We start from the raw sequence: 72,089 nt of genomic DNA, 5'->3' as shown, positions 1-72,089 counted from the left end.
ATTGTGGTGTCCACACTTTCCCTGTTGAGATCATATGAGCACCAACTGTGAGGTGCTTCACCACCATTTCATGGCATACCTACTCCCCCAGGTTTTCCCTGACCAGTAATCAGATTTTCCTGGATCGGTAATACTTTCTGTAAATGATAAGCAGTATGGATAGATATATGTTAGATACAGAGCTTGGAAAAGTTACTTTTTTGACCTACAACTCCCATCAGCCCAATCCAGTAGCCATGCTGGCTGGGGCTGATGGAAGTTGTAGTTTAAAAAAGTAACTTTTCCAAGCTCTGGTTAGATATTACTCAACTTCTTTGCAGATGCAGATCTTTGCATGAAATGTCCAGAAGATCAACATCCAAACAAGGACCGAGATGGATGTGTGCCCAAGATTATCACTTTCCTGGCTTACAATGAACATTTGGGGATCCTCCTGGCTTCTTCTGCCCTATTCTTTTCCTTAACCACAGGTTTTGTTTTAGCAATCTTCATTAGATTCCTCGAAACTCCGATAGTCAAAGCCAACAACAGGGACCTCTCCTTTGTTCTCCTCACCTCCCTCCTGCTCTCCTTTTTGTCCTCCTTCCTCTTCATCGGCCAGCCGAGGAAAGTGACCTGCCTTGTCCAACAAATGGCCTTCTGCATCATCTTTTCAGTTGCCGTCTCTTCCGTGTTGGCAAAAACCATCACGGTGGTGCTGGCCTTCCTGGCCACAAAACCAGGGAACAGAGCAAGGAGATGGCTGGGGAAGAGTCTGGCCAATTCCATTGTCATTTCCTGTTCCAGTGTCCAAGTTGTCATCTCCACCATCTGGCTGAGAATGTATCCCCCATTCCCAGATTCTGACTTGCACTCCCAGCCTGGACACATCATCCTGAAATGCAATGAAGGATCTGTTGCCGTGTTTTATGGTTCCCTTGGCTACATGGGCTTCCTGGCTGCCATCTGCTTCACAGTGGCTTTCCTGGCCAGGAAGCTGCCTGGGGCCTTCAATGAAGCCAAGCTGATCACCTTCAGCATGCTGGTCTTCTGCAGTGTCTGGGTGTCCTTTGTGCCCACCTACCTGAGCACAAAGGGGAAATACATGGTAGCCGTGCAGGTCTTCTCCATCTTGGCCTGCAGTGCTGGGCTCCTGGGTTGCATCTTCATTCCCAAGTGGTACATTATTGTCCTGAGGCCTGATCTAAACACAAAGGCATATTTAACAATAAAAACAAGAGAAGAAATCTGATTCTTATGAGAGAGTTTTTCAGGACATTCCATAACAAGTGCAAGGTGAAACTTCTTCAGTGTTTCTGAAGATGTGTGATGAATCCGAGGGAGAAATTGTATCTCTGGTTACTTTTCCGGTTCCTGGCACTTACCTACAAGAACTTCCAATGTAAAAATGCATGCAGTACTTTCTGTTTATAAACATTTTTAAAAGTAGTTAGATAAATTAGGCAGACACTCTTTAGTAAAATGCTATAGCTCAGATCCAATAATTGAAAAATAATATATTGCTAAGGGCTTCTCCAGATCATGAGTCAAAACAGGATCTCCTGAGCCCAGTATACTCTGTGTGGATTGAGCCTTCTGCTGGATTCACGAAAAAAGACACACATTTGCATAAAAAGTATGTACACTCTATGGCATTTGCAAATGTTTACCTTCTTTATCAATAGCAGTTGGAGAGCCCCAAAATAAATCAGTGGCCATACCCAAGTGATGAAATGCCCTACACACAGAATACCAACAGGAAAAGCTTTCTCCATCATCGTAGTTCGATACTTGGAAAGGCCTACTCTGTTTCACATCTGTCTGCCCCATAGCTGTAAAAGGCCCAAGAGCCCTACTCTCCTCCAATGCCAAACCCTAATCCAGGCAAAGGCATTAATTTTCATTAGTTGTGAATGAGTTATGTTGCTGTGGGACTTTCACCCGATGCTGTTCAGCTACTTTCAATGTGAGACCAGGCATGGTAATTCCGATGGAGGGGTTGAAAGCATTTAAGTTTTGCAGCAATTCAGATGCTCTTGCTGGGATAAAGTCAAGATGTAACTAATTAAAAAGCAAGCACTGTATTAATTTGTTGTGGTCATTTATTTATACCTCATAACAAATATAGCATTGGATTGGTGGTTTTTTTTAAGGTTTGAGGAAAAATAATTTGAAATCCACACTAAGTCATGGAGCTCAATGGGTGACCTTGTGCTACTCACAGTCTCTTAGCCTGACCTACTTCAAAGAGGTGTTGTGAAGATAAAATGTAAAAGAGAAGAGCAAGGAGCAATTCCCCAACACAACCATATACTGTGAAGGGAATAACTAATAAAAATTACTTGTGAGTATGTGGTAAAGTGTTTGAGTTCTGAGAAACATGGCTGAGTTTGTGAAAATGAAGAGAGAAGAGCTGGTGGGAAAATGTAAAGCTTTTCATTTACCTCATGAGGGTAAAGGGGTGGATGAATTGCGGGTAGCATTAATAACTTATACATCAGTTCAAACCAAAGAACCAGTAAGAGAAGCGACCCCACAAGGGTACCCAAGCAATCCTGCCTATGTGGAGTATTTAAGAGAGAAGCTAAAATTGGAGGCTGAAAGATTGAGAATGGAGACTGAGGAAAAAGACAAGCAGCGGGTCTTTGAAGCTGGGGAAAAAGACAAGCAACGAGTGTTGGAGGCTGAAAGATGTAAAATGGAGGCTGAAAGAGTGAGAATGGAGGCTGAGATACAAGTGGAAAGGTTAAAATTAGAAAGAGAGAAGTTTCATTCTGACAAAACAAGAAAAGAGATGAAACAAAAATAAAAGTCACTCCAAAAGACTTTGCTGTGTATGAGCCCGGTGAAGATCCACAAATTTACCTCACAACGTTTGAAAAGGCAGCTCAGATGTGGGGGCTACCTGAAGATAAATGCATGCACTATTTGTCAAATTTAATTAAAGGGGAATTGGCTGAGGTGTATCAATATTTCCCCTCAGACAGGCCAGTGACATATGCTGAATTTAAAGAAGCAGTGTACAAAAGATTTAGACTGGGGCCTGATTATTTTAGAAAACTTTTCAGAAACTGCCAGATACAGACAGGAAGATCTTTCTTGGTGTTGGGAGCAAAACTGGTGGACATATTTGAAAAATGGCTGACAGGTACTAAAGCTCAGTCTGTGGAAGAGGTGAAAAGCCTCAGAAATTAGATTGCTGGTCAAAGATCATTCCCCTAAGTCTGTGTAGGAGGCAGCAGAACTGTCCGATCATTTTACCTCAAACCGATCTGGTTGGATGGGGAAAACACCAAGAGAATTTAAATCAAACCCAAATAATAATGGCAGAAGAGATGTGGTACCACAGAGAGTAAACCCTCAAATAAAGTCAGAAGGTGTCAGGCCCAGGATGTGACTCAGGAACCAGACCAACGGCTGTAGTTAATTCGTGTTTTATTAGGGTAATGTCCAAACAAAGACTGCGTTTTCTCATGAAGCAATACAGGGATACAGGTCCTGCGGTATTGGGAGAAAGTTGACAGAGCAAGGGACTTCTTCCCGCCTGTTCTTTAAGAAGGGGCCAAACGGGCGCGCAATCTTTGGCTCCTCCTTAACTGCCCCTCAGGTACTGCCCGCCTTCCCCCCCTTCTCTCCTGTCTTTTCAGCTGTCTGCGCGGTGAGGGGGGAAGCATCGCCCCCTCCTCTTTTGAAGTTTCCGATTCCAGGATGGGGGATAGGGGAGGGGCTGATGGTAAACTGCCTCCCCGCTTTTCGGCTGTGAGCAGCCCTCCCTCTTTCCCCTCTTGCTCTGAGCCTGAAAGAGGGGGAGGCGTGAGAATGTCCAGGGAGGGCTCAGGCTCCCCATCGCTAAGCGACCTTATCACTGGCAGTTCCTCTGTTTCGTCTTCGTTCCAAAGGGGGGAAGTTCCTCCCCCTTCCCTCTGCCATCCATCCGAATACTCTTCTCCCAACTCTCTGGGATCCAGCTCCCCGGGATTGAGACCCCAGCTCTGCCTTCCGACACCACACCCCCTCCCAGGCTGTGCCCCCCTCCCCTTGTCTGGCTTGGGACGGTGGGGAAAACATTGATGGAAATGTTTTACCAATTCTGGAGCATGCACATCAGCTGCATCTTCCCATGATCTGTCAGCCACCCCATAGCCTTTCCAGTGAATCAAGTACTGCAGCTTGTGGCGTCTGATCCTGGAATCTAAGATCTCCTCAACTTCAAACTCAAGCTGCTCCTTTACCAGGAGTGGAGCTCCGGGAGATTCCTCCAGCCGTAACTCACTGGGAGGGGCGGCTTTCGTTAAGAGGGATCGATGGAACACAGGATGTATTTTAAACATGTCAGGCAGCTTCAGTCGGTACGCCACGGGATTGATTTGAGTTTCTATTTTGAAAGGACTCACCCTCTTGTCTTGTAATTTTCTACATTTGCCCGGCATCTGGAGGAAGCGGGTGGACAGCCATACCTGGTCTCCCGGTTGAAGGGGGGGGCTCCTTCCTGTGCAGGTCAGCAACTCGCTTGTACTCCGTTTTGGCTTCGTTTAACTGCTGTTTCAGTGTCTGTTGCGCCGCTTGCAATTCCTTAAGGAAGTTCTCAGCTGCCGGTACCAGCATTCCTTCTGAGCTGCTTGGAAAGACTTTAGGATGGAATCCATAATTAGCGAAGAACGGGGTTTGTTGAGTGCTGGAGTGCAGAGAATTGTTGTAGGCGAACTCTGCAAAATGCAAATATGATACCCAGTCAGTCTGTTGATAGGACACATAACTTCGTAAATATCTTTCCAAAACGGCGTTCAAGCGTTCCATCTGCCCATCTGTCTGGGGGTGATGGGCGGAGGAGAGTTTTAATTCCATCTGCAACTGTTTCCACATTGCTCTCCAAAATTTGGCTGTGAACTGAGTTCCTCGGTCTGAGACTACGCTGTTTGGCAATCCATGCAGCCGGTAGACTTCTTTGATGAATAACTTGGCTGTTTCTTTAGCCTCTAAGGCCCCTGCACAAGGAAGAAAGTGTGCCATTTTGGTAAGTAGATCCCCCACTACTAAGATGGCTGTCATTCCTTGGGACTTGGGTAGATCAGTTATAAAATCCATGGAGAGGTCCTTCCAGGGTTCGTGTGGGACAGGCAACGGTTGTAACAGTCCTGCTGGTGTCCCTGTTTGTGTTTTTGTCCGCAGACAGACAGAGCAGGACTTTACATAACTCTCAATATCCCGACGCATTTTAGGCCACCAGAAGTCCTTGGCCACGTTCTGAATGGTCTTGTAAATCCCAAAGTGTCCCGCTGTGATGGAATCATGACACTGGCGTAGGATTCTGAGCCTTAATTCCCCTTCTGGCACATATCTGGCGGTTTTGAACCATAACAGTCCATTTCTCCAGTGAAAGGTTACTTCTGAGTCTTGACCTTGTCCCGTCTCCTGCTGATATTTTAGCATGTCTGCATCTTCTTGTTGTGCCTTTTTGAGTTCCTCTTCCCATGAAGGCTGGCATACTCCCAACGTTAATTTCTCTGGCGGGATTACGTACTGAGGCTGGTCCTTGGATTCACTTTCTTTGTATTGTGGCTGTCTGGATAAGGCATCCGCTCTCTGGTTTTTGGCTTGGGCATGGTAAGTAATCTGGAAGTTAAACCTAGTGAAGAACTGGGACCATCTCATCTGTCTCTGGTTCAGCTTTCTGGCTGTTTGGAGGCTTTCAAGATTCTTGTGGTCGGAGCGCACTTCAATTCGATGAGAGGTCCCCTGTAGGTATTGTCTCCAGTTTTCAAAAGAGTCCTTGATGGCCAGCAGCTCCTTCTCCCAAACTGTGTAGTTCTTCTCTGCAGGCTTTAACTTCAGAGAGAAGTACGCACAGGGGTGCAGCTCCTTCCCTTCTTGGTCTAATTGTAGCAGGACTCCCCCGATGGCAAAATCTGAAGCATCTGCTTCCACTATGAAAGGGCGGTTCGGATCAGCAAAGCGCAGAATGGGCTCAGTAGCAAACCATCTCTTCAGCTCCTCAAAGGCCTCGGTGGCATTCTCTGTCCATTGAAACTTCTTCTTCCCCCTTAAACAGTCAGTCAGAGGAGCTGTTAATTTGGAAAACCCTGGAATGAACTTTCTGTAATAATTGGCAAACCCCAAAACCCGTTGTACATCCTTTTTGGTGACAGGTTGGCCCCAGTCCAATATGCAGCTTACTTTCCCTGGGTCCATCTCCACGCCTTCCGCTGAGATTCGATATCCAAGGAAGTGTAGAGACTTGAGGTCAAATCCACATTTCTCTAATTTAGCATACAGGTGATTTTCTCTCAGTCTCTTCAACACCGTCTTCACATGCTGGTAGTGGTCTTCCTGGTTCTTTGAGAACACCAGGATATCATCTAAGTAACAGATTACATACGTGTCCAACAAGTCTCTAAACACGTCGTTCATGAATTTTTGAAAAATTCCTGGACTTCCACAAAGCCCGAACGGCATGACCAGGTATTCATACTGTCCGTAAGCGGTCAAGAATCCTGTTTTCCATTCATCTCCCTCCTTCATTCTGATCAGATTGTACGCTCCTCTCAAATCCAACTTCGTGAAGATTTTTGCAGAGCGCAGTCAGTCCAGCAACACTGAGATCAGGGGCAGCGGGTAGCTGTTGGGGATGGTGATCTGGTTCAATGTGCGATAGTCGTTACAGGGTCTGAGTTCCCCCCCTTCTTTTTCACAAACAATAGTGGCGCTCCAGCAGGGGATTGTGAGGGGTGTATGAATCCTCGCCTCAGGTTTTTATCCAGGAATTCCTTCAGGGCCTCCCTCTTATTCTCTGTGAGAGAGTAGATTCTCCCTGATGGGATGCTGGCTCCTGGCACTAGGTCAATCGCACAGTCGTAAGGGCGGTGGGGGGGTAAGGTCTCTGCCTCTTTTTCATCAAACACATCTTTGAATTCTTGATACTTTGGCGGCAGGGTCACTTGCTTGATCTCTTGCACTGCCCCCGCTAAGGTGTTCTTGATTCCTTCAGGTTGACAGTTCTCCTGGCAATACTGTGAGGTGAACCACACCACCGCCTCCTTCCAACTTATTTTGGGTTCATACTTTGCTAGCCAGGGCATTCCCAGAATCACCTCAAAGTTCGAGAGATCTGACACGTACAGCAAAATGAACTCTTCGTGCCCAGGGATTTGAAGTTTCACTTCCTCCGTGGCTTGTGTCACCCCTCCTGACTTCAGGGGTCTCCCATCGATAGTCTCCACAGCTAGGGGAGCATCCAGTTTCCATCGGGAAATTCCATGACACTTGACTAACTTTGCATCAATAAAATTTGTGGAGGCTCCACTGTCAATTAAGGCAGTGGAATTAAACACCACTCCTCTGGAAGTTGTAATCTGAATAGGCAAGACCAACACCCCCTTTGAGGGAGGTTGGATCATTGGGGGGCCTTTATACAACGCTGCCCCCAGTCCACCGGCCTGCACGTGGACTGGGTGTTCTAGTTTCCCGACAGCTCAGCTTTCCCCCCTTTCAGTCCACAGTCTCTGGCCACATGGCCTGGCTTTGAACAATAAAAGCATAAACGTTCCCTGCGTCGTCTTTCCTTTTCTTCTTCTGACAGTCTTGGCCTAGCCCCTCCCTGTCCCTCAGTTGCATTACCTGCCATCCCTGCAGTGGGAAGGGTCTTGTTGCGGGATGCCGAGGCTGAGTATCTCGGGACCTCCTGCTTCCTTTCCAGGCGCCTTCCTTCCATCCGGTGATCTATCTGTAGGCATAGCCGGATGAGCCCTGGTAGGTCAGCTGGGGGGGAGGTCCTGGCCAACTCATCCAGGATTTCAGCATTTAATCCACTCCGGTACATAAACATCAGGGCGGCGTCATTGTAACCAGTTTCCTGGGACAGAATTTTAAAAGCATTAGTGTACTCGGAAACAGTCCCTTTAGCTTGCTTCAGAGCGCCTAGTTGCCGCGCTACTGTTTCAGCCCTTTGCGGGTCTTGAAACATCTCGGTCATCTCCTGTATAAATCCTCTGTACCTTCCTAAGACAGTATCCTTTCTCATGAGATACGGAGTCACCCATTTTGCAGCTTCTCCCTCCAGGAGGCTAATCACGAAAGCTACTTTAGCCCCATCATCTGGAAATTCCGTGTGCCTGACATCCAGATATAACTCACATTGAGCCACGAAGGTTGCCAACTGATCACTTTGTCCCGCGTATTTTGGGGGCAATCCAATGGGAACCTTTACTACGGCAGCTGGAGGGGCTGTTCGCATCTGGTCTATCGTGGCCTTCAAGGTTTGATTATCCATCTTCAGCGCCTTGACTGCTGCTAGCAGGGCTTGAACATCCGTCTGCAAATCAGCCACCTTAGTCCTCAAGAGTTCCACTTCTTCCGTCTCAGAAGTGGGGTTCGTCCCCCCCGCTGCTCCCTTTGACATCTTGTCCCAGTCAAGTGAAGAGAGTGTTGAGGGTGATTTAGGTGGCTCTGTCAAGCTGTCAGGCCCAGCATGTGACTCAGGAACCAGACCAATGGCTGTAGTTAATTCGTGTTTTATTAGGGTAATGTCCAAACAAAGACTGCGTTTTCTCATGAAGCAATACAGGGATACAGGTCCTGCAGCATTGGGAGAAAGTTGACAGAGCAAGGGACTTCTTCCCGCCTGTTCTTTAAGAAGGGGCCAAACGGGCGCGCAATCTTTCGCTCCTCCTTAACTGCCCCTCAGGTACTGCCCGCCTTCCCCCCCTTCTCTCCTGTCTTTTCAGCTGTCTGCATGTGCGCGGTGAGGGGGGAAGCATCACCCCCTCCTCTTCTGAAGTTTCCGATTCCAGGATGGGGGATAGGGGAGGGGCTGATGGTAAACTGCCTCCCCGCTTTTCGTCTGTGAGCAGCCCTCCCTCTTTCCCCTCTTGCTCTGAGCCTGAAAGAGGGGGAGGCGTGAGAATGTCCAGGGAGGGCTCAGGCTCCCCGTTGCTAAGCGACCTTATCACTGGCAGTTCCTCTGTTTCGTCTTCGCTCCAAAGGGGGGAAGTTCCTCCCCCTTCCCTCTGCCATCCATCCAAATACTCTTCTCCCAACTCTCCAGGATCCAGCTCCCCGGGATTGGGACCCCAGCTCTGCCTTCCGACAGAAGGGCACAGGACACCTCATGTTTCCTAAAATGGAGGAGAAACTCTGCTATAAATGTGGTAAGGCAGGCCATCTCTGTTTTCAATGTGAGAATATAAACCCCATCAGTAATTCTGTTCAAGGAAGAACAGTGAAAAGAGAACTGAGAGAGGGAGAAATTAAGAAAATACAATTCTGTCAAGTAAGCTGCTCAAATATTCAATAATAATAATAATAATAATAATAATAATAATAATAATAATAATAATAAATTTAATTTCTTCGTCGCCTATCTGGCCGATGGCCACTCTAGGCGACTTACAAAATTGTTAAAATACAATTGATAAAATACAATAATACAATATAAAAACAATACATCTGCAGCAACAATATTAAAACTGGGCAGGAGGCATTACAATTATAACAATTAACCCTCCCCGGATACCCCGAAGGCCTGCTGAAAGAGCCAGGTCTTTAAGGCTTTCCGAAACACATTTAGGGAAGAGGCGTGCCGGAGATCTTGTAGGAGGGAGTTCCAAAGAGTGGGGGCCGCCACTGAGAATGCCCTCTCTGTAGTACCCGCCAATCTGGCTGTTTTTGTTGGCACGATTGAGAGAAGGCCCTGTGTGGCCTATCTTGTCGGGCGGCATAATTGGTGGCGTTGAAGCCGCTCCGTGAGATAAACTGGGCCAAAACCATGTAGGGATTTAAAGGTCAATACCAACACCTTGAATTGGGCTCGGAAAACAACTGGTAGCAAGTGTAGGTCGAACAACACTGGTGTGATGTGATCTCGGCGGCGACTATTCGTAAGTAGTCGAGCCGCCGCATTTTGTATCAGTTGTAATTTCCGGACCATTTTCAAGGGTAACCCCACGTAGAGCGCATTACAGTAGTCCAAATGAGAGGTGACCAGGGCGTGTACCACTAGTGGGAGCTGGTGAACAGGAAGGTAGGGTTGCAGCCTTCGTATGAGGTGTAGTTGGTACCAGGCTGCCCGGCTCACTGCCGAAATCTGAGCCTCCATGGACAGCCTGGAATCAAGCACAACCCCAAGGCTGCGGACCTGGTCCTTTAGGGGTAGACTCACCCCGTTGAACTTCAGGTCAATGTTGCCCAACCTTCTCTTGTCCCCCACAAGTAGTACCTCGGTCTTATCAGGGTTCAACTTCAGCTTGTTCCTTCCCATCCATCCACTCACGGATTCCAGGCACTTGGACAAGGTCTCCACAGCCAACTCTGGTGAAGATTTAAACGAGAGATAGAGCTGAGTGTCATCCACATATTGATGACACTGCATCCCAAATCTCCTGATGATTGCCCCCAGTGGCTTCATATAGATGTTAAATAGCATGGGAGAGAGGATAGAGCCCTGTGGTACACCACAATTGAGAGGCCAAGGGTCTGATACCTTCTCCCCCAACGCTACCTGTTGGTACCTGTCAGAGAGAAAGGAATGGAACCACTGTAATACAGTGCCTCCAATTCCCAATCCCTCCAGGCGAAGCAGAAGGATACTGTGGTCGACAGTATCAAAAGCTGCTGAGAGATCGAGGAGGACAAGAAAGGTGGATTCTCCCCTATCTAATGCCCTCCTCAAATCATCTACCAGAGCGACCAAGGCTGTTTCAGTTCTGTGACCAGTCCTGAAACCCGATTGGTATGGATCCAAATAATCCGTTTCATCCAAGTGTGCTGACAACTGGTTGGCCACCACTCGCTCAATGACCTTGCCCAGAAATGGTAGATTCGAAATTGGGCGGAAGTTATCGAATACTTGGGGATCCAAGGAGGGCTTCTTTAAGATGGGCTTTACAATTGCCTCCATGAAGGCTGATGGCATCACACCCTCTTTCAAGGATGCGTTTACCACCGCTTTGATCCCCTCGCCCAATTTCTCTCTGCAGCTCACAAGGAGCCATGAAGGGCAAGGATCAGTAAGACAAGTGGTTGGCTTCACTGATGAAAGCACCTTGTCTACTTCCTCAGAAGGGAGAAGCCGAAACCGATCCCAATTTACCGGCATGCAACTGGCCAACTCTGGTTCATCCACTGTGTCCACGGCGCACGGGATCGAGCTCCGTAAGTGTTCGATTTTATCGGTGAAGTGTTTTGCTAATAAGTCACAGGAGGCCTTTGACTGTTCCAAGGGTTCCTGAGCAACTGGACCGACCAGGCTTCAGACCACCTGGAACAGCCTCCTGGGACAACACTCCGCAGACTCAATAGAGGCAGCAAAGAAAGCCTTCTTTCCTACCTTTATTGCCACTTGGTAGGCAGCTACTGCTGCTCTAACCTGTGTCCAGACATCTTCGGAGCGGGATTTCTGCCACCGGCGCTCTAGTCGTCTCACCTCCTGTCTCAGACTACGCAACCGCGGTGTATACCATGGTGCTAGTTGAGTTCTATTCAGGGGGAGAGGACGTTTCGGAGCCACCCGGTCTAATGCCCTGGTGATCCCCACGTTCCACTCCTTCACCAGGGTTTCGACCGGGCGACCTTCAGCAGGTTCCAATTCCCCAAGCGCAGTCAGGAATCCATCCGGATCCATCAGGCGTCTGGGGCAGACCATTTTAATAGGTCCTTCACCCCTGCGGAGGGGGCATGGCAACGAGAAGTCCATATTTACCAGGTAGTGGTCTGACCATGACACAGGAGTGGCAAGAATCACTCCCAACTTCAGACCACTTCTCTCCTCTCCCAGGACAAATACTAGGTCGAGAGCATGACCGGCTACATGGGAGGGCCCAGTATTACTTAGGTACAGTTCCCAGGAAGCCATGGTTTCCAGGAAATCCCGAGGGGCTCCTGTGAGAGCGGCCTCGGCATGCACGTTAAAGTCACCCAGAACTAACAGCTCTGGGGACAATGCCCGTACAGCCGAGACCACCTCCAGCACCTCGGCCAGGGAATCTGCCATGCAGCGGGGTGGGCGGTACACCAGCAAGATCCCTAAACTGCCCTTCGGGCCCAACCTCCAGTACATACAATCAACAAATTGAGTCCTATGGAGGGGAGGTCTGGCAAAAACCAAGGACTCTCGATAGATGACTGCCACACCCCTTCCCCGCCTTCCCACCCTCGGCTGCTGTGCATAACGGAAACCTGGCAGACACATGGCCTCAAGAATTGGAGCAGAGGCTTCGTCTAGCCAAGTCTCCGTAATACATGCCAGGTCTGCGCGCCCATCCAAGATCATATCATGGATGAGCGAGGTTTTCTGAGCCACAGACCTGGCATTACATAACAGCAGTCGAAGGTCGGTAGGAACCTTGCATCCCCCAGTTTTCGTCTGGTTCTGAGCAGACCCGGAACATGGGATGGATATAATGCATCTGTCCCGTGTTCCCCTATTCCGGCATGGTCTGCTAGCAGCACGCTTCCAGCGCCTGCCGCCCAAACTTCCTATAACTTGGCCCCCCACCTCCCTCTCCGGCTTGCACATGCCTCAATCCCTATCTGCTTATCAGCAGGCCACCCACCCTAATAAAATTAGTCCGGAGACCCGCCTCCGTACCCTATAGCAGCAGTATTTACTAATTTAAATTAAAGTAATTAAGCCAATTCAATTAATTAATTAAACTAAATTAAATTACATCAAATTAAATTAATTAACTAAAACAATACAGTTCAGTCCAATTCACATTCATACACATTCACACACTCATACAACTATACATCCATACATACACCAATTTAAAACAGGAACCGGGTTGTGATAGCCATTCATCTCAACCAGATCAACCCACCAATGCAGTCCCGCACTCTGTGCACGTAGGAGCAGGTTCCAAGATCTCTCCTAAACAGTCAGATGGCAATGGTGACAAAAGACATAGGCCACCAACAGGAAGCAGCAACTGCAGCGGCAATGATGGAAAAACATAAACACAGCCGCAAGAACACCAGGAGCAGCAAGGAAACAAAGCTGCCACCGCCACGGGGCACAGGCTGCAATGCAGGGTGAAGCTCCTAGCAGGGGCAGCAACAAGGGCCTGATCTGCCGCTGCGACAGAAACAGAAGCGGGCGGACCACCCAGCAATGACCAGTCGCAATCCCGGCAAGCGGCAGACGTTGCCCGGCCGCAGCAACGACCCACAACCAGCAACCAACAAACCAGCAGCAGCAGCAACACGGGAACACAGCAGGCACAGGGATAACGCAGCAGCAACAGGCGATGACGACGACACCAAGCGACAGCGACAACGGGCAGGCAGGACCCCCACAGCCAGCGGGACAGGCGACAGCAGCAGAAGCAGCCCAGACGACTCTAACCGGTGACAGCAAGCAGGCAGGACCCACACACGCCGCGGCGGCAGCAGCAGCAGCAGCAGCAGGAAGCCCAAGCCAAGCAAAAACGAGGCAAGAGCAGGAGCAAGACCAACCCAGCAAGGCCCAGCAACGGGCCAGCAGAAAGATTTTGACTCAAGCTTGAGAGAAGAAGTATGTGTGCAAGAGGCAAAATATTGGGCTTTGCTGGACACTGGTGCTGCTCAGACCTTACTGAGGCCAGATTTGATAAGATCTGAAGAAATTTTACCTCAGGAAAAGTTGGTAATCCTTTTTTTTTTTATATAATAATTTTTATTCAAATTTTCATAAAAAACAAAAACAAAATAAAAAAAATAACACAATAGAAATGAAAATAAAAAACTTGACTTCCGATTTGTCACAGATCAGCTATAAGTATATAATATATATCAAACCTGTCCCTAAATACATACAAGATCACTTTTCTCTATAGTCTATCTTAATTAATCGTCAAATCCCATTATCATCATTTCATTTTTATCTTTCAACAAAAAGTCTAAGAGAGGCTTCCATTCCTTAAGAAATGTATCTGTCGCTTTTTCTCTAAGTAAACATGTCAATTTATCCATCTCTACTAAGTCCATTAATTTCAATAGCCATTCTTCTGTTGTTGGTGTTGATTCCATTTTCCACTTTTGTGCATATAATAATCTTGCTGCCGTAATCATATATAATATTATTCTTCCATATTTCTTTTCTATTTGTTTATCCATAAAACCCAATAAAAAAAATTCTGGCTTTGACTGAATATTTATCTTTAAGATTTTTTGCATCATCCTACCTATCTGTGCCCAAAATAATTTTGTCTGTTTACACAACCACCACATATGATAAAATGATCCTTCTTGTTTACATTTCCAACAAACATTAGAAACATTACTATACATTTTTGACAACTTTTCTGGAGTCATGTACCAACGGTACATCATTTTATAGAAATTTTCTTTAAGATTATAGCATAATGTAAATCTCAAGCCTTTTTTCCACATATTTTCCCATTGATCCATTTGTATATTATAACCAAAATTTTTTGCCCACTTTACCATACACTCTTTTACTTCTTCTTCTTCCATATCCATTTTCAGCAAGAGTTTATACATTTTCGCAATTATATTTTCATCATTTGTACACAAACCTATTTCAAAATCAGATTTACTTATTTCAAACCCATACATTTTCTTATCCATTTTATATCTTTCTAACAATTGTAAATAGGCAAACCATTGAGAACTATATCCCTCCTTTATCAGTTGCTCTCTCTCTTTCATTATATATTCTCCATGCACATTTTCTAATAGTTCTTGATAAGTTAACCATTTCTCTTTTCCGGCCATTTCTCTTCTGTAAAATGCTTCTTGACTTGAAACACATAATGGTATTTTCGAATAAAACCTTGGTTTGTATCTATTCCATATTTTCAACAGAGAACGTCTTATAAAATGATTATTAAAGTCCACATTAACTTTTACTTTATCATACCATAGATATCCATGCCATCCCCACTTCAGATTATGGCCCTCCAAATCCAATAGTCTTTTATTTCTCAATAAAAACCATTCCTTTATCCAGACTAAGCAACAGGCAGCAAAATAAAGTCTCAGATTTGGTAATCCCAGTCCTTCTCTTTCTTTGGCATCTTGTAATAATTTAAATTTAACTCTTGGTTTTTTTCCCTGCCAAACAAATTTAGAAATATCTTTTTGCCATTGTTTAAAAGGTAAATCAGAGGATATTACAGGTATTGTTTGAAACAAAAACATCATTCTCGGCAATACATTCATTTTTATCATGGATATTCTGCCCATTAATGACAATTCTAATTTATCCCATCTTAACAAGTCTTTCTTAATCTCTGTCCATAATTTTTCATAATTATTATGAAACAACTTTGAGTTTTTATTTGTCATAATTATACCTAAATATTTCAACTTTTCCTCTATTTTAAAATCTGTCTTGTCCATCAACTCTTTTTGTTCCCTTGAAGATAAATTTTTCATCAACATCTTTGTTTTTTGATTGTTGATCTTAAATCCTGCTAACGGTCCAAATTCTTTTAATTTGTCCATCAATGCATTAATTCCTTCCAAAGGATTTTCTAATATAATTACCAAATCATCAGCAAATGCTCTCAATTTATATTCCTCTTTTTTATCGTTATTCCCGAAATCCTTTTATCTTGCCTTATATCTCTAAGCAGCACTTCTAAGACCAAGATAAATAAAAGGGGAGATAACGGACATCCCTGTCTTGTACCCTTTTGTATTTCACATGAGTCCGTTAAACCCCCATTAACAATTATCTGTGCCTTCTGAGATGTATAAATAGATCTAATCCATTTTATAAAATTGTCTCCAAAATCCATTTGCTCCAAGACCTTAAACATAAATTTCCAATTCAAATTATCAAATGCTTTCTCAGCATCTAAAAAGATCAAAGCTGCTTGTTTATCATTTCGTTGTTCTAAATATTCCAACACATTCAAAACATTTCTGATGTTATCACGTAATTGTCTTTTAGGTAGAAACCCCGCTTGATCTTCCTGAATAAATTGTTGCAATATTATTTTCATTCTTTCTGCCAAAATCATATCGGCCGATAATTTTTTGTTTTGGTTAGGTCCTGCTCCTCTTTAGGTATTAATGTTATATTAGCATTTAGGAAAAGTTGGTAATCCAAGGTGTGAGAGGTGAGCCAGAAAGCATTCCCATGGCCTAGTGAAATTGAACTGGAGAGGAAAGGAGGAGACTTATAAAGTGGGTATCAATGCCCAGCAACATGAACCTGTAATTCTGGGCAGAGATGTTATGGGATCCCAAGGAAAAATCTATGTGGTGACCAGACAAAACTTGGTAAAGCAGCAGAAGCCATTTTATTTGAACAGAACAGGATGGAACCTGTAGCTGAGCCTGAGGTCGCCATAGCAACCCAGTGTGTCTGGAGTGAATGAAACTTTGCTATGAATGTTTTCTACTGCAGAAACACAACAGTTCAGGGATGAGTTGGAGAAGGATAGCAGTTTGAATCCAATAAAGGAACAAGCCCTTACACAAAGAATCCCATTTACAGAGACCCGGAGGGATCAAACTGTGTGGGGAAATGGTGTACTGTATAGGCTGTGGTTACCTAAAGAGAGAGAGAACTGCTGTGAACCAGTTAAACAATTGATTGTGCCTAGCAAATTCAGACCCAGATTGCTAGACATGGCACATGATATTCCTTGTTCAGGGCATCTTGGAATAAAAAAGACAAAGAAAAGGCTGACCGCGCATTATTATTGGCCAAATATTTCCAAGGATGCCAAACAGTACTGTTCCTCTTGTATGATATGCCAAAAAGTGGGGGAAAGCGGAGTAAAAACAAAAGTTCAATTGAAGACCCTTCCTATCATAGGACAACCATTTTATAGAGTGGGAATAGACTTGGTGGGTCCTTTTTCTAAACTCACAAGGCATGGCAGGAAATATATATTAGTGGTGGTGGGTTTTGCAACGAGGTACCCAGATGCTGAGGCCCTGAGGTCAGTGGAAGCCCCTGTAGTGGCAGCTGCATTGCTGAAAAAAATTATGAGGGTGGTTTTTCCACATGAGGTTTTGACTGATCAAGGCAGTGTATTTATGGGAGAAGTGATGCAATGTATGTGGAAGAGTTGTGGGTTGAAACATCTGAAGACAACCACATATCATCCAGATGCCAATGGGTTAACAGAAAGATTTGACAGAGTGCTGAAAGGGAGTGGTCCAAATTTGCCAGTCTTGGTACAAGAAAGCAAAGCAGAGGAGGTGGATGATGAGGTAAAGGGGGAATCCTAAGTGTTCTGAGCAAACATAAGGATCTCTTTAATGTTAGACCTGGTGGAATCAGTGTAGCAAAACATATTATTGACACTGGAAATCAATCCCGAATTAAATCTACCCCCTATTGTGTGAATGGAAAAGTGTTGGATGAAATCAGAAAGGAAGTAAGAGATATGCTAGAGTTGGGTGTGATTTGGGAATCAATTAGTCCCTGGTCTTCTGGTATAGTGCTGGTACCAAAGAAAGATGGGACAATCAGATTTTGTATTGATTACAGAGCTATAAATAAAATCACAGTTCCAAATGCGTACCCCATGCCTAGGGTAGACACCATGTTAGAACTGTTGGGGGCAGCAACAATCATCTCCACAATAGATCTATGCAAAGGATTTTGGCAGATGGAGTTGGAAGAGCAATCCAGGGCTAAAGTTACTTCATATAACCCAAACTGGCATTTTTTTACTTTGATGGTTAAACCAGCCTTTTTAAGTGCCTCCAACACCACTGTTAAATGTTGAACATGTTCAGGCACCGACCTGCTGAATATAGCTATGTCGTCTATGTATGCCACAGCAAAATCTGACATGCATCTTAAAACAGTATTAATTAATCTTTGAAAGGAATTTGGTGAGTTCCTAAGCCCCATTTTCTCCTCCATTGGCAATTGGTTGTGGAGTGTGGATTGAGTTGGTTGTGGGTTGGATTATATTTGGCTGGTATTTAGGCAGAATATATATGACTGGAAACATAAAGAGTGACGATGTATGAAACCATACACTTGTTGAACATTCCTAAAGTAATCTTGTTATTTCCTGGTGTTATCAAATAAATACTTTTATTGGTTTACCAAAAACCTGATCCTTGTCTGGGAATACACAGACCAGAAGGAAGGGCAGGGTAATTACCAAGGCTGGAGGGAAACTGTATCAAATAAATGGTGGCAGCGGTGAAGAAAGTGTAACATCGTCAAGTATCCAGAGCAACCCAGGATTGTATGCTTTATAGACAAGGATACAAGGGGATTGTGGACAGCAAGGGCACCCAGACACAAAGTAACAAGCCATAGGGAGACTAAGGCGAAGTCTCTAGCAGTATTGTTTACAGGGAGTGACTGGTGGTGCCGCCTAGCAGTGGGATCTTGTGAGATCTGTGCTAGAGCGTGTGAGAGAACAAATAAAAACTGAGATCCTGACAGGTGGTGGCCCTGGTGGAAGTATCACAGGTAGAGCCAGCGGTGGGATCTTCACAATGTGCTCTGGTGTTTCTGGGTCGCCCATGGAGCTTGATTTTGTGCCTGGCTGTTGCCTGTGCCAGAGCTGCGGTGATATTTCTGTGCTTGATGCCTTTCAGTAGACAGTCTTTCAGCATCTGCCCATGTGTGGTGAGTGCTCATTGGGGTGGTGGGTGACTGCGTGTGTGGTGGGGGTGCAGTTGGGGTGGGTGTGGGTGCAGTCTTCTTGATGTTCAGCTGTAGTCCTGCTTTTCTGCTTTCCTCTTTAACATTCATCAGCATTTGTTTTAAAACATTACTGGTTTCTGCTAGCAGTATGGTATCGGCTGTATATCTTAAATTATTGATATTTCTCCCTCTAATTTTCACACCTCCGTCATCTTGATCCAATCCTGCTTTCCATATGATAGATTCTGCATATAGATTACATGAATAGGGTGATAAAATACACCCCTGTCTCACACCCTTTCCGATGGGGAACCAATTGGTTTCTCCATATTCTGTTCTTACGGGAGCCTCTTGTCCAGAGTATAGGTTGCGCATCAGGACAATCAGATGCTGTGGCACCCCCATTTCTTTTAAAGCATTCCATAGTTTTTCATGATCTACACAGCCAAAGGCTGTGTCATCTAGAATGCACAGGGTGGTTTTCTTCTGAAATTCCTTGGTCCATTCCGTTATCCAACATATGTTTCTGATATAATCTCTGGTACCTCTTCTGTTTCAAAATCCAGTTTGGACATCTGGCAAATCTCACTCCATATATGGTAAGAGCCAACTCTACGATTCACTGTTTCTATGATCCCATGGAAACTGTAGCTAGTACAGAATGTGGCTGGAAGACTTTTAACAGGGGCAGCTCACAGGGAACACCTCTCACCAAAATGGAGAGAACTTCACTGGTAATAATAATCATTATTCACTGGTTGCCACCAGCTGCTTCCCATGATCCTGGTGCTGACATTTCAGGCCCTATATGCCTTGAACCCAGGACCTAAGGCAGTGGTGCCTTCAGGGATGCCTGTCTATGCCTCCCTGCTTTTCCTATGACTAAAGACAGCTAGTAGGATCAATTGGCAATCTTTGTTGAGCACATTAGCAGCAGATACTATTGCTCACCAAATTAGTGAGGAGTCAATGGGCACCCCTAGCCCCAAGCATGAAAGATGCGAACCTGAGGAGCTGCTTCTTGAGAGGGGTCTTCAAAATAGCCAGAGGCTCCATGGAGGTGGTCTGCTGAGCATGAGTAAGAATGAAGTTGTGTCAGCCTAAGGAGGTCTACTCAGAAGACATTCTCAAAAGAAATGACCTTCATTTCTGTCTCTGGTTTGAGGGGTGCATCAACCACCCCAATTATCTTGTTTGTACAGCCAGAAGGCATCGCATGGACAAAGGAGCTCAATGGGCCAAATCGGGGTGGGTGGGTTCCTGGCAGGCCAATTTTGGCTTACAAACCAGAGATGGGTTAAAAAGAATCTTGATCCTGCCTCTTGTTTATCAGCAACATTAGACATGTTCAGTTTCCCCATCTGTTATCCTTCTCAGAGTTTGGAGCCACATCTGGGAGGTTTTGTAAATAGGTTTATTTCTCCAGCCATGCATCTGTGCAGGGAGCCACGTAAAGCATTCAGGATGTTGCAAACCATTCCCCATCCATAATTATCAAAATCATAGTGATTTTTTAAAATCTTCTTCTCACCAAAGCCCCAGGGATTTATTCACAGACGGCCTTTGAATCTGCAAAAATAAATCTCAGAATCAAGAGCAACATGAGGTGACGTCTTGCAGTTGAGTCTGAAAAGACTCATAAATAAATATTTCTTGTGCCATTGAGATCAGGGGCTGGTTCAGGGCAGGTGAGGAGGACGGTGTGTGTGTGAGGTTGACTTCCATCCCTTTCAGAAGTGAAGTCTTGGCTGGGCTCCATCAGCACTAGGAAAGCCACTCAACCTTGCAAAAATGGTTTGACTTGATCTAAGGGTTCTTTTTAGTTGAGGGGAAGAACCACAAAGGAATGGTCCTGCTTCTGTTTCTGCTGCTGCTGCTGCTGCTGCCTTATACAGACTGTGGGATGCTGAAGGCAAAATGCCCCTTGACTTTGGAGAGAGATGAGATAGACCCATTCAATTATTACAGGCCAGGAGACCACCTCATTGGCGGGGTCATCTCGGCCACAAGAGCTTTATTTCATCCACACGTCTTCAACAAGCCTCCCTCTACCAGCTTTAACCAGTAAGTCAATTTCAGGGGGCGGAGTGACTGCAGCTCCACTTGCTACCGTTTTCATGAACTCCCATCATCCCCGATTATTAGGACCTTTCCTGTCCCTACTAAATTCATGTCCTGTTCTGCCTTCGAGGAGAGACTTGGGGGATGCATCAGTGCTAAGGCATTATTGATTTTCTAGGCTGCCTTTTCTAGGTCCCTTTCCAACAGCTAAATATAGCATAGGACAATGACAAGCTTTAATATACAGACCCATCCCCTTTTATTTAAGGCCAGGTTGGTGATGACCTGTGACAGAGACTTTTCAGTGGACATTTGTGGAATGTCTTCCCCAGTGAAGGGCATCCATCTCCAACATTATTGACTTTTTGAAGGAATTTCAATACATTCCTGTTTACCCAGGCATTTGATAGCTGTAGGAGACTGTTCTTTGCAACCTGGATAGTATGGGATGGAAAATGTTTTTATCTGCTATTATTTATTAGAATATTTTAATCTTTTGTCCTGTTCTCTGCCCTGGGCTCCTTCAGAAGGAAGAGTGGGATGTAACTTTTATAATAATCATCCCTGTAAACAGATATTGGGACTGGGGCTAAGGTCGTTGTTTCTTGGTTTTGCAAGTGGAGAAGGCCAGAGCACTTTCTCTTTGCTGCTACTTGTGATTCCCCTCCAGAGGTGCCCATTATGTCAGAAAATGTTGCCAAATTGCAGCTTTTCTCTAGTAAAGTTGGACCAAGTCCACGCTGCAATTAAGCACCGTATCAGCCCTTCATAACTTTTCAAAGAAATAAACTCTTATAGACCGCTTCCAGCCAGACAACCTGTTTCTTGAGCATTCATTCAAATTGTTATTTTGCACAGAGTTTGCAGGGAGGTTAGAGAACAGCCACAGTTTGCTGAGAATTAATTCTGAAGTGTTGGCATTATATGGTGGTGGATTGTTATCCTACAATTTCCTGTGCATTTCCCCATCACTTTCCTTTGGTTTGAGGAGGGTCAGTGGTTGGAAATTAGACGGGGTTGCCCAAAGGGCTGAAATCCATTTAAAGTGTGGAGCTGGAGGCAAAGGAATCAGCCAAGTAGTGTTCACCCAGGGAGAACAGCCAGAGGGGAGGCACCCCGGAGAGGCAGTGGGAGAATTGGGGGAGGGTTGTGTGTGATGTCAACTTCTGTGTATGTTTGTAGGTGAATTGCATCTACATTGGGGTACATCTGCTATGGTATCACTTGATGTGTGTTATAACTAGGGATTCAGTTCGCATTTAAAGGCAAACTTATCCCAGTTAGCGCAGCCATCCTTTAAAATTCTCACCTCTCAGAATTCTGCATTGCAGTTCTCCACCCGTGCATATACTAGGGTAAAATGAACAGTAAAATGCATTGCTTCATAAATATAACATGCAAAATGTATAGTATAAGGGAAATTGCCTTGCAGAAATGTGCATATAATGTGCACATTTGGCAAAATTTCATCACAACCACTTTTTATTTTGGCTGCCCATGATATCCATTTTGTGCTGGCACTCACAACATGTTTATCAGGGTCACAGTAACAGCACCTTCTTTTTCCACAAAATGCACTGCCAGTGTCAGTGCCAGGAGGAGGGAAGCTCCAGTCCCTGGGCCAACCTTGGCATGTCAGGGAGTCCAATGTGCCACCCGAGGCCATTTTCCCTAAACACGCCCACCTCCTATCAGTTGACGTCACTGGTGAACTTTCTACTAAGCTTCAGGCAGGAGGGATGGATAAATCGGTCCATTTCAGTTCTTTTGGTTTTTCCTTTTTCCAGTTTTAAATTCAGTTCTCTGCATTTCTACAGTAATTTATATGTGTCTGTTGTGCTCACACACACACCATCAAGGAAAATTTGGCATTTTGTCTTGTGGCTTTGACTCTGGAGCAGTGTTAGCATAAGCAAAGTTCTAGAAATTAAATCCAGAGTTTATGTTATCAGAGAAGCAAGAATCTAACTTGTTTATATTTTATGAATTCACGATGATGATGTGATATTTGTATTCTTGTAGGGAATTACCGGCAAAGTACTGGCAGTTCCTCTCCTTCTTGTTTGCCATTCAGGAGATCAACCAGAATCCCAGGCTCTTACCCAACATCACCCTGGGCTACAGCATCCATGAGAACTTTTTTCATGGAAGGTTGACGTACAATGCTTTGTTAGACCTGCTGTCTACTGGGGAGACAAATGTTCCAAACTACAATTGTGAAAGATGGAATAATTTACTGGCGGTTCTTGAAGGGGCTGACACTGAAATCTCCATCCAGATTTCGGGTTTCTTGGGCATCTATAAGATCCCCCAGGTAGGAATGGAGAGGGAGTGGGGCATTTGCTGGCTGAGCTGAATTCCCCTTTGCAATCTCTCCAGATGATTCAAAAAGCGAGTAGGGAGGATGTCCAAAGTGAGACTGGAGACAGACTCTAGGCCTGAGGACTCACAAGATGGATGCTATTCACAAAACTAGGCAGTCCCTCTTGGGAATTTCCCTTCCAGAGCATCTTGCTGGGGTTCTTTTTATAAAAAGTGACCGTGCAAAATACTACAAGGGAAAACCTGTCCCCAAGACTATCAATCTAATTTTCTCTCCTTTTTCTAATCTGAAGTTCAGTTCACAGTTCACAATCTCTCCAGATTACTCAAAAGGTGAGTGGGGTGGATGTCCAAAGTGAGACTGGAGACAGACTGCAGGCCTGAGCCCTCACACAAGTATATTAGGGCAAGATGCATACTATTCACAAAACTAGGCAGTCCCTCTTGAGATTTCCTCTTCCAGAGCATCTTGCTCTGGTTCTTTTTTTAAAAAAAGGGATTACCCAATATACTACAAGGGGAAACCTGTCCCCAACAAAGGTGATTGCAAGAGATGGGACTTAGGGATGGATGAATCTGTCAATCTCATTTCCTGAAGTTCAACTCTCCACATTTCTGCAGCAATTTGGTTTTTTAAAACTTCATGAAAATTCATCAGCCAATTATACACATTTCTGCTCACCATTTCCCCTGATATACAACACGTCTTATTACATGAATGCATGCATTTTTATGAATTTCTCCACCATCCCTAATGGCACCTTCATCTCAGCCAGGATCTTTCCAGTCCTTAATAATCATATTGGTGTAATAAATATCTGTGCCTTGATTCAAAACAGAGCAAGCCACCCATCTTCCTTTCCTTTCTAGGTCAGTTATGCTTTTGCTTCTCCTGTTCTGAGCGATAAGACCCAGTTCCCTTTCTTCTACCAGATGGTCCCCAAAGAAGATGCCCAGTACCCAGGGATTGTCAAGCTGCTCCTGCACTTCGGGTGGACGTTCATTGGTCTCCTTGCTATGGACACTGAGAATGGAGAGAGGTTCATGAGGACCTTGACGCCTCTGCTCCTCAGGAGTGGCATTTGTGTTGCCATCTCAGAAAGCTTCCCACGACTAGACACAAGTAAAGTAAAGATCAATCATATTGCATTCCAAAAGTGGGGGAAAGTCCATGTATTTGTTTACTATGCAGAGACTGCACATGTTTTCGAGGGGATAGTAATCATGCAAGTATTATCTTACAAAGGGAAAAAATCCTTTGAAGGGAAAGTCTGGATCACAACAGCTATGTGGGACATCTCCTCTGACCTAATGTACTCTCTCTCATCATTCCAACACATTCGTGGTATTTTTTCCTTCTTTATTGAGATGAATAAAAAGATAAACGATGATGATTTTGTCCCTTTTGTCATGGCTATGAAGCAGTTTCTGGAGAAAGCTTTTAAGTGTTCATATTCAAAGCATGCATTGTCGGTGAAAGGCTGGACAAGATGCAGAGAGACAAAGAACCTGGAGATGTTGCCCCAAGAAGATCTAGAAAGAGTCCTCTCTCTAGACAGCTACTGGATTTATACCACTGTCCAAGCTGTGGCTCATGCTTTAGATTTTGCGTATTCATCTAGATCTAAGTGGAGAGCAATGGAAGGTGGAAACAAGCTGGAAGTTCACAGGCTAGAGTCATGGCAGGTATTTACTTTTTCATCACAGGCACACTGCTGAACATGGTGACCGGCTGTACAATTCCAAAATGACTGTCTTCGAATTATAATCGGAGAAAATGTGAGGTGTTGTGGAGAGCTGCCATCTTACAAGTCTAGGTGGGAAACCCCTTGGATCGGTCCCTCTTTGTGGCCTCAAAGGACACAGCCGCCATCACTGGCAGCACTCCCCCTTAGCCTGCAGAGGTCCGCTTGGATTAAATCCCTTCCCCCACCCCGTTCAATGGAGTTCTGTTGTGCAGGGGAGATGACATTGCACAGGTCCTCCCTAAGCCTTCTTCCCTTCTGACTGGGGGGCTACACTGGCAAATGCCTCTCTCCCCTGAGGCACCTCCCTCCTTCCACCAAACTCTCTCGTATATCTAAGGGAGTGTGTGTTTCACTGGATCCTCAAGATGTTGTTAGGGCCCTTGACTCCAGTGCAAAGCTGCAGGGCCACCAGCTAAGGAGCCAGATCAACTTCAGAGCTCTGAGCAAGGTGCTTGAGATCTGAAGACCTCTGTACCTGAGGCTGTCAACATTGGTGCCACCATCTCAGTGGGGCTGTGAAATCTACTCTGGATTTTAGTCATAGCTTCCAAGGAGCTGTCCCTGGTGCTGAAACCTAGGTGACATGGATCGACCAGAAGCCACTGGCTGTTGGACAGGTGGCTCAAAATCATCTCTTAGACCCAGGCCTGTGGTGTAGTGGTGGCACCATCTTTGTGATCTATTTAGCTCTTGTGTTGCCCCCTTGTTTGATCATGGACTCTTCCTGAGACCTGGCTTTTGCATTGTCCCTAAGACTTGACTTTGGAGTGCTGGCTTTGATGTCACCTGAAACAGCACAGCTGTCTTTCCCTGAGAAACATATGCCTCCCACCACCCTTCCCCTCTTCAGTGGTGCAAGGAACTCACCAGGAGGGAGGCCATGGAACAGAGGAGGAGTGGCTCTCTTTGGGCCAGAGCATTGGCCATTGAAGGCTCTGAATTCCTATCCAAGGCCATGGAGCCTACGGTAGAGCCAAGTGCAGTTGTTCCAGTTTTAGTGCATCTCCACCTCTGTTTTTTTAAAACTGGGGGCACACGACTTTAGGCAAAATCTGCCCTTTTTTACTCCAAGATAAGGGAACATTGTGATTGGATGTGTTTTTCCTTGATGCTAGCTTGACACTGACTTCAAAACTGTTTGGTAGATCATCCCGTTGCCACTCCAAGGTGTGTCTAATGGAAATGCTTTGCTGTAACTTAGGCAGAAACAGTGACTGGCCCCATGCTTTGCTGTGCACAGTCCCAAAAGGACTGACAATACCTGTGGGAAAAGGACAATCTTAAAGCTGTGGGCAGATTTGTTTCAAACTGCAGCCAGACCAAACAGTCTCACTGCCTTTGAAGCGACTAGTGTGCCTAAGTCAGAATCGAGTTGAAGGCAGTACATTTACATTTTAGTAGCCCTTGGACAGAAACTTAAAAGGTCCTAGTCTGCTTCCAGAATCTGTTGGAGGAAGTTGCTCCCTTAGAGCTAGCCATGGTCCTGCTGACTTGCCTGCTGGGTCTGACATGTGACCAGAGCATGGTAGGCATCTGGGTGGCTCATGTGCTCATCATGAGTAGGTATCAACAGTATATACATTTCTGATGTTTTAATATTGTTGCAAATCTGCATTTCCCTCTGTTTTGCATTAAAAATAACTTTTCATTTTATATGCTGCAAAGGTTTTAATTTTTTATTGAGAAAAGATGTGTTTGAAGATTTTGTCTATATTTTGACAACTGTTTACATCTGGTTGTGTTTCTTGGTTGCCTTTATTGGTATTACAAATATCATATTTTTGGTGAAGCGCTTAGAGGATTCCGCTGATGAAGCAGTATGCAAATCTTGTTAAATAAAGAATTAAAAATGTGGGAACTTTAAAATATCTTTTCCACTTTTATATAGCAGAGTTTCATGTATTTATTTTTCTGGAGAGCAGATCATAGCTGTGTGTTGGGTAACATATTTTAATCAACCTGTACAAATTTAATTACCCTGTACAATTTGATGTTTAGGTAAGAAATTAACTAAGTCTCAGTTAATTACAGATTAAAAATACAATACTTTACAGCACTAATTATGCATGTCTAGCCAGAAGCCAGGCCAGGCACAGGCCCAAGTGCCCCTTAAGCTAGGAAGGACCCCTCCTAAATTTATAGGCTTACCCCAGGCTGCAAATCACACCCTGTGATCCAACACTAGCATGGACTGTGCAGCAAGAGCACCACCTCCCAGGCAACACCCCCCATGCTGCTGATGTGGGCCCTTGGGTGATGGCAGGTGTGCATATGGAGCATACTAGCATGCTGATGTGACAGCACAAGAGATGGGCTGGCTGGGCCTATTTAAGCCCACACCACCAGCATCAGAGGGGTGTGGTCTTGGAGCCAAGGGTCCACCCCATGGCCTAACTCTACCATGGATGGTGCAGCAGGAGCTCCCCCCTCCTAGGCAAAACCCTCATGCAGTTTGTGTGAGCTTAAATAGGCCCACTCGCCCCACTTGCTGAATTGCCTTGTCAGCAGGGGTCGATGCCCCTGCCACCATCTTGGATGATGGCAGGTGTGTGCCTGCAGTGCCCTACCATACTGATGCAGCAGTGCAAGAGGTGGGGGTAGACTTATTTAAGGAACCAAAAAAGGGGTCAAAGACCAAGATGCTGGAAAATAGGAACTTTTATTATAGATAAAACCCAACACATTTCAGCCTGTTATCTGCAGGCTTTCATCAGGGGCTATGGTAAATCAAACAAAAGGGACAAGTTAACTCTACACACATATAAAATCATACACACATATATAGTACATATACGTCTTTAGGACAATCTGATACTCACATAATGGCTTATAAGATTATAAGACCAGCAAATTGCTTTCTGTACTGTGTCAAAATCAAATGTTTCAATGAGTGATGCAATTGGATTGTCTGTATATATACACAAACAGTCCAAAGCAAAGTACAGGTGAATACAATAACATAAGAACATAAGAACATAAGAAGAGCCTGCTGGATCAGGCCAGTGGCCCATCTAGTCCAGCATCCTGTTCTCACAGTGGCCAACCAGGTGCCAGGGAACAACCAATAATGTTCCCAGTAGCGTGAGGAACAGCTAACACCTGGATGCAAGAAACAAATGAGGGACTAAGGGAAATTTTCAAAATTTACAGTAGGGGGAGAAGCTCAAAATCTTAATATAACCCACTAGGGGTCATTGTTTTTAAAGTTAAAATCCAAGCTAACTCTTTTCTTAATAGAATATCTTCATTCTCTCCGTACACCTTCTCCAAAACCCAAAATCTTAGATCGGCTATGGAATGTGGGCATTGGCTATAGTGATCCACTAGAGGGGCTCCCATCCTTTTATTCCTTAAGTTGCTAAGATGCTCTCCTATGCGTTTTTAATCATTCTTGAAGTCTGACCCACATACATTTTTGAGCAGCCACACTGTATCACGTCAATGACTCTTGAAGTGTTGCAAGTTGAAAAGTGATTCAGAGTGTGTCTTTTGTGATTGACTGGATTGGTAAATTCCGTCATTTTGCAAGTGTATCTGAAGAAAACACAGTGACCACAGGGGTGGTGACCCCTGGGTGCAGTGGTACCTGGAAGGACCTTTGCGCTTGGATACAAATTTACCTTGAAATCACTTCTGACTAGGATATCCTTCAAATTCCTGGTTCTCTTAACAGAGATCAAAGGTGGCTCTTGACAACCAGGGATGTGGCGTACAATGTGCCAGTGTCTTTTTATGCTGCTCTGCAACCTACTAGTGATATGGTCAAAAGTTAGGTTGCATTTCAGACAAACAGAGTTTTTTGGTGCTGTCTTCTGTAAAATGTCAACGCGTTCTCTATCAGCAACTTTCTCAAAATTATTGTCAATAACATGGGACGGATATCCCCTTTTAATCAATTGATTTTTTAGGACAAGTGATTGTTCCAAGAAATCTCTCTCTGAGGAACAATTTCGTTTTATTCTTAGGAATTGTCCATGAGGTAGATTTTGTCTGAGGGATTTTGGGTGGAAACTGTCATATCTAAGATAGGTATTCCTATCTGTGGGTTTTCTATACATTGTGGTGCACAAATGATTATTTTCTTTTGTTATCAATAAATCCAAAAAATTAATCTTGTCCATGCTATGCTGGAAATCAAATTGGATGTGCGAACTCCTATTGTTAACCCATTCAAAAAAGTTTTTTAAATCTTCAACCAAGCCCCTCCAGATACAAAAGACATCATCTATATACCTCCACCATCCCAACAATTGTTCTGCAAAAGTACCAGAGACCACATTGATTTCCTCTTCAAAGGATTCCATGAAGAGATTAGCTATTTCTGGAGCCATGGGGCACCCCATGGCAACTCCTTTTATTTCCATAGCCCCTGATGAAAGCCCGCAGATAACAGGCTGAAATGCGTTGGGTTTTATCTATAACAAAAGTTCCTATTTTCCAGCATCTTGGTCTTTGACCCCTTTTTTGGTCCCTCTTTTGGATGCTAGCCACCCCCTGCTTTTTCTCTTTTATCGGTAGGCTTATTTAAGGCTATTCCAGCTGCATCAGAGGGGTGTTGCCTGAGAACCAAGAGCCCACTGAAGTCTGGTGCCCAAGGGCCCACTCATGCCTGGTGCCGGCCTTGCACAAAATAGGAAAACCTGGATAACCAGTGTGGCTACCCATATTCTAAATGCTGCTCTTTCTCTTTCAGCTCCACCCTTTCCTAAGAACCCCCCAGTTTTACAATTCTTCAATGGCTGGAATGTATTTGGATGAGAATGGGGAACCCACAGCCGACTTGGACATCGGCAACTGGGTGGTGTTTCCCAATGGGTCCATCCTCAGGGTGAAGTTTGGGAGATTATACAGACAGGGATCCCCAGACCTACAGCTCACCATCGACCAGGAGGCCATTGTGTGGCCCAAGTGGCTCAACCAGGTGGGGGAAATCATGTCTGACATTTCATTGTATTTCTCATCCCTTAATCTCTAATAAGTGAAGGATGATCTGTGTGGGGCTGCCTTCAAATGCTTGACAACTCCAACGTCAGTAAATTCTTCAGGATCTAGCAGTTGGTCCCAGTGAAAGTGTTATATGGTGGGTTCAACTGTTTGGGGGGAGTATATTTCAAGGGCATCACTTCCCTTAGTAACTAGATGAGATGACCAAGAGCTCCCCCAGGACCTCCCATATTTAAATTCTAAAGGAAAATTCCTCATATTTGGCAGTGCGAGGCTCCGAGCATTTCTGAAATGTTCCAAGAAACCAATGTTGTCTACAATGTGGTTTCACAGCAACATTCTAGGAAAGGGCAGGGTGAGCTTCACGTGCATGGATAACAGCTAACTTCCCCTCACTTAAACCCTTCAAGGAAATTTAACCATCCCCCAACTTCTGAAAATATATCATCCTTCCCCCTCCCCTCCCCTTTGGTGAATGAAAACAGATTGGATGGGAAAACTATCCCAGGTCTAGTTCAAACTCAGGTGTGGGGGTAACCACTTTGCCTATTATTTATTTATTCATTCACTTCAGGGGTGGGCAGCAGACTAAAATATGACAAATGGGGTATTTGGGGGCCCACACAAACCATGTTAGGGCAGGATGAGTGCCATGGTTAAGTAGAATTGCCTTTCAACATAAAATGAATCAAATTTCACCCCCAGCTTCAGTGACACAGGTTCCCATTTCTTTGTTCCACACTGAACAGCCTGGAAGCTGCACTCTTCAAAAACTGCAACTTCCGCACCGTCTCCAAGGGTAGCCCCATGTAGAGTTTATTGCAACAGTACAGTTGTGAAGTTATTGGGGCATGAATTTAGTCATTTATTTATTTATTTATTACCATTATTTTTACCCCGCCCTTTTTCCAAAACTGGAACTCACGGCGGCTTCCAGATAAAAGTACATATATAATTAAAAACATACAAAAGTCTGGATTAAAATCAAATTAAACAATTTACAGTATTAAAACCATTCATACATACAGTCAAAATAATTCAAACTCAGTTAAAAATAATACAATTAGACGATAGCAATGCAGCACCCTTTAAGTCCTGTCCTTAACAGCTTTCAGTTCCAAAGTCTTGTTGGAATAAAAAAGTCTTTGCTTGCCGATGGAAGGACTGCAAGGAGGGGGCCATTCTTGATTCCCTAGGAAGGGAGTTCCAAAGCCTCGGGGCAGCCACCAAAAAGGCCCTATCTCGCATCCCCACTAGTCGTGGCTTGTGAGGATGTGGGTATTGAGAGAAGAGTCTCTCCTGAGGATCTCAGGACCCGGGCAGGCTCATATAGGGAGATATGGTCTGACAGATAGCCTGGACCTAAGCCATATAGGGCTTTATAGGTCATCACCAGCACTTTGAATTGTGTCCGGAAACAGAGTGGCAACCAGTGGAGCTTTTGTAACAGGGGAGTCATATGGTCCCTGTAACCAGCCCCAGTTAACATTCTAGCTGAAGCACATTGCACCAACTGAAGTTTCCAAACAGTCTTCAGAGGCAGCCCCATGTAGAGCGTGTTACAGTAATCTAAATGGGATGTAACTAAGGCATGTGTCACTGTGGCCAGATCAGACAGCTCAAGGAACGGGCGCAGTTGGCGCACTAATCTTAACTGTGCAAAAGCACTCCTGGCCACTGCAGAAACCTGGGCCTCCAAATGTAAAGCTGAGTCCAGGAGCACACCCAAACTGCAAACCTGAGTCTTCAGGGGGAGTGTAACCCCATCCAGCACAGGCTGAATCCCTATTCCCTGATTTGCCTTTTGACTGACCAGGAGCACCTCTGTCTTGCCTGGATTAAGCTTCAGTTTGTTTACCCTCATCCAGTCCACCACTGATGACAGACACAAGTTTAAAACCAAGACAGCTTCCTTGGAGTTAGGTGGAAAGGAGAAGTAGAGTTGGGTGTCATCAGCATACTGATGGTACCGAACCCCAGACCCCTGGGCAACCTCACCCAGTGGTTTCATGTAGATGTTAAATAGCATGGGGGACAAAACTGAGCCCTGAGGGACCCCACAGGCCAACTGCCAAGGAGTCGAACAGGAATCCCCCAGCACCACTTTCTGGGTTCGTCCCTCCAGGAAGGAATGGAGCCACTGAAAAACAGTGCCCCCAAGTCCCATCCCAGCAAGGCGGCCCAGAAGGATACCATGGTCTATGGTATTGAAAGCCGCTGAGAGGTCCAGCAGAACCAACAGGGACACACTCCCCCTGTCCAGTTCTCTGCGTAGGTCGTCCACCAAGGCGACCAAAGCCACCTCCGTCCCATAACCAGGCCTGAAACCAGACTGAAATGGATCTAGATACTCTGTTTCATCCAGGAATCCCTGTAGTTGGGAGGCCACCACACGCTCTATTACCTTGCCCAAAAATGGGATATTGGACACTGGGCGATAATTATCCATTATGGAGGGATCCAGGGAGGGCTTTTTCAACAAAGGCCTCACAACTGCCTCCCTTAGGCACACTGGAACTCTGCCTTGTTGTAAGGAGGCATTGATCACTCCCTTCACCCACTCAGCCAGTCCCTCTCTGGCGCTTTTAATGAGCCAGGAAGGGCAGGGGTCTAGAAGACATGTGGTGGCTCTCACCTCTCCAAGGATCCTGTCCACATCCTCGGGCTGTACAAATTGAAAAGAATCCATTATTATTGGACAGGCAGGAGCCAAAGTTACATCCACTGAGACTATATCAACTGTAGCATCCAAGTTGGAATGAATCTGAGTGATTTTATCTGCAAAGTGCCATGCAAATTCTTGGCAGCGGTCTGTTGAATGTTCTATATTATCCCTACGGGGGCCAAGATGTAAAAGACCTCTGACCACTCGAAACAGCTCAGCTGCACGGCTCCCCGCAGACACAATAGTGGCAGAAAAGAACACTTTCTTTGCTGCCCATACTGCCACGGAGTAGGCCTTCAAATAGGCTCTAGCCCGTGTTCGATCAGAGTCATTCCAAGTCTTCCACCAACGTCATTCTAGTCTCCATCCCAGGGGGCTGGTCTGGCTCCACTTCGAGAGAGGGGATGCTCAGGAGCGATCTTGTCCACTGCCCTGGCCATTTCCCCATTCCAGAGGTCAACCAGAGCTTCGACAGAATCGCCTGCCGAGGTGACAGGAAAATCCCCAAGAGCCATCAGAAAACCATCTGGATCCATCAGCCTCCTGTGGCGGACCATCCTAATCGGTCCCCCACCCCTGCAGAGGTTCTGAGTCCCAGTGAGTCTAAACCCAACCAGGTAGTGGTCTGTCCATGACAACGGAGCTACAGAAAGTTCCTCCACACCAAGATCACCATAATCCCACTCCACACAGAAAACAAGGTCCAGGGTGTGGCCAGCAACATGAGTGGGGGCAGATATTACTTGGGACAGACCCATGGCTGTCATGGAGGCCATAAAGTCCTGAGTCACTCCAGACAGGGCGGCCTTGGCATGGATGTTGAAGTCCCCTAGCACCACAAGCCGGGGGGACTGCAACACCAACCCCGAGACCACCCCGGCTAGCTCAGGAAGGGAGACTGTTGAGCAGAGGGGTGGGCGGTACACCAACAGGATCCCTGTCTCGACCACTCAACTTCAGATACAGACACTTGAACTCTGGATACTGTGGGATAGGGCACCTGGTCTGGGAAATGGTATCATCAACCCAGACTTGGCAATCGAGGAGGAGGGGTAGCTTTTGTTTATCGTGAATCTATTCCTTTATCCAGACTTCCCTGTCAGCATCATCCCAGTTTTGAAGCTCTTTGTTTAAAGTTCAGTCACCGGGATCCCATTGTTATTTTACTGATTTATAGGCCTCCTCATCCTCAAATGAAATCCTTGTCTGAGTTATCCGACTTAATTACAGAACTGTTATTGAAGTCCCCCAGGCTTTTAGTGTTGGGAGACTTTAACATCCATACAGAATCTCCATCTTTACGAACAGCACAGGATTTTCTGATCATGATGTCCACTCTGGGATTACAACAATTAATAAGGGCCCCTACCCATATTGCAGGCCATACCTTAGACCTCATTTTCCAGCCAGACTCAGATAAAAATAACCTCCAAATAGACAATATAGTCATTTCTCCATTACTATGGTCTGATCATCATTTGATACAATTTAGGCTATCAGCAATGCTCTCTGTCTCTGAGAATTTGACCACTACTAAATTGTTCCATCCTAGACGACTATTAGATCCAGATACGTTTGTATCCAGACTTCTTGACTACCCAGCTCCTCACATGGGAGAGCCAATTCATATTCTGATTAACACGTGGAACAATATGATGACAAATACAGTGGATGCAATGGCTCCCCTCCGCCCACTGAAAGGGACTAGATCTAAATCAGCTCCCTGGTTTTCAAATTATCTACTAAAGATGAAGCATTCTTATCGGTGTCTTGAGCGGCGTTGGCAAAAGACTAAGAGTTCATTCGACCAAGCTCTTGCTAAGAAATCGGCTAAAACATACGCTTCAGCTAGACTAGCAGCTCAAAAATCTTTTTACTCGACTGCAATTGCCTCAGCTGGAAGTCAATCAAAAGGGCTGTACCGGATAGTGAATGGCCTTTTGCATATACCACAACCTGTGTCTAATATAGCCCATTCCCAAGCTCACAGCCAAGAATTTGCCACATTCTTTGAGGCTAAGGTTGTCCAGATTCGTTCTACTCTAGATACAGGTGAACCGGCACACTCTACTGTTAGTATGTCCGAAGCAGTTTGTCCAACTATATATTCCACCTTTTGCCCTGTTCAACTAGCCGATATTCCTCAGTTATTAAATGTAATGAAGCCTACAACCTGCTCACTTGACCCGTGTCCATCATGGCTTATAAAATCATCAAGAGTTCAACTAGCCAGTTGGCTTTGCGTAATTATTAACTCGTCTCTCCAACAAAGCTGCTTACCCGAATGCCTGAAAGAAGCAATAGTCACTCCATTATTAAAAAAACCCTCTCTGGACTCCTCTTTGCTAAACAACTTTTGTCCAGTGTCAAATTTGCCTTTCCTGAGCAAAGTCATCGAAAGAGTCGTAGCTATGCAGCTACAAACGTTTATTGACACCTCCGACTACTACGACTCCTTCCAATCAGGCTTCAGGCCAAACCACGGGACAGAAACAGCCTTAGTTGCACTAACTGACGACCTTCGGCTTGAACTAGATAAGGGCAATTTGTCTTTACTAATCCTATTAGATCTATTGGCTGCTTTTGATACGATCGACCATACCATTCTTTTGGACCGTCTCTTTGAAATAGGACTGAGAGACTCGGCTTTACAGTGGCTTCACTCCTTTTTAGAAGGCAGGTCCCAGAAGGTTGCCCTCGGGGAGTATTATTCAGAGCCCTGGCCACTACAATATGGTGTTCCACAGGGCTCGGTTTTATCCCCGATGTTGTTTAATATCTATGTAAGACCTTTAGGTAAGATCATTAGAGAATTCGGTATTCATTATCATCAATACGCGGATGACACCCAGCTCTACTGTTCCTTTCCACCGAACACTAAAGAGGCTATCCACCCTCTTAATCAATGTCTTGCTGCAGTGCAGAACTGGATGAACAGAAACAAACTGAAGCTCAACCCAGAAAAAACAGAAGTTATTCTAATCGGAAAAGATCCTACTCAAGAAGCTGGAAATTTACCTTTATTAGATGGAGTTCTTCTTCCACTTAGGACCCAAGTCCGTAGTTTAGGTATAATCCTGGACTCAACCCTGACTTTAAAACCTCAGATTGCGGCTGTCTCCAGAGCGGCTTTTGCCAAACTAAGACTTGTTTGCCAACTTCGACCTTTCCTAGATATGTCTAATCTTAAAAAAGTGACCCAGGCCTTAGTAACTTCACGGCTGGACTATTGCAACTCATTATATGTCGGTCTTCCTGTCAGTTCGCTACGGCCGCTAAAGTTGGTACAAAGAGCAGCAGCCCGAATGATCACGAGAACCGTCCCGCGGGCTCGCACTACGCCTCTTCTTTTCCAACTACACTGGCTTCCCATCGGTCTTCATTATCAGTTTAAAATTCTGGTTTTAACCTTTAAAACCTTACGTGGTCTAGCGCCGTCATACTTGTCAGATCGCATTACGGAATATAAACCTTATCGGCCTGTACGATCTATAAATGACCATACTCTCATTGTTCCATCAACCTTCTCTGTTCGTCAAATGGCTACCAGAAAGAAAGCTTTTTCAATTGTAGCCCCTCCTTTTTGGAATAATTTACCACCTGAGATACGGTCTTCTTCTTCTCTCATTGACTTCCGACGCCAGACCAAACCATTTTTATTTCAACAAGCTTTTGATATTTAATTGGTGCTGATACAGTTGTTTTTTAGGGATAATACTATTATATGATTTGGTCTCTTGTTTTATGTTGTTAGCAATTTGGGATTACGTTTATTGTACGCCGCTCTGAATTCCGAAATTGGGAACTAGGGCGGGATATAAAATTTTAAATGATAACAATAATAATATAATTTATGTGTCGCCTATCTGGCCAACGGCCACTCTAGGCGACGTACAAATCAGTTGCAGTAAATGCAGCACAATAAAATACACATAAAATACAATATAACAAGGAAACTATAAATAGGAATGATAACAGTTCAGAGTAATAGGCAATTAGTCCTGAAAATTAACCCTCCCCGGAAGTCCCGAAGGCCTGTCTGAAAAGCCCGGTCTTCAAGGCTTTGCGGAAAACATTCAGGGAAGGGGCATGCCGAAGATCGTACGGGAGGGAGTTCCAGAGAGTGGGGGCCGCCACTGAGAAGGCCCTCTCTCTAGTCCCCATCAACCTAGCTGTTTTAGTTGGTGGGACTGAGAGAAGGCCCTGAGTGGCTGATCTTGTCGGGCGGCATAATTGGTGACGCTGGAGGTGCTCCATCAGGTAAACTGGTCCGAAACTGTGTAGGGATTTAAAGGTTAGTACCAACACCTTGAATTGAGCCCGGAAAATAACTGGAAGCCAGTGTAGATCGAATAACACTGGAGTGATGTGTTCCCGGCGGCGACAATTTGTAAGTAGTCGAGCCGCAGCATTTTGTATAAGTTGTAATTTCCGAACCGTTTTCAAGGGTAACCCCACGTAGAGCGCATTGCAGTAGTCTAAACGAGAGGTGACCAGGGCATGTACTACCAGTGGGAGCTGATGAGCAGGGAGGTAGGGTTGCAGCCTACGAATGAGGTGTAATTGATACCAGGCTGCCCAGCTCACTGCCAAAATCTGAGCCTCCATGGACAGCCAGGAATCAAGAACAACCCCAAGGCTGCGGACCTGGTCCTTTAGGGGCAATCTTACCCCACTGAACATCAGGTCAACATCTCCCAACCTTCCCTTGTGTCCCACAAGGAGCACCTCGGTCTTATTGGGATTCAACTTCAACCTGTTCCTTCCCATCCATCCACTCACAGATTCCAGGCACTTGGACATGGTCTCCACAGCCAACTCTGGCGAAGATTTAAACGAGAGATAGAGCTGAGTGTCATCCGCATATTGGTGACACTGCAGCCCAAATCTCCTAATGATTGTCCCCAGCGGCTTCATATAGATATTAAATAGCATGGGAGAGAGGAGATAAAATAAAAATAAATAAATAAATAAATATCATGATAGACCACTGCAACTCCACCTCCCCGCCCCCCAGGTCTTGCCTGCTGCTGCACAGAGAAACCTGGCGGGCAAAGAAGAGAGAGATTAACACCCCCCCAGCTTCATCCAACCAGGTCTCTGTAATACAAGCCAGGTTGGCATGCTCATCCAGGATCAAGTCTTGAATGGCCATTGTTTTACCGTTCACCGACCTGGCATTCATGAGCAGCAATTTCAATTGTGCCACTGAGGCCACCTCAGCCTGAAGCAACAATGTAGCTGTTTCAGTTTGGGGTAAAATTTAGTGACAAGCTTCAAATTAAACCTGTAAGAGGTGCTCCCCCAGGGTTCTTCCAAACCCGCATCTCATCATTTCCATAGATAAAGCCACCCTAACACAATTCCTTTGGTGCTCCTTGTCTCTGTGCTTAGACCCTGCCCCCTTCCAGGTGTGTGGAAAGCTGCTGCCCTGGATTCATCAAGGTGGTTCAGGAAGGGAAGCCACTTTGCTGCTACGACTGCGTTCCCTGCGCGGAAGGGACCATCTCCACTCAGGAAGGTGGGTGACTCCAGAGAAAAGGGGCACCTTGGGGGAAGAGGGCAAAGGTTCACTCAGCCAACCAGAGCTTTTTAAATGGAAAATTTAGAACTGCCCAGTGGTATGTGTTTATAATTCATGTGCAAAATGCATGCCGCTTCAACACACCTGTTTACTTTCCTTGGGTGTGCAGCATATTTTGTGCATAAAGTCATATCTCAAGACATTTAGAAGCCTGCATTGAGTAGTAGAAAATCCTGAGAACTGGGCATTTGACAGCACAAACTTTCTTATTTATTAGGTTTATATCCAACCCTTCTTAAAATGAGCCCAGAAGAAGAGTGTTGGCTAATCTTCACACATGAGGCATCATGAACTCCAACTTCTGATGCTATTTCTAGGCACAAATGTCTCATATAACTTTGTCCAATAAGGTCCCTCTTACGAGTGTCATACTGGATATTAAGGGCATTGCCACCCTTTTCATACCACTGATGTCTCAGGAAAACTGCCTCCATATTCTAGAATTGTTCCCTTCATTTTACAAACATTGGTGAAAACTCTGTGGAGAGTCGCAGCGGAGTTTGTGAGGAGGCTCTTTCGCAGGGATAAGATATATGGGCATGCTTGCTCAGATTCTGGACTACTAGGGGACTCTGGAGTACTCAGTTTGTGTTTGCAGGAAATAGAACTGAATGGCCCATGATCCCTTTTGACTAGCAACTCGAGTCAAAAGCTGATTTGGGAGGCCTGAGTTCTGTCCCGAGTTTCATTAATTTCATAACTGTTCCATATATGAAATATAGATATATATATGGCTTATGATGTCAGTTCCAATTAAATCAAGAGATATCTGCAGAGCTTGGAGCAGGAATGACTGTGAGGCGTGAAGGAAAACCATCTCCACTGTGGTGCCCACTGTTTTACCAGATGAGGTCATACGAGCACCAACTGTGAGGTGTTTTTACCACCATTTGAAGACATACCTGTTCCCCCAGGCTTTTCCTGATCAATAACATTAGTAATAGATGTTTTCATAGAGCATGGACTACATTATTACATTGGTAATAATTTCTGTAAATGAAAAGCAGCACGGATGGATATAAGCTAGATATTACTCCTCTTCTTTGCAGATGCAGATTTTTGCATCAAATGTCCAGAAAGTCAACATCCAAACAAGAACCAAGATCAATGTGTGCCCAAGATTACCACTTTCCTGGCTTATGAGGAAGACTTGGGGATCTTCCTGGCTTCCTTTGCCCTGATCTTGTCCTTAACCACGGGCTTTGTTTTAGCAAACTTCATTAAATACAAGGAAACCCCAATAGTCAAAGCCAACAACCGGGACCTCTCCTACATCCTTCTCGGCTCCCTCCTGCTTTCGTTTTTGTCCTCCTTCCTCTTCATTGGCAGGCCAAGGAAAGTGACCTGCCTATTCCGACAAATGACCTTCAGCATCATCTTCTCAGTCGCCGTCTCTTCTGTCTTGGCAAAAACCATCATGGTGGTGCTGGCCTTCCTGGCCACAAAGCCAGGGAACAGAGCAAGAAGATGGCTGGGGAAGGGTGTGGCCAACTCCATTGTCATTTCCTGCTCTGGTGTCCAAATTGCCATCTGCACCATCTGGCTGGGCAGTTCACCCCCATTTCCAGATTCCGATATGCACTCCTTGCCTGGAGAGATCATCCTGCAGTGCAATGAAGGGTCTGTTGCCATGTTTTACGTTGCTCTTGGCTACCTGGGCTTCCTGGCTGCCATCTGCTTCACAGTGGCTTTCCTAGCCAGGAAGCTGCCTGGAGCCTTCAATGAAGCCAAGCTGATCACCTTTAGCATGCTGGTGTTCTGCAGTGTTTGGATCTCCTTTGTGCCCACTTACCTGAGCACAAAGGGGAAATACATGGTAGCCGTGCAGGTCTTCTCCATCTTGGCCTCCAGTGCTGGGCTCCTGGGCTGCATCTTCATTCCCAAGTGGTACATTATTGTCCTGAGGCCTGATCTAAACACAAAGGCATATTTAACAATAAAAACAAGAGAAGAAATCTGATTCTTATGAGACAGTTTTTTCAGAGACATCCCTTAACAAGTGCAAGGTGAAACCTCTTCTGTGTTTCTGAAGATGTGGGATGAATCCGCAGGAGAAATTGTATCTCTGGCTACTTTTCTGAATACTGGCACTTAGTGACAAGTAGTTCCAATGGAAACATGCATGCAGAATTATTTGTTTATAAACATTTTTCAGTAAGTTAGTTGTTGTTATATGCCTTCAAGTCGATTATGACTTATGGCGACCCTATGAATCTTTTGGATGTACTCATAGGCTTTTCTTGGTAAGTGTCAGGCCCAGGATGGGACTCAGGAACCAGGCTTGTGGTTGAAAGCAATTCAGTTTTTATTAAGGTAATATCCAAACATAGACTGCGCCTTCTCATGAAGCAACACAGAGTTATAGATCCTGCGACGTGGAAGAAAGTTGACAGAGCAAGGAACTGCTTTCCCGCCTGTTTCTTAAGAAGGGGGCAAACGGCCGCGGAGCCTTTCGCTCCTCCTTACCGGATCCTCAGTTGCCACCCTCCTTCTCCCCCCACTTTCTGTCTCTTCAACTGTCTTCGAGTACGCGGCGACGGGGGAAGCATGGGCCCCTCCTCTTCTGAAGTCTCCGACTCTGGTACGGGGGAAAGGGAGGGGGCAGGCTTTGAACTTTCTTCAGGCTTCTCTGTCTGGAGCAGCCCTCCCTCTTCCCCCGTCTGTTCTGAGCTTCGGAGCAGCGGAGGCGTGGGAACCTCCAGGGGAGATTTTGCAACTGTAAAACCCTCAAGTCCCCGTTGCTAGGTAACTCTATCTCTGGAATTTCCTCTGCTTCGTCTTCGCTCCACTTGGGCGAAGTGGCCCCCTCCCTTCTCTCTAGTTCTTGTGAATTCCATTGATCTAAATCCCTGGGACCCCAACCCTGCGTCCCGACAGTAAGAGGTGTTCAGAGGTGGTTTACCTTTGCCAACCTCTAAGCTGATGGCACCCAGTATTCCCAGGCAGTCTCCCATCCAAGTACTAAGCAGGCCCGACCCTGCTTAGCTTCTGAGATTAGATGAGATCAGGTGTGTTCAGGGTAGTATGGCCGCAGTATTTTTGAAAGCAATGAGAGCAATTAGGTATGTACTTTGTAGTCAAACGCTGTAGCTCAGATCCAATAATGGATAATTAAAATGGATTAAGGGCTCTTTCAGTTGGTGGGTGACAACAGGATTTTCTGGGCCCAGTATGCAGTGTTGATCGGGGCCTTTTGCGGGACTCACAAAAAAGACACAGATTTGTGCATGAAAATTGCATGCACTGTATGTCATTTGCAAATTTGTGCCAAAGGAGTTGGTGGGCCCAAAAATAAATCAGGGGCCATGCCCAAATGATACAACGCCCTACACACAGAATACCAACCGGTGAAGCTTTCCCCATAATTGTAGTTCCACACTTGGAAAAGCCTCCTCTGTTTCATATCCGCCTGCCAGATAACTGTAAAAGGCACAAGAGTCCTGCTGTCCTCCAGCGCCAACCCTAATTCATGTAAAGATATCAAATTTCATGACTTGTTAGTGAGATGTGTTGCTGTTGGGCTTTCATCTGCTGTGCTTAGGCTGACAATAGTACGTTCAGTGTCAGACCACACATTGTATTTCAAATGGAGGGGTTAAAAACATCGAAGTTTTGCCGCAATTTGGATGCTCTTGCTGGGATAAAGTCAAGATTTAAATAGTTAAAAAGCAAGTACTGTGTTAGTTTGTTGTGGTCATTTATTTATACCTCATAATAACTCGGTCATGAAGCTCATTGGGTGGCCTTGGGCTAGTCACTGTCTCTCAGCCTAACCTTCCACACAGGACTGTTGTTATGAAAAAATGGAAAAGAGGCGAGCCAGCAGTAACCACTCCCCCACACCCCATTTTTTCCTCCACCATGGGTAGAAAGCAGTTGACTATTCCTCCCTACATATTGCTGCTACAATCAACTATACCACCACCCGCACTGCTGAATTTACCTAGGGAAAAACTCTAACACACCAAGAGGCTGAATAACAATAACACATCAGTTGTGACACACACAGTGAACATTTCTCTCCTCTCCGCCATTCCAGTGACACAGGGTGCAACAGCAATGGCACATTTGGGCAACTGTACGGGTCCTTCTGCTGGACGTCTGGGCATCTGCACCTCTCGTACTTGCCCTTCTAAGCGGCCCTGCTGTAGAAAACCTATTTATTGAACGTTAATCCTGATTTGCTTGGACAAAGCTTACAAAGAGTTTTGATTGCATCTGGTCTTTACTGAGCATTCATTCTGATTTATTTGCAGGGCGGTTACATGACCATGAGCATTCGTCCTCCATACATCCCAATTACACATCTTCCCATTGATCCTTTCTTTCTCCCACACTTTTCAATGCATCTCCCCATCACTTTCCAAACTGCAAGAAGTCTGATTCTTTTTCAAAGTGAATTTGGTATTGGGAAAACACCTTAATCTACCTTACTTGTGCAAATGTAAAGTTTCAATTTGCACTTGAATACCTCCCAAAAATGCTGCTAGTCTGGAGATGCCCAAATGGAAAGGGAGGAAATTCTCATGAATTACATCTCACTTTGCCCAGATTACATCTCTATGTCATGCCCAGTAGGGTAGATGGAATATAGCAGGATTCACAAGAAAACTGAAATACACATCCCTCAATTTTTGAAGGTCAACTGAAAATCCACCTTTAATTTACATTTGCTATGAACCCCCCCCCCAAATATACATATTTAGTCTCTTGGCGGTGTGGACATCTGTTGGCCATAAGTGCTGATTTAAGGGTGAAAAGGAGCATTAGGTACAGTACATTGCACCCCTTTGGCAACTAAACAACTGTAAAGTTATGAACTGTAACACTTGATGTAAATGGATATTGGATTCCTGTTGGTCTGATTTGAGTTGCATGTGCCTGCCAGCACTCGGGGGCTCCTCCCAGGCCCATGGGCATGCTTGCTGTGTTAAGGCAGCCTGTCTGTGACCTAGGGAGGGCTCTATGGGGATGGTCCCTTTCCCCCCTTTGCCCCCTACAGGCTCCTTGGATCTCTTGAGGTGGCGATGCTGGCGCAGCAGCTGCCTCAGGAACCACTGCTGAAGGGTCTCCATGACACTCCTGCCGCCAATCCAGGGGAGGCGCCTGGAACAGCCAAGGCACCCTCGGCAGCACCTGCCCTGTGGAACTCCCTCACCTTAAATATTAGACAGGCGCCATCTCTGTTATCTTTTGGGCACCTGCTGAAGGCCTTCCTCTTTCAACAAGCCTTTTAAGTTGATACCTATCCCAGTCTGCGTCTGTGTTGGAATTGCTTTTTAAGATGTTTTAAAACCTTTTTTTAAAAAAAACACGTTTTTAATCATTTTTTTTTAAAAAAATGATGTCTTGAAAGCTTTTTACAAAATGTGTTTTCAAAGATGTTTTCTTTTAATGTTGCCCTGAGCTCCTGCTGGGAGGAAGGGCAGGATATAAATCAAATAAATAAATAAATAAATAATGTATTTTAAGGTCTGTTTTTATGATGCGTTAAAGTGTTTTTAATGCTTTTCTTTGCCGCCCTGAGATCCTGCTGGGAGGAAGGGTGGGATATAAATCTAACAATAAATAAATTCATTATAGTCAAAAACGTTGTGGTTTACGAATATACCTATAGGCCACAGCTGGTGGGGAGGGTGGGAGTGTGCAGTCGATAGCTGGTGGCGGCATGTCTTCATGGGCCAAAGAACTCCCTCGCCAGGTGGCCTTGCCTGTCAGTGAAGACGTGTCATTAGGGAGGAGGGAGCGTCTCCTGATGGGATCTATAGGTGTTGCAGCTTATGAACCAGCAGGAAGTCACATTCCTCACACACCCATCTCAGCTTTGGCGTGGCTCCATGGCCTTGGGAGCGCTTGGAAGACTCTGCTTCCCTCTGGGGCCCTGCACGTGGGATGATGAGATGGAGGCTGCGCAGGCAAATTCCGGCCACCTACAGGGGGTCTGGTCGGACCACTGGTAGTAGGCACTCTGTTGTGGGTGACCATTGTCTGGCTGGCAGCCACACTGACTCCAGACTGCTATGGCAGTGTGCCCATCGAGATCCTCAGCCTGATCCTGCTGGCAGAGGCCTCCTGTGGATCTGAGAAGGATTCCCTAACTGGTGCGCATAGGTGGAGCGGTGGGTGGGTGGGCGAGCGGGGGTGGGGCTCCCAGTGTCCAACCTGCCCTGGAGGTGCACAGTGATGCCAGCGAAGCTCAAGGAAGCTCCCAGCAATATGCAGAGGAGCACTCCAGGTGGGAAGTACTGAGCACTTGTCCCCCAGGAGCAGCCAGACCAGGCGCCCCCTGATGAGGAGCCCAAAGGGGAAACAACATACACAAACATGGCAGCAGATGCCACCCTACTGGCAACGCATGCCCCAGCTGTGGGCATCATACCTCTGGCACACATTGCTGTCTGTTGAGTTTCTATCTGTGGGAGTCAGAGTGGCACCACCATTCCAGCTGTGCCTGACCCCAGGTAGTGAGTCGCGCATGCCTGCCAGCACCCGGGGGCCCTTCCCAGGCACAGAGGAGGGGAGTCATTGCAGAGTCCTCTGCAGCCATTCTGCTATGTCGGTATGCATCTCCTGGAGGGCCTCCTAGTGGCAGCCACCACCACTCCATCCACCATACCCTGGACACTCCAAACGGATGCCGACATTGGCACTGGGGAAGGGGCAACACAGCTGTGGGCAATATTGGCATCCATTCGAAGTCTCCAGGGTATGGTGGATGGGGTGGTGGTAGCTGCCACTAGGAGGCCCTCCAGGAGATGTGTACTGACATAGCCGAGTGTGTTATGAGGAATCAAATATTGGGAATTTTTAATCTTTGATTCATCTCAGTGAACCAGAGTTTGAAAAGGCCTACAACAGCAAAGATTCCTGGGAAACAGCCCCTCTGTGACCTCTGAGTACATATCTTGCAATGCCTGAAGGTATAGACTCCCTGACTCCCATGGAAATTTGGGATTTGTCACCCAGTAAGAATAGGCGCTCCTTTCAAACAAAGGAAATGCTTATGATAATCTAGGCCATCAGGAGGAGACAGAATAGCTCCTTTCAAACTAGGAGGTGTTGTGCATTTCTAAGCCTTCGGAGGAGACAGGATAAACTCCTGTCAAACAAAGAAACTGTTTTACACAAGGATTATGATGATCTTAACCTTGAGGAATCATCAGGAATCTACAGCAGGGAGATCACACCTATTATCTGGGAACTTATCAGGAAATGAGTGGGTTCACACCTTCCTGATGACATTTACTTTGGGGTCAGTTTAGTTAGGAAAAGGTATAAAACATGAGGAGTGAGAAGGGGAGGGCAGTTCCTCTTCTGGAGGGCTCCAACAACTGCTTTTCTTATCAACGCACGCTAGCATCTTTGGGACAATTTCAGAGCTAAGGATCTTGAGTGAGATCTTTCAAATCTGGCGCTGGTTACAAAGGGTGGATCTTTTGCTCATTGGGCTAGATACGAAAGTCTCTCTCTCAGCCTTAGTCTTGCAGCAACTATATGCAACTTCTGGGCCTTTTCTTTCCTTTTTTCTCTCTGTGTGGGTGAGCTTAATGTGAAAGTGTTCATAGAGCTAGTCTCTTTGCTTTAGTCTATCCAGCGTTGCTGAACAAACAAATGAGTAATAGTTAGAAAGCTGCAATTGTATACTGCAATATGTTTCCCTTGTTCCTTCTCTTAATAAAACCACTCTTTATTTTACTTTCAGTGTATGTGTTATTGGGTTAAGGGTGAAATTATACATGCTGTGGGGGTGAGGTGCGGGTAACTCCAGCAAAAGGTCCTGGTGCTCTCTTTTGGGGACTTGGATTTCTAGTGAGCTCTGCTCATGAGGAAGTTCAAGGGCCTATCATAACAAGTGGCACCAGAGACTCCTGCAATGACTCCCCTCCTCTGTGCCTTGCAGGAGGCTGGGCAGGGTGAAGGGGCTGCCTGTACTGGGGGAAGTCCCACCACCTCTGGCGGGAAGAACTATGGGGTAGGGGAGGAGGAGATGGTGGTGGTTCGGGGTGGCCATCCCCAGGGACACCCTGGCCTAAGGCACCCGCATGGATGCGCACTAGCATCTCTGGGGCACGCATGGTGCTTGATTTTGTGCCTGGCTCCTGTCTTTCAGTATCTGCCCATGTGTGCTGCATGCTGTTTGAGGTGGAGGGTGACTGTGTGTGTGGTGGGTGTGCAGTCAGGGTGTGTGCTTGGACTGGCCCTACTATTAGGCAGAGTGGGATAGCCACCTCAGATGGCATAAGCTAAACAGCAGCAGTGGTGGCCTCTTTCCCCAAACTCCAGAGCCCCCTGGCTTTTCCTCGACTCCTCAGCCAGCCGTACCAAGGCACTCTTGTAGCTCACCTGGCCTGCACAGTCTGTCTGTCCTAGTCGACCTTCCCTGACACATCACAGACAGTGCCCTTGGAAAGTCCCCTGATCATGTGAGCAGGAGGAGGCCATGCACTCTGTTCACATGATGTGTGAAGAGAATTGTAGTCTAAAACATCTGGAGGGCACCAGGTTGGGAGAGACTCTGTGTTGTATCTGGAGCCACTCTTAAAGATTGGGTGGAAACTGCAGCTGGTACAGAATGTGGCTGCAAGACTTTTAACTGGGGCAGTTCACTGGGAACCTCCATCACTAATATGGAGAGAACTTCATTGGTTGCCACCAGCCGGTTCCTGAGACCTTTGTTCTATCAGGCCCCATATGGCATAAACTGAAGACTTAAAGCAGTGGTCCCTTCAGGACTAGAGCAGGGCAGGCATCCAGGGGCCCCAGCAGCCCTCCCCACAAATGAATCTCCTTTACCTGTCCCTACCTCCCTGCTTTTTCTATGGCAAAAACAGCTTCCAGCATCAATTGGTAATCTTTGTTGCACCCATTAGCAGCAGATACTCTTGCTCTCTTTGCCACTGGGCTGGTGTGGAGGAGTCAGTGTGTGCCCCTGGCTCCAAACAAAGAGCAGGTAAGCGTGAGGAGCCGCTTATTGACATCGATCTTCAAAACAGCCAGCTGGCTGCATGGAGGGGTACTGTTGTGCGTGAGTGAGAATGAAGTTATGTCAGCCTCAAGACATCTAGCTCTGCTCCAAGGGAGCATCACTCCTGCCCCAACAAAAGTTGTTGGGCCAGTGAGCATGGCATGGCATGGCCAATGGAGATCCATGGGCTAGTGGGGGGAGGGGTCCTGGCAGGCCTCATTTAGCCCACAGGCCAGAGATTCCCCACCTTTGAACACCAAAAGGAAAACTTGTCCCTGACTCTTGTTTATGAGAAATGTGAGTCATGTTCACTTTCCCCAACTGTTATCCATCTCAGAGTTTGGAGCCACATCTGGGAGGTTTTGCAAACATGTTTTTTTCTCCAGCCATGCATCTGTGCAGGGAGCCATGTAAAGCATTCAGGATGTTGCCAAACCATTCCCCATCCATAATTATCAAAATCATAGTGATTCCTTCTCATTTTCTTCTTAGCAAAGCCCCAGGGATTTCTTCAAAGACAGCCTTTGAATCCACAAAAATAAAGTGCAGAATCAAGAACAACATGAGGTGACGTCTTGCATTAGAGCCTGAAAAGACTCGTGAATAAATGTCTCTTGTGCCCTTGAGAGCAGGGGCTGAGATTTAGGGCAGGTGAGGAAGACGATGTGTGTGTGAGGTTGACTTCCACCCCTTTCAGAAGTGAAGTCTTGGATCGGCTCCATCAGCACTAGGAAAGCCACTGAACCTTGCAAAAATGGTTTGACTTGATCTAAGGATTATTTTTAGTTGAGGGGAAGAACCACAAGGGAATGTTCCTGCTTCTGTTTCTTTTTTTTTTTATATATAGTTTTTATTCAAATTTTTTCCAAAAAAAAAAACAAACAAAACAAAGTAAGAAAAAACATAACAATACTACAACAAAAAATGAAAATAAAATGGTTGACTTCCGATTTGTCACAGATCAGCTATAAGTATACAATATACATCAAACCTGTCCCTTAATATGTACATACAGAATCCCTTTTCTCCATAAGCTGTCTTAATTAATCATCAAATCCCAGTATCATCATTTTATTTTGATCTTTCGACAAAAAGTCTAAGAGAGGCTTCCAATCCTTAAGGAATGTATCTGTCGATTTTTCTCTAAGTAAACACGTCAATTTGTCCATTTCTACTAAGTCCATTAATTTCAGTAGCCATTCTTCCATTGTTGGTGTTGATTCCATTTTCCACTTTTGTGCATATAATAATCTTGCTGCCGTAGTCATATATAATAATATTCTTCCATATTTCTTTTCTATTTGTTTATCCATAAAACCCAGTAAAAAAAATTCTGGTTTTGACTGAATATTTATCTTTAAAATTTTTTGCATCTTCCTACCTATCTGTGCCCAAAATAATTTCGCCTTTTTACATGACCACCACATATGATAAAAGGATCCTTCTTGTTGTTTACATTTCCAACAAACATTAGAGACATTACTATACATTTTTGACAGCTTTTCTGGAGTCATGTACCAACGGTACATCATTTTATAAAAATTTTCTTTAAGATTATAACATAATGTAAATTTCAAGCCTTTTTTCCACATATTTTCCCATTGATCCATTTGTATGTTATGACCAAAATTTTTTGCCCACTTTACCATGCACTCTTTTACTTGTTCTTCCTCCATATCCATTTTCAATAAAAGTTTATACATTTTTGCAATTATGTTTTCATCATTTGTATACAAACCTATTTCAAAATCAGATTTACTTATTTCAAACCCATACATTTTCTTGTCCATTTTATATCTTTCTAACAATTGTAAATAGGCAAACCAATGAAAACTATATCCTTCCTTTATCAATTGTTCTCTCTCTTTCATTGTGTATTCTCCATGTACATTTTCTAATAGTTCTTGATAAGTTAACCATTTCTCTTTTCCAGACATTTCTCTTCTATAAAACGCTTCTTGACTTGAAACACATAGTGGTATTTTCGAATAAAACCTTGGTTTGTATCTATTCCATATTTTCAACAGAGGACGTCTTATAAAATGATTGTTAAAGTCTACGTTTACTTTTACTTTGTCATACCATAGATATCCATGCCATCCCCACTTCAGATTGTGGCCCTCCAAATCCAATAGTCTTTTATTCCTCAATAAGATCCATTCCTTTATCCAGACTAAACAGCAGGCAGCAAAATAAAGTCTCAAATTTGGTAATCCCAGTCCTCCTCTTTCTTTAGCATCTTGAAGTAATTTAAATTTAACTCTTGGTTTTTTTCCTTGCCATACAAATTTAGAAATATCTTTTTGCCATTGTTTAAAAGGTAAATCAGAGGATATTACAGGTATTGTTTGAAACAAAAACATCATTCTCGGTAATACATTCATTTTTATCACAGATATTCTACCCATTAATGACAGTTGTAGTTTATCCCATCTTAGCAAGTCTTTCTTAATCTCTGTCCATAATTTTTCGTAATTATTATGAAACAGCTTTGAGTTTTTATTTGTCATGATGATGCCTAGATATTTCAACTTTTTTTCTATTGTAAAATCTGTCTTGTCCATTAACTCTTTCTGTTCCCTTAAAGTTAAATTTTTCACCAACATCTTTGTTTTTTGATTGTTGATCTTAAATCCTGCTAACGGTCCAAATTCTTTTAATTTGTCCATCAATATATGAATTCCTTCCAAAGGGTTTTCTAGTACAATTATCAAATCATCAGCAAATGCTCTCAATTTATATTCTTCTTTTTTTATTTTTAATCCCAAAATCCTTTTATCTTGCCTTATATCTCTAAGCAGCACTTCTAAAACCAAAATAAATAAAAGGGGAGATAATGGACATCCCTGTCTTGTACCCTTTTGTATTTCACATGAGTCCGTTAAGTCTCCATTAACAATTATCTGGGCCTTCTGTGATGTATAAATCGATCTAATCCATTTTATAAAGTTGTCTCCAAAATCCATTTGCTCCAAAACCTGGAACATAAATTTCCAATTCAAATTATCAAATGCTTTTTCAGCATCTAAAAAAATCAAAGCTGCTTGTTTATCATTTCGTTGTTCTAAATATTCCAACACATTCAAAACATTCCTGACGTTGTCACGTAATTGTCTTTTAGGTAAAAACCCAGATTGATCTTCCTGAATAAATTGTTGCAATATTGTTTTCAATCTTTCAGCCAAAATCATTGTAAAAATTTTATAGTCATTATTCAGTAGAGATATTGGCCGATAATTTTTTGTTTTAGTTAAATCTTGGTCCTCTTTAGGTATTAATGTTATATTAGCATTTTTCCAACTATCCGGTATCTTTCCCTCTTGCAAAATAGAATTCATTGTAGACTGTAAGGGTAGCAGGAGTTCTTCCTCCAAACATTTATAATACATTGCAGATAGCCCATCTGGTCCTGGCGCCTTTCCTATTTTAATTTTATTTATAGCTTCAGATATCTCTCTTGACGTAATAGGGCCATTAATAACTTGTCTCTGAAAATCTGTAATTTTAGGCAAATTCTGTTTAGATAAATACTCTTCTATTTTTTCAGATGGAATTTCTTGACACTTATACAATGTTGAGTAATATTGATAAAAAATCTTTTTGATTTTTACATTATCTGTCAGCGTCTCATCTCCTTCTTGTATCTTTAAAATAATATTTTTTTGACGTTCTTTTCTTAATTTATATGCTAACCATTTCCCAGGTTTATTTGCAAATTCAAAAGTCCTTTGTTTAGCAAAATTTAATTTCCTTTCAATTTCTCTAACTGTCAACATTGATACTTGCTTCTGTAACATTTTAATTTGATTTACAATAGAAACTTTAGCTGGATTCTTTTTCAATTCTTCCTCTTTTTGTTTTATTTCTTCCAAAATTAATTGCATTTTCTGTTGTTTCTTTTTTTTTAATTCAGAATTACATTTAATAAAGTATCCCCTCATAAATGCCTTACTTGTATCCCAAACAATATTTTCACTTGTTCCTTTATATAAATTATATTCAAAGAACTCCTTTAATTTCTTCTTACATTCTTGTACTACTTTATCATTCTGTAATAAAGATTCATTTAGTCTCCATCTAAATCCAAGATTTTTCTTTTTTAAAGTTAATATCACAGGATTGTGGTCCGAAAAAGTTTTTGGTAATATATCCATTTTAAAAATATCCTTCGCTAAAATTTTTGACATCCAAATCATATCAATCCTCGAAAATGTTTTATGTCTTTCTGAAAAATAAGTAAATTCCTTTGCATTATCATTTATATATCTCCAGGTATCCACCAATTCTAGATGTTCCATGAGTTCAAAACAAATCTTCGGTAATTTACCTTGTGTCTCTTTAATATTTTTTTCAGAAAGCCTATCAATTTTTGGTGAGATTACCCCATTCCAGTCACCCATGACACACCAATGCTCATATGAAAACTCTGACAATTTTTCCATAAGTCCTGTATAAAACCTTGTTTTATCTTCATTGGGGGCATAAATACCCACTATCAAAATGTTTGTACCTTGTAAAGTAATTTCAACCCCCACAAATCTACCACTATCGTCCAATAATACCAATTTAGGAAGCAATTGTGGGTTAATATAGAGAACAACTCCATTTTTTTTTTTTGGTCCAGCTGAAATAAATTCTTCACCCAAATTTTTACAAATCAAATATTTGGAATCTTTCTTCTGAATATGAGTTTCTTGTAGACAAATTATATCCAATTTTAATTTTTTCAAATAATGAAACACTTTCTTTCTCTTCTGCGCCGTGTTGGCTCCATTTATATTCCAAGTTAGGTATTTGTAATCCATCATTAAGCGTGTATTTTAAAATTTGCCTGATGCTCCTTTTGATCCATCATCTTCCTTCCCCTCCTCTGCGTATCCTTGTTGACTTTGTTTCCCAGGAGCTATATCCATATCTTTGAGTTTATCTTCTTCCATATCTTTTGAAGCTTTTCTCAAGAAGTCCCTTGCTTTTTGAACAGTATTCAATCTATATTTCTGTTGTCTGAATGTAAAAATCACTCCTTCTGGAACATCCCACCTAAATTGAATTTTGCATTGCTTAAGTTTTTCTGTAAGGAAAGCATATTCTTTTCTCTTACGTAAAAGTCTAATAGGAATTTCCTTCATCACCAGTATTTCCTTACCATCAATTTTAAAGGTATATTTAAAGTGTTGCTGTAAAACCATATCTCTGGTCGTCTTCTTTACGAAGTGAACAAGCACATCTCTTGGAATTTTTTTCATTGTTGCATATCTGGAATTAATTCTATAAACTTTGTCTATTTCAAATTCCATCCTATCTTCATTCAAGTCCAGAAATTTTACTAAAGCATTAACAATTTTGTCTCTAATGTCTTCACCTGTTTCCTCAGGGATTGCACGGAATCTCAAACAATGCTCTTTATTTCTCATTTCAGTCACAGCTAAATAGTCCAAATTTTTTTCTAGTTCCAGATTTAGTATATCTGTTCTATTCTCCAAGGTTTGTACCTTTTCTTTAGTATTTTTTGCATCCTCCTTTATTTGCCCAATTGTCCCTTTAATCTCATCCACTTGTGTTTTAATATAGTCTTTTATATCTGTCAATTCAGTTTTCATTTCCTGTTTCATTTCCTGTTTTATAGCATTAATCCCTTCCATTATTTTTTGAAACATTTCTGGGGGTATATCCTCTTCCTGTGTATCAATAGAACCTCTTCGCCCCTGGGCCTTAGTTGTTTTTTTAGTTGTCATTTTCAAAAAGAGGCCTTTAATTTCTAAAATTAATCACTGTTTCAGAACCTAAGGGCAGTCTATTTCTTTTCTTTTTTTCCCTCCACCAAAAAGAAGAGTTAATATTCCAGGCCTGTAATTGAAATCCAGCCAGCACAACACAGTCCTTATCTGCATCCAAGAATGCAAAACAATTCTGGTTGCCAAGACTAAACAATTAGTAGCATATACGAGCAGCGGATTCATCCAACAAGAAATAGTCCAAAGAGAAAAATAGTCCAAAATATAATAATTACCTCTCATCCGTTTTTAAACTTTAAAAGTCCAAATTCAAGCCAGCTTTTTGTCGTAGGAAAGTAAATAAGTTGTTTATATTTTCTTTCTTCCTTAATTATATTTAAAAGAGAAAAAGTATGACTCACCCAGGTTTCTCAGTTGCTGATTCATAAACAAATCCCTTTTATTGCAGTAATTTAAGCCAAATGATAAGGTTTAGGCAGAAGTGGGCTCGCTGGTTAAGAACGTTTTTTTTTGAGAGAAGAAAAAACGCTTCGCTTTATTCCAGTTCAGCTTGCGTGGAATTCCTGACTCCGTCTTCAGCCGATCGGCTTGCCTTCTTATCTCAGGAATTTCCTGATCAATTCCAGCCGCCGACAGCTCAACGAAGTCTTGTGGAAGATCTGATCGGTTCTCCTATACCTTGGAGAACATTTAAGCCAGTCCAAGATTCCTCTTGGCTGGTTTTTAACCTGAAAAAAGCTTCCTCTGAGGCAGAGCTCCCTCAGAGACAACCACCAGCCAGCACCACTTCCCGGAAGTCCCCTTTCCTGCTTCTGTTTCTGCTGCTGCTGCCTTATACAGACTGTGGGATGCTGAAGGCAAAATGCTTCTTGACTCTGGAGAGAGATCAGATTGACCCATCCAATTATTACAGGCCAGGAGACCACTTCATTGGTGGGGTCATCTCTCCCAGAAAAGCTTTATTTCATCCACACGTCTTCAACAAGCCTTCCTCTACCAGCTTTATCGGGTGAGTCAATTTCAGGGGGCGGAGTGACTGTTGCTCCACTTGCTACCATTTTCATGAACTCCCATCATTCCCAATTATTAGGACCTTCCCCGCTCCTGCAAAATCCCTGTCCTGTTCTGCCTTCAAGGAGAGACGTGGGGGATGCATCAGTGCTAAGGCATTACTCATTTTCTAGCCTGCCTTTTCTGCCGCTGCTGCTGGCAAGGTCCCTTTCCAACAGTAAATTATAGCAGCATAACAAAATGACCAACTTTAATATACCTACCCACCCCTTTTTATTTCAAGACATTCCTATTTACCCAGGCATTTGATAGCTGTAGGAAGTTGTTGCTCACAACCTGGATAGTAAGGGATGGAAAATGCTTTTATCTGCTATTGTTTATTAGAATATTTTAATCTGTTATATTGTTCTCTGCCCTGGGCTCCTTCAGAAGGAAGGGGTGAATGTAACTTTCATAATAATCATCCCTGTGAACAGATATGGGACTGGGGCTAAGGCTGTTCTTTCTTGGTTTTGCAAGTGGAGAAGGCCAGAGCACTTTCTCTTTGCTGCTACTTGTGATTCCCCTCCAGAGGTGGCCGTTATGTCAGAAAATGTTGCCAAATTGCAGCTTTTCTCTAGTAAAGTTGGACCAAATCCACTTTGCAATTAATCACTGTATCAGCTCTTCATAACTTTTCAAAGAAAGAAACTCTTATAGACCGCTTCCAGCCAGACAACCTGTTTCTTGAGCATTCATTCTAATTGTTATTTTGCACAAAGTTTGCAGGGAGGTTAGAAAACAGCCACAGTTTGCTGAGAATTCATTCTGAAGTGTTTGCATTATATGGTGGTGGATTGCTATCCTACAATTTCCAGTGCATTTTCCCATCACTTTCCTTTGGTTTGAGGGGGGTCAGTGGTTGGAAATGAGACAGGGTTGCCCAAGAGGTGAAATCCACTTAAAGTGTGGAGCTGGAGGCAAAGGAATTAGCCGAGTAATGATCAGTCAGGGAGAACAGCCAGAGGGTAGTCAGTGAGGTTTGCAAGGAGAATTAGGGGAGGGGGGTTAGATGTAATCTTGTCTATTAGAGATAGGAGGGTGTGTGGTTTCAGCCTCTGCGTGTGTTTCTAGGTGAAGTGCATTTGCACGTGAGTGTATCTGCTATGGCATCACTTGATCTGTAGTGTGTTCTAAGTAGGGATTCAGTTCTCATTTAAAGGCAAACTTGCTCGAATTCGCACTTTCTGAAACAGCCATCATTCAAAATTTGCACCTCTCAGAATTCTGCATTGCAGTTTTCCACCCATGCATATACTAGGGTAAAGTCAGCATTAAAATGCATGTTTGTAAAGTGTGTGTTATGTGCCTTCAAGTCTATTACTACTTATGGCGATCCTATAAATCAGCAACATCCAATAGCAACTATTGAAAAGATCTGTTCAGATCTTGTAAGTTCAGGTCTATGGCTTCCTCTTTTTCTACTCCCTTCTGTTTTTCCCATCATTATTGTCTTTTCTAGTGAATCGTGTCTTCTCATGATGTATCCAAAGTATGATTCTGAAGTGTTTTATGTTATATGGTGTTGCATTGTTATCCTTCACTTTTCAGTTCATCTTCACATCACGTTCCTTTGGTTTTGGGGGTTTGGTGGTAGTTGAACGTGTGAGGAGGGTTGCACAAGAGCTGAAATCCACTTTAATTCTGCAGCTGGAGTCAAAGGAATCAGCAGACTAATGTTCAGCCAGAGAGAATAGCCAGAGGGGAGGCAGCCCAGAGAGGCAGTGAGCCTTGGTGGGAGAATGGGGGGAGGGGGGTTACTGGGGAGGGTTGTGTGTGACTTCAACTTCTGGTTATGTTTGTAGGTGAATTGCATCTGCATTTGAGTACATCTGCTATGGTATCACTTGATCTGTAGTGTGTTCTAACTAGGCAAACTTATCCTGATTAGCACTTTCTAAATCACAGCCATCCTTCAAAATTCCCACCTCTCAGAATTCTGCATTGCAGTTGCATGTACTAGGGTAAAATGAGCAGTAAAATGCATTGCTTCATAAAATAACATGCAAAATGTATAGTATAAGGGAAATTGCTTTGCAGAAATGTGCATATAATGTGCATATTAGGCAAAATTTCATCATGACCTCTTTTTGTTTTTTACTTCCCATAATATCCATTTTGTGCTGGTGCTCACAAAACGTTTATCAGGGTCAGAGTGACAGCACCTTGCTTGTTTGTCAGGATTAGGCAAGCTCTAGTCCCTGGGCTGATCTTGGCATGTCAGGGGGTCTAATGTGGCCACCCGAGGCCATGTTCCCCAAACACGTCCATCTCCCATCCTTGGACATCACTGGTGAACTCACGGTTTCAGTTCTTTTGTTTTTTCATTTTTCCAGTGTGGCATTTTGCCTTGTGGCTTTGACTCTGGAGCAGTGTTTTCATAAGCAAATTTCTAGAAATTAAATGTATTTATTATTTGACTTATATCTCGCCCTTCCTCACTGAAGGAGCCCAGAGTTTATGTTATCAGAGAAGCATGAATCTAACCTGTTTATATTCACTGAATTCAAGATGATGATGTGACCTGTATATTGTTGTAGGTAATTACCGACAAAGTACTGGCAGTTCCTCTCCTTCTTGTTTGCCATTCAGGAGATCAACCAGAATCCCAGGCTCTTACCCAACATCACCATGGGCTACAGCATCCATGAGAACTTTTTTAATGAAAGAGTGACGTACGATGCTTTGTTAGACCTTCTGTCTACTGGGGATGCAAAAGTTCCAAACTACAACTGTGGAAGACGGAATAATTTACTCGCAGTTCTTGAAGGGGCTGATACTGAAATCTCCATCCAGATGTCAGGCTTGTTGGGCATCTGTAAAATTCCCCAGGTAGGAATGGATTTGCTGGCTGATCCTAATTCCATGTTCCATGTGCTTAATTTTCTTTTGCAATCTCTCCAAAGGATTACTCAAACAGTGAGAGGGGTGGGCCCCTCTGCCTCCCTTCTGCAATCTGTGGCAGTAGCCGCGGATCGCACAGCAGGAGCTTCTGCCTGCCCACCATTCCCTCACCCCACCTACCTGTCTCCTGCCTTTTAGCATTGCCCTTAATGAAGATGGCGGCTGAGGTTTCCCTAAGGTACTGAAGCCCCTGCCACCATCTTGGTTGATGGCAGAAATGTGCACAGGAAGCACGGATACGAGCCATCAACAAAGATGGTGGCGGAGGCTTCATCCTCATAGGGAAACCGTGGCCGCCATCTTGGTTACTGGCAATGCTGAAAGACAGGAGACAGGTAGGTGGGGCCGTGGGAGGGCTGCGCATGCACACACACACATGTGCACATGCTGGGGCACCAGGGCAAGCTGATGCCCAAGGGCCCCGGCATGCCTGGGGCCAGCCCTGGGTGGATGTCCAAAGTGAGTCTGGAGACAGACTGCAGGCCTGAGCCCTCACACAAGTATATTAGGGCAAGATGCATACTATTCACAAAACTAGGCAGTTCCTCTTGGGATTTCCCCTTCCAGAGCATCTTGCTCTGGTTCTTTTTTTAAAAAAAGGGATTACCCAATATACTACAAGGGGAAACCTGTCCCCAACAAAGGTGATTGCAAGAGATGGGACTTAGGGATGGATGAATCTGTCAATCTCATTTCCTGAAGTTCAACTCTCCACATTTCTGCAGCAATTTGGTTTTTTAAAACTTCATGAAAATTCATCAGCCAATAATACACATTTCTGCTCACCATTTCCCCTGATATACAACACGTCTTATTACATGAATGCATGCATTTTTATGAATTTCTCCACCATCCCTAATGGCACCTTCATCTCAGCCAGGATCTTTCCAGTCCTTAATAATCATATTGGTGTAATAAATATTTGTGCCTTGATTCAAAACAGAGCAAGCCACCCATCTTCCTTTCCTTTCTAGGTCAGTTATGCTTTTGCTTCTCCTGTTCTGAGCGATAAGACCCAGTTCCCTTTCTTCTACCGGATGGTCCCCAGAGAAGATGCCCAGTACCCAGGGATTGTCAAGCTGCTCCTGCACTTCAGATGGACATTTACTGGTCTCATCGCTCCAGGCACTGACAATGGGGAGAGGTTCATGAAGACCTTGAGGCCTCTGCTCCTCAGGAGTGGCATTTGTGTTGCCATCTCAGAAATCTTTCCACAACTGAATACAAATGAAGTAAAGATCAATCCTCTTCCATTCCTAAAGTGGGAACAAGTTCATGTATTTGTTTACTATGCAGAGACTGCACATGTTTTAGAGGGAATCTTAATCATGCAAATATTATCTTACAAAGGGAAAAAGACTTTTGAAGGGAAACTCTGGATCACAACAGCTATGTGGGACATCTCCTCTGACCTAATGTACTCTCTCTTATCATTCCAACACATTCGTGGTATTTTTTCCTTCTTTATTGAGATGAATAAAAAGATAAACTATGATGATCTCCCTTTGGTTCTGGTTATCGAGCAGTTTAGTGAGAAAGCTTTTAATTGTTCCTATTCAAAGCATGCGTTGTCGGTGAAAGGCTGGACCAGATGCAGAGAGAGGGAGAATCTGGAGACATTGCCCCAAGAAGATCTAGAAAGAGTCCTCTCTCTAGACAGCTACAGGATTTACACCGCTGTCCAAGCTATGGCATGGGCCTTAGATGTCGCATATTCATCTAGATCTAAGCAAAGAGCAATAGAGGGTGGAAACAGGCTGGAAGTTCACAGGCTAGAATCATGGCAGGTATTTACTTTTTTCATAACAGGCATCACTGCTGAACATGGTGACCGGCTGTACAATTCCAAAATGACTGTCTTCGAATTATAATCGGAGAAAATGTGAGGTGTTGTGGAGAGCTGCCATCTTACAAGTTTAAGTGGGAAACCCCTCGAATTGGTCCCTCTTTGAGGCCTCAAAGGATACAGCCCCCATCACTGGCAGCACTCCCCCTTAGCCTGTAGGGGTCTACTTGGACTAATTCCCTTCCCCCGCCTCCTACAATGGAGTTCCATTGGGCAGGGGAGATGACATTGCACATGCTCTCCCTAAGCCTTTTTCCCTCCTGACTGGGGGGCTACACTGGCACATACCTGGGTCCCCTGAGGCACCTCTCTCCTTCCACCAAACTCTCTCATATTTCTAAGGGAGTGTGTGTTTCACTGGATCCTGAAGGTGTTGTTAGGACCCTTGACTCCAGTGCAAAGCTGCAGGGCCACGAGCTAAGGAGCCAGATCAACTTCAGAGCTCTGAGCAAGGTGCTTGAGATCTGAAGACCTCTGTACCTGAGGCTGTCAGCATTGGTGCCACCATCTCAGTGGGGCTGTGAAATCTACTCTAGATTTTAGTCATAGCTTCCAAGGAGCTGTCCCTGGTGCTGAAACCTAGGTGACATGGATCGACCAGAAGCCACTGGCTGTTGGACAGGTGGCTCAAAATCATCTCTCAGACCCAGGCCTGTGGTGTAGTGGTGGCACCATCTATGTGATCTGTGTAGCTCTTGTGCTGCCCCCTTGTTTGATCATGGACTCTTCCTGGGACCTGGCTTTTGCATTGTCCCTAAGACTTGACTTTGGAGTGCTGGCTTTGATGTCACCTGAAACAGCACAGCTGTCTTTCCCTGAGAAACATATGCCTCCCACCACCCTTCCCCTCTTCAGTGGTGCAAGAAACTCACCAGGAGGGAGGCCATGGAACAGAGGAGGAGGAGTGGCTCTCTTTGGGCCAGAGCATTGGCCATTGAAGGCTCTGAATTCCTATCCAAGGCCATGGAGCCTAGGGTAGAGACAGGTGCTGTTGCACCAGTTTTAGTGCATCTCCACCTCTGTTCTTTGAAACTGAGGGCACATGACATTAGTCAAACTCTGGCCCTTTTTACTCCAAATCAGGGAAATTTGTGATTGGATGTGTTTCTCCTTGAAGCCAGCTTAACACTGACTTCAAAACTGTTTGGTAGATCAACCCGTTGCCACTCCAAGGTGTGTCCAATGGAAATGTTTTGCTGTAACTTAGGCAGAGACAGTGAATGTCGACATGCTTTACTTTGCACAGTCCCGAAAGGTCTGACATCACCTGTGGGAAAAGGATATGTGTAAAGCTGTGGGCAGATTTGTTTCAAACTGCAGCCAGACAAAACAGTCTCACTGCTTCTGAAGCAACTAGTGTTGTCACATTCTGGTGACAAAGCTTAAAAGGTCCTAGTCTGCTTCCAATCTTTGTTGGAGCAACTTGCTCACTAAGAGCTAGCCGTGGTCCTGCTGACTTGCCTGCTGGGTCTGACATGTGACCAGAACCTGACAGGTGCCTGGTGGCTCATGTGGTCCTAATGATTCGGCTTGATATCTGTGTACATTCCTGATGTTTTAATATTGTTGCAAAGCTGCATTTCCCCTGTTTTGCAATAAAATGAGCCACTTTTCATCTTACATGCAGCAAAGGTTTTATTTTTTTATTAAGAAAAGATGTGTTTCGCTATTGAAGATTTCATCTATATTTTGACAACTGTTTACCTCTGGTTGTGTTTCTTGGTTGCCTTTATTGGTATTACAAATATCATATTTTAGGTGAAGTGCTTAGAGGATTCCGCTGATGAAGCAGTGTGCAAATCTTGTTAAATAAAAAAATTAAAATGTGGGAACTTTAAAATATCTTTTCCCCTTTTTATATAGCAGTTTCATGTAATTTTTCTGGAGAAAAGAGAATAGCTGTGTGTTGGGAACAGATTTTAATCAACTTGTACAATTTTAATCAACTGGTACAATTTGATGTTTAGGTAAGAAATTCTGAAGTCTCAGCTAATTACATAATAAAAATACAATACTTTTTACAGCACTAATTATGCAGGTCTAGCCAGAAGTCCTCTTAGGATTCGTGGGACATACTCCTAGATAAGTATATACAGGATGGCAGCCTAGGCTTCCTTACCTGGGAGAACTTCCCATTGGGAGTAAGTCTTGATGTAACACAAAATGAGATCCAGTGCCAGTGGATGGCCAGGCCAGGCACAGGCTGAAGGGCCTCTGCAGCTAGGAATGACTCCTCCTAAATATATAGCCTTACCCCAGGCTGCAAATCACACCCTGTGATCCAACACTACCATGGACTGTGCAGCAGGAGCACCACCTCCCAGGCAACATCCCCCATCAGTGGTGTCACTAGGGGTGTAGGGGTGTGTGGACCACACCAGGTGACACCATCAGAGGGGGGTGATTCTCAGCTTTAATTTTAAAAAAATTAAGTTTCTAGGTGGTCCGGTTCTCGAGATATACATAAAAACGTCAGCTGCCCCCGTTAAATCTTTTTTTAAACTACTGTATAGCACTTCGTAGCTTTAACCCCGCCCATTCAGGATTGCAGCCAATCAGTGAAGTGTTTGTTGGACCTGTGGCAGTGTCTAGTAAACCTCATTGCAAGGCCAGAAAATGGTGCCCCCCCCCGTTTATCTGAAAATCTCATAAATTGGGTAAGTATATACATTTCAGTTTTTTCCCCTCTTGTGTGTAGGAGTCAGACCCTGGGCAGTGTTTTCAAAACCTTCCCAATTCTTGCTTTTGTGGGGGTAAAAGCATTGCTAATCCCATAGCTCCAGAGTAAATCCCATTGAATTCAATAGGATTTACTTTTGAGTAGACATGGTTATGAATGTGCTGAAAATCAATGGGACTTTGGAGTAAATGTAAAAAAGGATTGTGTTTGTCTTCTCTTTCTGTCCCCTCCCCTCCAGTCCTAAAGCAAGTAGGCAGGGCTTACTTGGGTATTTCAGTTTTTATTCTGTAAGAAACTAATACTGATTTTTTAAAAACTAATACTGATTTTTCTGCAATGACCAACTGGTTTGACAATAAACTATTATATGGGCTGTATGTATTTATACATCTGCAGTGTGTGTGTGTAGTCTTTCCAACAACCCTGTGAGGTAGGGTTGGAAACCAAGGCAGCTCACAACAAGAAATAAAGCCATTTAAAATCCAATAAACATAAAGCAAGAACAAACAGTTGGAAAACAGCCTAAAGAGGCATGATTCTGAATTTTGGGTTGGGTGAATAAAGTTTATTTATTTATTATTTGATTTATATCCCACCCTTCCTCCCAGTAGGAGCCCAGGGTGGCAAACAAAGCACTAAATGCACATTAAAACATCATAGAAACAGACATTAAAATATATGAAAACATCTTTGAAAATATTTTTTAAAAGCTTTTTTAAAAAGAAAAGGCTTAAAAACATATTAAAAAGCAATTCCAACACAGACTCAGACTGGGATAATGTCTCAACTTAAAAGAACAAGTTGAAAGAACAAGTTCCTTATCACTTGAGGCTGTAGTTCTCTGCACACTTCCCAGTTTGAGTAAGCCCCATTGAATACATTGGGACTTGCTTCTGAGTAAACAAACATTGGATTGCACTATAAATATATTTACAGACTGTGTACATAAACATATTTGAGAGTCATGTTTATATAAATATTTCTTCATCCTGTGTCCCAATAAGTATTTGATTTCATACTATGGTTGTAGATGATTTTTTCCTCTACATTTTAAGTGTGCCCTTCTTCCTGGGGGTGGTCATGGTTCTCCATTGTTTTCATCCTGAGGGGAGGATAGGCTGAGAGATGGTGAGTAGCACATTTAAGGTCTCTTCACCTCCCTCCCCTTTTTAATTTGTCTTTATTTTATATTTCTCCAATATCTTCCCCTGGCTGTTTTTATGTATTTTAGATATTTTTACATTAAATCAATAGGAAATCATAACTGTGAACCACCCTAAAAGCAATTTACCTATCCTTATGTTTTGGCAAAGTGATGGTGTGAAGCCATACTGGTAGAACAAGAGACCATGTTTGAGGCATGTTATAAGGTGTTTGAGGACTTTGTCACACATTACTTTTTGAGACCTGTAGATTCATGTTGGAAAGAACATGTGCACGTATTGAATGGTGGCTTGGGTGCTGTTTTTTCAGTCTATGCTGCGTGCGTAGGGAAGGTGATACGTCATCTGGCAGCTAGCTTCATAACGTGAGAATGAAAAACATTTGGATCACCATTCACTTGTTTACTTTTCTCACTATTGAGACCACTTCATATATTACTTTTTCATACACAGAAATTTAATCTTTGTATAGGAAAAAGTTTATTTTGTAAAATGTGAAGGACAGTGGCTGCCCAGTCAGTATAACCACTGTACAAGATCTACTCAGCCACTGTAATTACCTTTTAGTTTTGAGTGCCCTTTTGTCTGGGTCTTGGTTCAGGTGTGTATCCAACTTTGATGTGCTTATGGAAGGGGTGTGCAAGTAGTGCCCCCCCAAGTGTGGAGGCTTGGACAAATATTGTGTTATGGAAAACCAAAGTCTGTGTGAAAGTACATATTTGGGAATGCCATCAGTGTAATCCTAAACACACTTAATAAATAATATCGAACTTGCACGTCACAAAATATATTATGGTCATGTCCATAAGCACCAGGATGGTAGTCACCCAGGGGATCTTAGTCCCTCTGCTTTTTTGGGAGCAGCATCCCTATGTCTCCAAGCATCCTACAGTCAGCATGAAAAGGGAGTGTGTTAGTCACTGAGAAGAGTCTTCTAATATGATTCCTTGCCTTTTCTACAGATTGGAGCCAATCAGAGTGAAAGGAGGTGAGTCAGCCACTGAGAAGACTCTTCTCAGTTGCTAACGCTCTCCACATTCATGCTGATTGGCTCCTAGAGATGTTTGTTGTTGTGAGAGAATGCATTAACAAAGATCTCATTCTTAATCCGGGAGCAAAAAAGGGTGTACGTGGCTGTAACTATCATGAAGGGACCCTGCAGCTCTGAATTTTCTACTAAACAACTGATAAATACCTCTGTAACTTTGTGTCTGGAGACGTATTATTAAGAATCACTTTCCATAATTGTAAGGAGGTGTGTCCACACACGTGCATCCCAGGCACGTAAATGAGGGGTGAGAGCAGCATAGGGACATAAGCAGATGTCTTATTCCAGGGGTTCCCAAACCTTTCTTCTACACAGACCACTTGAAAATTGCTGAGGGTCTGAAAGTATCTGAAAATTTACAATGGGCATATGCAAGATAATTAACTCCCATTAGTGATAAGAGCAAGAATTTGAGCTGTACATATAATATTGTAATTTAAAGGTGTAATTTTAATTTTGCTAGTTGTTTATGTCACTACTATTGCCATTACATCCAGTGATATACGGGAATTACGATTTATAAGTAACATTAGTACAAAAAAATTACTAATGATTCTGTATGGTCTGATACGGGAGGAGGTCCATGGGGGTGACACCATGAGTTACCGCACTGGGTGACGCCAACCCTAGTGACACCACTGTCCCCCATACAGCTGATGTGGGCCCTTGGCTGATGGCAGGTGTGCATATGGAGCATACTAGCATGCTGATGTGACAGCACAAGAGATGGGGTGGCTGGGCCTATTTAAGCCCACACCACCTGCATCAGAGGGGTGTGGTCTTGGAGCCAAGGGTCCACCCCATGGCCTAACTCTACCATGGATGGTGCAGCAGGAGCTCCCCCCTCCTAGGCAACACCCTCATGCAGTTTGTGTGAGCTTAAATAGGCCCACTCGCCCCACTTGCTGAATTGCCTTGTCAGCAGGGGTCGATGCCCCTGCCACCATCTTGGATGATGGCAGGTGTGTGCCTGCAGTGCCCTACCATGCTGACATATTCTAAATGCTGTGGTTCTTGTTTCAGCTCCACCCTTTCCTAAGAACCCCCCACTTTTACAATTCTTCAATGGCTAGAATGTATTTGGATCAGAATGGGGAACCCGCAGCTGACTTGGACATAGTGAACTGGGTGGTGTTTCCGAATTGGTCCATCCTCAGGGTGAAGTTTGGGAGATTATACAGACAGGGATCCCCAGACCTACAGCTCACCATCGACCACGAGGCCATTGTGTGGCCCAAATGGCTCAACCAGGTGGGGGAAATCATGTCTGACATTTCATTGTATTTCTCATCCCTTAATCTCTAATAAGTGAAGCACGATCTGTGTGGGGCTGCCTTCAAATGCTTGGCATCTGTAAGTTGTTCAAGATCCAGCAATAGCTCTCCATGAAAGTGTAGTGTGGTGGGTTTAGTTCTTCTGGGGCAGCAAATTTCAAGGGGGTTGCTTCCCTCAGTAACTAGATGAGATGACCAAGAGCTCCCCCTGGCCCTGCCATATTTAAATTGCAAAAAAATCCGTGTATCTCATCTGTAGCAGTGTGAGGCTCCTGGCAGACCCCTCACTGGTTGTTTCCTGAAATTCTCCTAGGAACCAAAGTTGTCTACTGTTGTTTCACAGCCGAAGTCTAGTTCAAACTCTGATTGGGGGGATAACCACTTTGCCAGTTATTTATTTATCTATTCATTTCCGGGATGGGCAGCGGAGTTAAATATGACAAATGGGGGGTTGGGGGTCATAAAAACCATGTTGGGGCAGGACGAGTGCCATAGTTAAGTGGATTTGCCTTTCAACATAAAATGAATGAAATTAGTGACACAGGATCCCATTTCTCTGCCCCACACTGAACAGCCTGGAAGCTGCACTCTTCAAAAACTGCAACTTCTGCACTGTCTCCAAGGGTAGCCGCATGTAGAGTTTATTGCAACAGTACAGTTGTGAAGTTATTGGAGCATGAATAATTGTGCCACTGAGGCCACCTCAGCCTGAAGCAACAATGCAGTTGTTTCAGTTTGGGGTAAAATTTAGTGACAAGCTTCAAATTAAACCTGTAAGAGGTGGTCCCCCAGGGTTCTTCCAAACCCGCATCTCATCATTTCCATAGATAAAGCCACCCTAACACAATTCCTTTGGTGCTCCTTGTCTCTATGCTTAGACCCTGCCCCCTTCCAGGTGTGTGGAAAGCTGCTGCCCTGGATTCATCAAGGTGGTTCAGGAAGGGAAGCCACTTTGCTGCTACGACTGCGTTCCCTGCGTGGAAGGGACCATCTCCACTCAGGAAGGTGGGTGACTCCAAAGGAAAGGGGCACCTTGGGGGAAGAGGGCAAAGGTTCACTCAGCCAGCCAGAGCTTTTTAAATGGAAAATTTAGAACTGCCCAGTGGTATGTGTTTATAATTCATGTGCAAAATGCATGCCACTTCAACACACCTGTTTACTTTCCTTGGGTGTGCAGCATACTTTGTGCATAAAGTCATATCTCAAGACATTTAGAAGCCTGCATTGAGTAGTAGAAAATCCTGAGAACTGGGCATTTGACAGCACAAACTTTCTTATTTATTAGGTTTATATCCAACTCTTCTTAAAATGAGCCCAGAAGAAGAGTGTTGGGTAAGCTTCACACATGAGGCATCATGAACTCCAACTTCTGATGCTATTTCTAGGCAACAACAACAACAATAATTTATTTCAGTCATTGACCAGATACAATTTCTAGGCACAAATGTCTCATATAACTTTGCCCAATGAGGTCCCTGTTACGAGTGTCATACTGGATATTAAGGGCATTGCCACCCTTATCATACCACTGATGTCTCAGGAAAGCTGCCTCCATATTCTAGAATTGTTCCCTTCATTTTACAAACATTGGTGAATACACTGTGGAGAGTCGCAGCAGAGTTTGTGAGGAGGCTCTTTCGCAGGGATAAGATAAATGGGCATGCTTGATCAGATTCTGGACTACTAGGGGACTCTGGAGTACTCAGTTTGTGTTTGTAGGAAATAGAACTGAATGGCCCATGATCCCTTTTGACTAGCAACTCGAGTCAAAAGCTGATTTGGGAGGCCTGAGTTCTGTCTCGAGTTTCATTAATTTCATAACTGTTCCATATATGAAATATAGATATATATATGGCTTATGATGTCAGTTCCAATTAAATCAAGAGATATCTGCAGAGCTTGGAGCAGGAATGACTGTGAGGCATGAAGGAAAACCATATCCACTGTGATGCCCACAGTTTTACCAGTTGAGATCATATCACACCAACTGTGATGTGTTCTTTCCACCATTTGAAGACATATCTGTTCCCCCAGGCTTTTCCTGATCAATAACATTAGTAGTAGATGTTTTCATAGAGCATGAACCACATTGGTAATAATTTCTGTAAATGAAAAGCAGCACGGATGGATATAAGATAGATATTACTCTTCTTCTTTGCAGATGCAGATCTTTGCATCAAATGTCCAGGAAGTCAACATCCAAACAAGAACCAAAATCGATGTGTGCCTAAGATTACCACTTTCCTGGCTTATGAGGAAGACTTGGGGATCCTCCTGGCTTCCTTTGCCCTGTTCTTGTCCTTAACCACGGGCCTTGTTTTAGCAAACTTCATTAAATACAAGGAAACCCCAATAGTCAAAGCCAACAACCGGGACCTCTCCTACATCCTTCTCGGCTCCCTCCTGCTTTCATTTTTGTCCTCCTTCCTCTTCATTGGCAGGCCAATGAAAGTGACCTGCCTTTTCCGACAAATGACCTTCAGCATCATCTTCTCAGTTGCTGTCTCTTCTGTCTTGGCAAAAACCATCACTGTGGTGCTGGCCTTCCTGGCCACAAAGCCAGGAAACAGAGCAAGGAGATGGCTGGGGAAGGGTCTGGCCAACTCCATTGTCATTTCCTGTTCCAGTGTCCAAGTTGCCATCTGCACCATCTGGCTGGGCATCTCTCCCCCATTACCAGACTCCAACATGCACTCCCAGCCTGGAGAGATCATCCTACAATGCAATGAAGGGTCTGTCTCCATGTTTTATATTGCTCTGGGCTACCTGGGCTTCCTGGCTGCCATCTGCTTCACAGTGGCTTTCCTAGCCAGGAAGCTGCCTGGAGCCTTCAATGAAGCCAAGTTGATCACCTTCAGCATGCTGGTTTTCTGCAGTGTTTGGGTCTCCTTTGTGCCCACCTACCTGAGCACGAAGGGGAAATACATGGTAGCCGTGCAGGTCTTCTCCATCTTGGCCTCCAGTGCTGGCCTTCTGGGCTGCATCTTCATTCCCAAGTGCTACCTTATTGTCCTGAGGCCTGATCTAAACACAAAGACATATTTAACAATAAAAACAAAAGCAGAAATCTGATTCTTATTTGACAGTTTTTCAGAGACATCCCTTAACAAGTGCAAGCTAAAAACTCTTCTGTGTTTCTGAAGATGTGGAATGAATCCCCAGGAGAAATTGTATCTCTGGCTACTTTTCTGATTCCTGGCACTTAGTGACAAGTAGTTCCATTGTAAAAATGCATGCAGAACTATTTGTTTATAAAAATTGTTTTGAAAGTTTGTTGTTGTTATATGCCTTCAAGTTGCTTATGACCTATGGCTACCCTATGAATCTTTTTTGGATATATTTATAGGATTTTCATGTTAAGAGATATTCAGAGGTGGTATACCTTTGCTTCCCTCTAGCCTACGGCACCCGGTATTCCCAGGCGGTCTCCCATCTCTTAGCAAGAGCAAGGTGAAACATCTTCTGTGTTTCCGATTATGTGAGATGATTCCGCAGGAGAAATTGCATCTCTCACTACATTTCTGGTTCCTGGCATTTAGTGACAAGCACTTCCAATGCAAATATGCATGCAGAAATAATTTTGTTCATAAACATTTTTTGAAAGTAATGAGAGAAATTTGGCTGACACTTTAGTAAAACACTGTAGCTCATATCCAATAATTGATTAATAAAATAGACTAAGGGCTCATCCAGATCATGGGTGACAACAGGATTTTCTGTGTCCAGTATACTCTGTGTGGATTGGGCCCTCTAACGGACTCACAAAAAGACACACATTTGCATAGCATTGCATAGACTCTATGTCATTTGCAAATTTATTCCCTCTTTCAGAAAGGAGTTGGAGGGCTAAAAATAAATTAGGGGTCATACCCAAGTGATAAAAAGCCCTTCATACAGAATATCTTTTCTCAAAATTGTAGCTCCATACTTGAAAAGGCCTACTCTATTTCATATCTGCCTGCCACATAACATAGTTGTGCTATGATGTCATACCACCATACAAACATACTTTCATTTGTACACTTCTGGATCTTAAGGTTTTATGTTCTTGCTCAAACCAACCAACACAGGAATGCTGGTAACTAGTGTGAGAAAAGATGTTTGCCATGTGGCATCAAGAAGTGGATTCAGAATTGAGTTTATTTCAATACAAAAACAAGGTATCTTAAAGTATAATGTCTTAGGGTTTCCGAGTCTATTAGCTTAAATTCCAATACCTTATAATATTTCAAAGTACAAACTCTTAAGGTAATTCAGTGTCTAGCATTTGTAAGCATTCTGAAGGACAGAGACATACAATACTGCATCTCACCATCATTACTATTCTATGATTCTATGGTGGAACAGATGATGGGGATTTTCATATCTATATATAAGTTAGGAAATATATTTTAAGAAATAAAATGGGTAGGAAACTTATAACCAAATAACAAGCCTGTGCTTTTCTTGAACTTTCAGGCACCCAAAGTTGAGCTAAAACAGGCCTGTATATGATTAACATTTGATAAATCATTATGTTGCTCAGGGCTGTAGAATGTGTAGAACATGTTTCAACAGCAACAGGTGTACCGGGTAGGCTTGGCTGATCAGAAACAATGGAATATGCTATGTGCTGGGTATGCATGGCAGACCAATCATCATCATCATAATTATGTAACTGGTTTCAACTGGCCTCAAAGAACATCAGTCAAGGGGACAGCAGAATAAAAATATTAGTCAAGTAGACAGAATATTGGAATCAAACTTTGCTTATGTATAATGTACACGTGTTCATGTAACTAGGTGTCAGAATCACCTAATGTTACCTGATTGGCTTAGAAATGCTGTTGTAGTGCAATCAGATATAGTATGGGAATTGTAGTGCATGAAGTGTTAACTTGCTACAGTATAGAATGTGTTAACCTGATATAATATAGAACCAGAAAAACAAAATTCTTAAGGAGCCTGTGGTTGCTAAATGTTCATTTCGTGCTTGATGCTTAAATGTCAGCTTAACCAATGTAACGGGATATTATTCAAGTAGATAGTGGTTGGAATGCAATGCGTCAACTGGAGAAAGCAGAGACAGGACGGATGAGCAAAAAACACTGATAACCAAAGCCAGGGCATTGGCTCAATGCAAGGCAATGGAGAAACCTGGAAAGTTACTAACAGGACAGGAGGGGCTGTGTTAGGAGGGCTTCAAAGCATATATAACTTGTAACTGTGTAACTATGCTTTAGACTGGTTCTCAGGCGTGAGCCAAAAAACCCAGTCTCCTTTTGCAAAGCTATTGGTGATCAATAAAGGTGTTGACTTATACTTTGGTCTCCCATCTGGTGTGTGTTTTGGGGCTTCCTCCAGATGCAAAGAACCCCTTTTTGGTAACAATTTTGGCGAGCCAGCCAGGAGATCTGGTCAGACCTGCTGGTCTGCCGTGTCGCCTCTGGCAGGCCAAGGAGAGTGCTCCAGGTTGTTTGAACCTGCCTTGGGGCCAAGGGAGCGAAGAGCAGAGGACACAGTGGCATCAAATGGAGCTCCAACCGTGAGACCAGAGGGCCAACACCTTAGGGAGGAACTGGAAACCATCGGCGACTGTGTGGTGGTTGTGAGGGTCGAAAAGCCTACTGAGAAGCCCGGTAAGATCTGCTTGCGGAATCGGGAGTAGGGGTGACTCCATGAGGAGCCCGTGGGATGAGAGCCTGTTGAAAAGCCCAGGGAACTGACCTATAGCAGGCAGTTGAAAAACCCAAGTAAAATGGGAACAGGGGCGTCGCGGGAGGAAAAACTGCAGAACCCGTTGGAATGTTTTTTGAGAAATTTGAAAGATTTTAAAAATGCATATGGTGCAGGTGCCATCACCAAATGGGGTTTGATGAGATTTTGCAATGGGGAATGGACCATGTGGGACTTGGAATGGCCGGAAGGGGTAACCTGGGATAAAAGTATTATAAGTGCTGTACATGCGAAAGTTACAAGCGAAGGCAGATGGAATCAATTTCCCTATCTTGATGTGTGGCAGGATCGGGTGGAAATGAACCTGCCCTGGATAAAGAAATGGAAAGGTATCTGTTGTAAAGCAATGATGGCCTCAACCGTGGGGGTTAAAAAGTCCCAGCCCCAGCCTAAGTCCGATCCTCCTGCGGTTTTAAGTCAGCCAGAGGAGGACCCCTTTGTGGATGGTGTATTACCCACCACTCCACCTCCGTATAATCCCCCATAGGGGACTCTTTCGGGAAGTGGGCCTGGCATCGTGGTCTCACCACAGCAAGCATCAACTCCATTCACATCCCCTCTGTTAGCCGAATACGCCAGGCAGCTGGAGGCAACTGGTCAAAAGCGGAGACTTTTGGCGGCTCAGAATCAACTACTATTGACACAGTTAGAAAGACAACTTAGTGAAATACAAACAAGTCTGTGGGATGGAATGGGGCAGGAATTAGCTTCATGTGTGGGTGAGCGACCTGAACAACCCGCCCTCAGCACCATATGGGCAGGGGTGACGACGAGAGCACAGGCGGCAAGAAGACAGGAAAGGGAAAGAGAAGATATGGCCGATCTGACCTGCCCTATGAGAGAGGTGGCAAACCCTACCGCCCCTGCTGCAGCCCCAAGGTCATATGTATATACCCCATTCTCCATCTCAGATTTCTTTAATTGGAAAAATCAGACCCCAACCCTGTGGGAAGACTCAACCAGAATGCAGGATCTGTTCCAATCAATATTTTTGAGTCACAATCCTACGTGGGCTGAAGTTCAGACCCTACTCCAAACACTTTTGAGCCCAGAAGAATGCACAATGGTGATGAGCCAGGCTAAGTGGCAGGCAGAGATAGATGCAGCCCGGCAGAATGGGGTCCCAGTGGCACAGAGCTTCCCAGATGTAGACCCTGGGTGGAATGGTCGAACAGGAACCCCCCAGCTCCTTGACAATTATAGGCGCCTGATACTCCATGGGCTTCAACGCGCTGTTCCGTGGACCTGCAATTTGAGTAAAATTTATGAGATTCGACAGGGTGCAGCGGAGGATCCGGCAGCGTTCTTACAAAAGTTACAAAAGGCGTTCCGACAGTATAGCACCATGGACCCAGACAGCCCCGATAATCTCCGTCTCCTTAACACTATGTATATTGCGCAGTCAGCCCCAGACATTAGAAGGAAGCTACAGAAGCTTGAGGGGGCTCTTGCAATGCCTATAGCCCAACTGGTGGAAATTGCCTTTAAGGTGTATGTGAATAGAGATCAAGTTGAGAAAAGGGAGGGGGAGAAGAGATGGAAAAAAGAATGCTCGATGATGGCAGCAGCAATGGCCACTGAACGAAGAGATAATAACCAAAAAGGGCCCAGGCGTAGGTTGGAAAAGGATGAGCGTGCAAGATGCCACGAAAGAGGTCATTGGGCAAAGGAATGTCCCCGGAAAAGAGAGGGGCGCCAAGAGCGAGCACCAGGTCCCCGCCAGCTTAAAAAGCCGGAGCCTGGAGCCCGCCAACCTGAGACGGAAATGGTGGGGCAAGAGGAAGACTCAGAATGAAGGTGGTCGGGCCAGTCCCCCAGGAGGCTAGAAGAACCGATATTGC

The 72,089-nt window shown here is 44.1% G+C and overlaps 1 protein-coding gene and 1 pseudogene across 1 annotated transcript; one reads left to right on the top strand and one right to left on the bottom strand.

Moving 5' to 3' along the window:
- The first annotated feature begins 13,081 nt into the window (after positions 1–13,081).
- On the top strand, positions 13,082–39,828 carry LOC133379061 (vomeronasal type-2 receptor 26-like). The gene is made up of 6 exons (XM_061613670.1): positions 13,082–13,317; positions 22,628–22,919; positions 23,861–24,055; positions 29,369–29,596; positions 37,679–37,805; positions 38,918–39,828. Exons 1-6 carry the CDS (start codon positions 13,082–13,084, stop codon positions 39,826–39,828), a joined length of 1,989 nt encoding a protein of 662 aa, XP_061469654.1.
- Positions 39,829–40,785: 957 nt separating this feature from the next.
- On the bottom strand, positions 40,786–40,903 carry LOC133382523 (5S ribosomal RNA; annotated as a pseudogene).
- Positions 40,904–72,089: the final 31,186 nt, after the last annotated feature.

The sequence above is a fragment of the Rhineura floridana genome, chromosome 3 (genome assembly GCF_030035675.1).
Source record: "Rhineura floridana isolate rRhiFlo1 chromosome 3, rRhiFlo1.hap2, whole genome shotgun sequence".
Lineage (NCBI taxonomy): Eukaryota > Metazoa > Chordata > Lepidosauria > Squamata > Rhineuridae > Rhineura > Rhineura floridana.
This window is presented reverse-complemented; position numbering and strand designations above follow the sequence as displayed.

Excerpts from the sequence above, each read along its gene's own strand:
- LOC133379061 (XM_061613670.1), top strand. The coding sequence starts at position 13,082 with ATGACCAGTCGCAATCCCGGCAAGCGGCAGACGTTGCCCGGCCGCAGC. Across the intron at positions 24,056-29,368 it reads CACGACTAGACACAAGTAAA|CTCCACCCTTTCCTAAGAAC; the intron begins GTAAAGATCAAT and ends TTTCTCTTTCAG. Across the intron at positions 37,806-38,917 it reads GACCATCTCCACTCAGGAAG|ATGCAGATTTTTGCATCAAA; the intron begins GTGGGTGACTCC and ends TCTTCTTTGCAG.